A 71,219-nucleotide genomic window follows, 5' to 3' on the forward strand; every position below is an offset into this window, starting at 1 on the left:
TTAAATAGATCAGAAATAGATTAAATAAATTTTAAATATATTAAATAAATTTTAAATAGATTAAATAGATTAAAAATGTTAAATAAATAGATCAGAAATAAGTTAAACAGATTAAACAGATTAAATGAGTTATCTGATATAATTCGATCTAGATATTAAATGGATCAAAAAAATTAAATAGAGATATCTAAAATTTAAATTCGATTTAATTATTAAATAAATGAGATTGTTAATTTATTTATAATTTAAATTTATTTAAAATTTTAAATTTATTTAAATTAAATTTAAATTTATTTATAATAAATTGTATATAAATTAAATTGACGGATCGAATGATGTTTTGTCGGTCTTAATTCCAACAACCATCGTAATGAGCTATCTTGGCAGCACCCAAACCGCACTCAACTAAAACGTGAGGCGGGGCCAGTGGGCCACGTGGTAGCGTGAGCGAAAGACGGTGTTTTTTGAGGAAGTATATTCCGTGAAAAGCGCCGCTCTCTTTCGTACGAACTCCTTTCTCGGACCAGTAATGCACTTCTATTTCGCCTAAGGTATAAAACAGCAATTTCTGTGCACATTCCCTTGGACACGTACCCATTTCAAGTGGAACCTACACTATGCAGTACATTCTAGTTTCTCACCAACCAAAGAAAACTCGCTTCCCTGTTTCCATATCCGTAACGAATCCACTTACCGAACACAATAAGGCATTGCCCGTTCCGACTGATTTCAGCAAAATAGGATCCGGATAATATGACCAACTAAACCTAACCGTGCTCAACATTGGGGAGCCAGGAGATTTAATAGATTTTATCTTTTTTTTATTAAAAATGATATCAAATTTTAGCCAGATTTTTATAATAAAATATTTTAAATATATTTTTTTATTATTGAATTCTATTTCGAGCATGATCCTAAATCAGATTTGATATCTAAATTAGGATTAAAAAATTATATCCTATAAACAGATATATAATACTTTGTAAGGAGGGGCCTTTTAACATATTAATTAAATTTTTTTAAAAAAATTATTTACCGAGCAAAGGATTTTTTCAATCCGTTTTATTTTTATTTACGTGTTAATCTTCAAAATACAACCACGTCAATCAAATCACTCCATCCTTTTCTTTTCCCACTGCATCACATTATTTGTTGATTCTTTTACCTATTTTTGAAAATGAAAAGCAATTGACGCATTCTAAACTTTTCCTCATAACTATATCTGCCTTTGAAGGACAGAAAGATTTAGAGAGGATTTACATAGCAGTAATTTATTCTTTTTACATCATTTTTTTTTTTCACGCACACACACAGTGACTGTTAAGTGGTTTCACAAGCACAAAAGCATCCACTTGCATTTCGGACAAAGTTTATATCCTTTGTATGAAAAAGATGAATCAATTATTTTATCATACAATGATTATTTCAAAATCTATAATATGAAAATTTTTTTTGATTATATATTATCATTATTTATTTATTTTATTTTATTAAAATAAATTGATTATATGGTCCTGATTAATGGATATGCATGTAAGGCCAATATTATCGATAATTTGTGTGTGTTAAACTATGCGAGCCTTATATTAGATGGTGTATTTGGGACGGCACAGTATAGGTCAGAACCTAACTTAAGCTCGCGATGGGAGGGCTTGTTAGAGTTTGTTTTACATTTGGCTAGATCCCCTCTCCACTTCCTATAAATACCATGAGATTAGTTCTCAGACTTGTTCCATCGAATAGCCACCTGTTAAGAAAAAGCTGGAGAGAAGAATTTGGCCTTTGGTATTCATTGAGTATTTAAGTTTTAAGAATCAATGACGAATATAGGTATGCATCTATGATTTTGTGTTCTAATCTTTTACATATATCTGATCTTGAAAAAATCCCTACAATTGGTATCAGAGCAAAATTTATTCTTGTAGGAGATTAAAATCAAATAAAGAATTGATTTGATTTGATATAATCAACTAAAAAAAAGAAAAAGAGGGATGGATCTCCTAGTGTCTACCCTCTTCTCCCTTCCCTCTCACTGATCGGACCTATTTCTGATGAGAACATTCTCCGGAGGCAACTAGGACAAGCCAGCAATGAGGGGCTAGTGGTTCCATCTGGATCCAAGGATCCAAAAAAAAACAAGAAGAAAAGAAAAGAAGCCATCGGCTCCTCTACGCCATGCCTCCTCCTCTCAGGTTGCCATCCAAGTAGGTGGTGGCAATTTGGGCAAGTTGCGGCGTTGGACAATGTGCTCCAACCCTCGATCACTAATTTTTCAAAAAAAAAAAAAGAGGGTGATGGTTCCTGGCCGCCATGGCCTTCTCCTCCACCCATGCTGTTACCACATATGGCCATCTGACTATCGGCACCCTCCAAAGGCATGTGGCGGCTACCTTGGCGGATGATGTGCCAGATGCCAAACCTACCCCTTCCTTCCATACGTTTTCAAACACAAAAAAAAAAGAAAAAGAAAAAGAAGAAACCATCGGATCTCATTTTGCCGATGATTTTCCTCTCTTGATCACTAGTGAACTGGTGGCATTTGATCGGAAGAAGCATTGGGCTGCCAATTGAAAGCCCTGGCAACCGCCGATGAGGTATTTAGATAGGAGGGGCACCAGTGTTGGCCCTCTTCTCCACCTCCCAATCATGAGGAAGGAAAAGAAAATCCTTAACGGGTTTCGGATTTCAATCCGAGATCTGAACCCGATTTGCTATTTAGTTTTATGTAAATTTTATATTTTAGTCCCTGTAGATTATAATATTTATTTTCAGTCCTAACAAAAATTATATTTTAGTCTCTATGATGTAATTTATTGTCTAAAGATCTTGTGTTATAATTTAGCCCCTACTGAAGTTTATTATTACATAATAATCTTTCAAAACTTCAGTTTAGTCCTTGAAAAGAGTTTATTTCTGATGATAGTCCTCAAAAAATTATTTTTTTTAATTTTTTTAAATTATGTGATGTAATATGCTATTTTTTAAAATATTTTTTATGAATAATAGTTTGAAAAATTATTGTGGCATGTGATAGATCCTCTGGTAGCATATATTTTCTCTAGTTGCATGTATATTTCATATACTTTCAATTTTTTTTTAGGAGGTTAAATAGGTTAAAACTTAAATTATTTATTTGAGCTGTACAAATTTGTTACTATAGCTTTAGAATGCAATATTATGCTGTAATATGATCAGTAGGGTGCATGTTATTAAGTATCCCATTTTGGACTTGATCATTTATGGAATACATATGATTAAAATATGCTGAATAGTACTCATTTGGATATTTATTTTTCTGTATGGATAATTTTGTGAGTTGGCATGAATATTTATCACCAAAGTGGTTTATTTATGTTAGTCCATGAAATTTTTTAATCATGAGAGGGATATTTTCTAATTATGATATACAATCGTCTGCCCAAAGAAGGTTATTATGTATTTTAAGTAAGAATTGTATGGAGCATTGTGTCGCGATGGTGCTCTAACTTTTGGAGTCCGTCTGCCTAAAAGAGATAGACTTCTGAATACTAGAATATTTTCTCTTGTGGTTTCATGTGCAGAGCACTTATGCATATTGCATATTTTCTTTTCTCCGAAGGAGAATATATGATATTGTGTCTGGGCTCTTGTTTGTAGCTAATATTATTTATGCATATGCTCAATTTATAGTATTTAATATCCTTGTTATTTGATTGTACAGTCTCATTTGGTATGAACAATAATAATGTTGTCATTGAGGTCTTGACTGGGTCAAATTATACTATAAGAAATTAAAATATTAACGATGATATTTTTACCATCACTAACATGTCTATTAACGATGGCATTATTGACGATAATAATTCCATCACTAATAATTATTTTATCAAGGCTATTAGAGATGATATTTTTATTGACACTAATATTAGTTTTATCGATAGCATAAACGGTATTAGCAACATATCGCCATTGCTAATAATCATTAGCGATGGCACTATTAGAGACGGCATTTGTCGTCGCAAAAAAAAATATTTATTAAAATTATTAGAGATGGTGAAAAGAGAATTAATGACGGCAATTACCGTTTCTAATAATCATTAACGATGGCACTAGTAGCGATGATATTCACTATCATAAAAAATAAAAGAAAAAATTTTTATTTATTAAAATTATTAGCGATGGTGAAAAGAGTATTAGCAATGGCAACTACCGTCTCTAAGAATTATTAGCTACGGTACTATTAGCAACGATATTCACCATCATTAAAAATAAAAAAAAAGTTTTTTATTATTAAAATTATTAGCAATGGTAGAAAGAGTATTAGCAATGGCAATTGCTGTCGCTAATACTCAATGCAGAATATAATTTTTTTTATTTTTTAAATATGATATAATTTTAAAATTTAAAATTTATCTTCATTATTTATTATTTAAATAATTATCATTAGAGCATCGTCACAAAAAATTATCTTGATCGGATAGCTTAGCTATATCGATCAATAAAATTTAATTTCGACGATCATGAACGATCGTTGATAATCTGATAGATAGAGATAATTGATAGGTTTAAAAATTTATAATGATAATCTCGATAATATTTGAAGCATACTATTAAAATTTTACTTTAATCAGACATCATTATCATTATCAATTTAGTACGGAATGATTTGGATGGTTAAATAAAAAATAAGTGATCAAAAGATCAAATGGTATCCGATTATAAGATGATTTTTTAGATAAATGATCTTTACTATACTTTGATCGTTTGTATGGTGGTGATCGTGAAATTCAAAATATACGTACATGAACGATCTAAAATTATATATCTCTTGATATTTATTTTTAAAATTTTTAAGTAATTATACTTGTGCTTATGTAAGATCTACTTAATATAGATAATTCATATATGTGTGGTTTAGATTTTACGATCACCACTATACAAATGATTAAAGTAGTAGCAAATATTATTTATCTAAAATATTATCTTAATAGGATATCGTTTGACTTTTTGATCACTCATTTTTTATTTAACGATCAAAATCATCTCATACTAAATTGATCATGATAATGATGTCTGATTGAAATAAAATTTTGATAATATGCTACAAATATCATCGAGATAACCATTGTAAGTTTTCGGATCCATCAGTGATTTTTATCTATCAGATCATCATGCGGTCATTCGTGACTTCGAAATCGAATTTTATTAATCGATATAGTTAGGGCTGTCAGATCAATACGACTTTTTATAATGATACTCTAACGATAATTATTTAGATAATGAATGGTAAAGATCGATTTTAAATTTTAAAATTATACCATATTTGAACGTTTGTGAAGGTGTGGAGAGATTATTAGCGACATTTTTAGCGACGGCAATGTTACCATCGCTAATATAGCTATTAGGGACTAAAAAGTATTTTAGCAATGGCTGATTCCATCACTAATAAAAAGTATTATTAGTGATGGCGTTAGCAACAATATTAGTGATGGCTAGTTTATTAGCGACGAAAGTCATACCGTCGTTAATAATTTTAAAAAAATTATTTTAAAAATTTGATAAAAGTATTAGCGATGGATTTTTATTTTTAACGATGAAAATTTTCATCGTTAATACCATTAGCGACGGTAAGTTTGTCGTGGCTAATAGTCTTTTATAAAATCAAAATATTTCTCCCTCTTCGCTCATTCTCTCCCGTTCCCACCCACCAACCCCCCTCTCTAGTGTCCTCACCCCCAAACCCCCTCTCCGATGTCCTGCGGCCGCTGCGACCCCACCGACCCCATCCTCACATCGGCCCAACCTCAAGCCGACCTCGCCAGCCCCACGGCCCCTGCCCCACAGCCCCACCACCCCGCCCCTGCCCAACTGCCCCCCACGGCCCCAACCTGACCCATCGCCCCTCACAACCTTGCCGGCCCCAACCAGCGGCCGAACTCCACCAGCCCCCGAGCCCCATTCTCAACCATGCGGCCCCCACTCGAACCTGCTACCCCAGCCTACGGCCCCCATCCTGGCCCTACCGCTCCCAGCTCGTAGCCCCAAGCCAGCTGACTCAGCCTTACCCCACCACCCCTGCCCCACGATCTGTCCCTACATCAGTGCTATGAGTATTAGCGACAGCATTAGTGATAGATAATGCTATCTACTATTAGTGACGAATAGAGTGCCATCACTAAAAGTTATTTAAATATTAATTTAATTAATTAGTTAGATAATTAATTAATTAGATGCACAAAATTTGGATCTGGGCATGCAGAGTGCTCAGATCGAGGGAAGGTGTCGGGCAGCATTACAAACATAAGGTCTGGGTGTGTCCTGCATGTCCGAATCTCGGATCACAGCTGGCATCTAAGGTATCTAGCCCTCACGCACCCAATGTGCTCAAACCGATGGAAGGTGTCGAACAGCATTAATTATATATTAATTTTAATAAAATTTATATTACATGGAGTGATAGATCCATCAGTTGATTGATGTACATATTCTAATATATCCATATATTTATTTATTTTTATACAGATAGAAGAATTATGTATATTGATCAATTGATTGTCTACTATCGATAATTTAGGAAGTGCAAGTAATTCTATAGGTCATTACAGTAATTAAACAGTATGCTGAGGGTTCGAAAAAAATTTCGAAAAGTATTTTTCTTTTGTTCTCCCTATATGGGAGAACTAAGAGAAATGCTGTTAAATTTTTTTTCGACCCATGTTACGTATCATTTGATTACTATAATAGATCTATAGAATTAATGCATTTTCTGAATGTGATAGGACCTATCTTTATCTATTAGTTGATGATAGGATGTATTTACTATGTAAGCCATTTTGAATGATAAAATAATATTTATTAATTACCTTATATTTATGTATATGCAAAATTTTTAGATAGTCTGCCATGGACTGTAGTTGAATGGACCATCGATTAGTCGATGGAAAGATTTCTGCTGAATACAGGGAGGGTGTAGAGTACTTCTATGATTTTATTCTTGAAAATATGATACTTTTACATCAAGGATGGGCTCGTTGCCTTTATAACAGATGTGGCAATAGAGAAATATTTGATAGGAATACAATTACTGTCTACTTGTATAAGAATAGATTTATATCAAACTATAAGCATTGGTACCTGCATGGAGAGATGTGGGAGAAAGTTGCAAGAGTTAAATCAAGCAAGACATGGACACAATTAAAATGGTAGACATGGTTATGGATACGGCTGGTCCTTGAATTTAATTGGGATATGGAGGATGATTCAGAAGCTGGCAGCAGTAATTTCTACTCTATACTGAAAAATGCTGATGAACCACTATAGTCGGAATGTGAAACACACACTGTACTATCAGCTGTGTTAGAGTTGTTAAACTTGAAGATCGAGTTTAATATGATGGTTAATTGTTATGATAGGATGGTAGAAATAGTAAATAAAATACTACTGAAGGATGAGATGCTTATTAGGGGCTTCTATGCTTCGAAGAAAATGATGAAAGGGTTAGGTATGGGATATGAGAAGATGGATGCATGTCGTAATGGTTGCATATTTTTCTATAAGGAGGACCAACAGAAGATCTCATGCAGCATGTGCGGTGCAAACCGATTTAAGCTAAGGCAAGAGGATAGGAATTAGAAAGACATACCATACAAAGTTCTTCAAAAATTTTTTCTCATTCTTAAATTTTAGAGGCTCTACTTATCTAAGAGTACTGTCGGATAGATGAGATGGTATAAAGAAGGACCATACAAGCATCCCGATATGATGTATCATCCATCAGACAGCAAGGCATGGAAGCAATTTGATATTTGCCATCCTTTATTTGCTCAAGAATCATGCAATGTCTGGCTGGATCTATCTACAGATGGTTTTACACCATTCGATCATGCAGTAGCCCCTTATTCATATTGGCCAATCTTTATCACTCCATACAATCTGTCACTTGGGATATGCATGAAAGAATATAATATCTTTCTTACATTAGTCATTACTGGACCCCAACATCCTGATAGAAGTATTGATTATATCTAAGACCTCTTATTAATGAGCTGAAATTGTTATGGTCTGATGGCATTCGTACTTTTAATGCATCGAAGAAGCAAAATTTTATAATGAAGGCTGCATTGATATAGGCTATTAGTAATTTTTCTGCTTATAGAATGCTGTCAGGATAGAGCACTCATGGGAAGCTAGCACGTCTCTATTACATAGAGAATACAAAATTATTTCAGCTTGAGCATGGTCGTAAGCCCTGTTGGTTCGATTGTCATCGTCAATTTCTCTCCGAGCATCATTTTTTTCAAAAGTAGCAGGACAGTTTCAGAAGGAATAAGATAGAGAAGGATCATACGCCCCAGTACCTCAGTGGTATGGAAGTATTTCAGAAGGTATCCCAATTGGACGTAGTCTCATTCGGCATTGAATCTGATAAGCAGAAGCCTCAGGGGTTCGGTACAACTCATAACTGGGTGAAGCGAAGTATTTTTTGAGAATTGCCCTACTAGTTCATCAATTTGATTCATCAGAACTTTGACATCATGCATATTGAGAAGAATGTATTCGATAATATTTTCTGCATTGTTATGGATGTCAAGAGCAAGACGAAGGACCATCTCAAAGCTTGAGTAGATATGAAGAACATATGCAAGCATCCTTTATTAGAGCTGGTTGAGATGTCACATGAAAAATTTTTGAAGCTAAAAGCATCTTGTACCTTAACAAAGGAGCAACTGAAAGATGTTTGCGAATGGTGTAAGAGCATTAAATTTTCAAATGGTATGTAAATAATCTAACTCGATGCATCCATGTCAAAGATTGCATGTTTCATGGGCTAAAAAGCCATGACTGCTATGTATTCATACAATAATTACTCCCATTGGCTTGGCATGATCTCTTTTCTAACTCCATATGAAGTTCTTTGACTGAGCTTAGTCTTCTATTCAGAGATATTTGTGCTATCGAACTATCCATCGATCACATCTCTAGTCTTGAGACTAGCAGTGTAGAGACCATATACAAGTTGGAGAAGATATTTCCTCCCAATTTCTTTGACTCCATGGAGCATCTCATGATTCATTTGGTGTATGAAGCTAGAGTGGGGGGTCCAGTGCAGTACAAGTAGATGTATCCATTTGAAAGATATATGTACAGTCTCAATAAGAAAGTAAAAAATAAGGTTCGTGTCGAAGGTTTTATTGTGGAGGCTTATATAATAGAAAAGATTTCAAATTTTAGCCGACACTACTTTAATCTCAGTGTGCAGACCAAGCTGACTTAAGTAGGCCGAAATGATGACGATGGTGCTGAGAGATCAGAGCAGGAGATCTCAATATTTATCTATTCTGCTCGAGAATTTGGGTACGAGATTCGTTGGATTTTTTCTGATACTGAACTTCGACAGGCAGAGACATATGTTTTGTTAAACTACACGAAAGTCGACCCATATGTCCTGTAAGTATCTATCACAATCCCAACTTTTTAATCACTCATTTCAGTATACTTATCTTATGCTTGTTTAGACAATATGATGAGATGCTGAAAGGAAAAAATCCGAGCATAAGTGATGAAGAAATATCAACACAACACTCCAAAAATTTTGCATGTTGGTTCTGTCAATTGGTAAGCATCCATTATTATTTTATATATTTTAATTTTTTTAATTTATTATTTTTATAATACGTAGGCAATTCAAGGGAGCGAGTCCATACCAACAAAGCTGAAACCATTAGATTATAGGCCTAAAAAATATGTGATATGCTATAATGGCTGTAACATAAATGATTTCAAATTTTATATTTAGTAATATGAAAATTATAAAAGTATAATGAACAGTGGTGTGTATAAAAGACAGCTGGTAGGAAGATAAAATGGAGAATGATACTATGGAATCCTCGAAGAAGTGATTAAGATGAGCTACATTAGAGGTAATAGTGTCATTCTATTTAAGTACCAATGGTTCGATATAGACAATAGTTTGAAGATTGATCCATGGCACGGGCTTATTGAAATCAAATATAGATCAAAAGTTTATATCAATGAGCCATTTGTACTAGTTGCACAAGCTGTTCAAGTGTATTATACTCATTTTTCATCAACGAAAAGAGGAAAAAAAATTAGTGGACTGTATGTAAAATTAAGTCTCGAACTGTTCATTATACGTTCGAAGAAGAAGAAGAGCCCCAATTACCAGAATGCTTTCAAGAGGATGACATAGTAGGAGTTCATCAATCATTCGATGATGTAGAATTGGATGCTCCAGGAATTCTCCTACGTGAAGATGGCCAATATGAGGAGGTAGATCCAACTGAGATTATTTTAAAGGACAGTCTTCCCCAAGAAAGAGAAGAAGAGGAAGAAGAAGAAGAAGAAGAGATGGAAGAAGAGGAAGAATCGAAAGAAGATTCCATAGGATACCAAACATCTGAAAAGGCCGATGACTCATGCTAAGTATATAATTCTTGGATACTTTAATTACTCTTCTTACATCATTTTAAATCTTGCATTGCCATCCATAATTATATAATTAATCTGATAAATTTATTTATTTTTATTTTCAAAAAGCATACATCATACCTTCCAGAGATTGGAGCCGCACTAGTCAAGGATAGAGCTCTCGAGGAGAGAGCGACCATGCGGCATGCTCGCATGGTTCTACACCTCTCTCATTGGGCAGTAAGCTCTAACACTTACTTTATATATTTTCATTTATATTATTTTGTCATTTGTTAACTAATATAACATTCTTTATATTAGATGTTTTGCTCTCAGGTTAGGAGGATAGGGGGACACCAGTGACCCCACAGTCGCATGCAGTAGCGACTGATGGCTCTCAGACACAGCATCGTGGTTGAGGATCCATCCGACTCACAATACCTCTGACTCGATCGGAAGATAGAGAGATCATCCATATCCAGAGCCGCTCGTAAGTACTACATGCTCAATTAATATGTTTAGAATTTAGTAATTTGAGAGTTCATATTTATTCTTCGAAATCAATTTTGCAGCATATTCAGAGAGCCTTCTACATCTCATGTCGTTATCAGGATCATACACTGATTGATATCAGGATCGATGAATGAGTTCTTGAGTTGGCTATTGAGAGCTCGTGATGAAGATTGAGAGATATTTCTGATAAGTCAAAATTAGTTTAATTTTTAATTTTTGGTATATTGGTATGTTAATTACATATTAATACATGCTTGCTTCTATCTTGTAGGAGTACTACCGATTCAAGACTCTCTAAGATGAGGAGGCTAGCCATCGAACCTTCAAGGAGATAGCCACGCAGAGGTTCCGAGATGGCCTCTACAGCCTTAGGTAGTTTGCCATCCAGCACATCGATTCTCAGTTACCATCAGATTGGAGTTTCTTCACGATGAATATATGGCAGGCTCTCTGTGATCAGTGGAGCAACAAGGAGTACTCCGATAGGCGATAGAGGGCTTGACAGAATCAGATCGTCCAGCAGGATCCGATTAGGCACATGGGCAGCTCGATCGGCATACATATTGTGGCCGACAGACTGGTAAAAAATCTATACCAAAACTCTTTATTAGAACTACAAAAACTCTTATATGCATGCTTTAATTAATTTAATTTTATTATTTACTTGTTGTAGACATGGCAGTTAAGTCGTCCACCAAACCAGCTGCAGTTGTGGGGGGCCATACACCAGTCTAAAAGGACTGGTGACTATTTAGATTCTATGTTGCAACAGATCACGGTAAGAACTTCAAATTTTATTTACTAATTAAGTTGTTACAGGATCTAATTTTTATATTAGAACTAATGTATTTCTGAACTGTATAGATGCATTATGCGGAGTACATTGCTAAGAGGTGTGGCGATGACCCATCTTCTCAGTCCCCCTTGATCTTAAGGGATGGCTCAGCGCCACTGGAGGGTGAGTAAGAGCTAGATCATAAGATTCGATCATAGCTTCGATCCTCCATCAGCTCAATATCCTTCAGCGTTCTCATCGGCCTTGACATCTCAGATCTGGAGCAATGCGCACATAGAGGAGATCATGCAGAGGCTTCTAAGCCAGCGACCTCAGAGCCTCTTGTATGCCATCCACGATATGATCGTGGAGCTTCTCCAGGATCCATAGCTACACGATCGATTGGGCTCGTCGTCCCAACCATCACATTAGGTAATTATATTACTAAATCTCTTTACTTGTTTTAAGTTTTCATATTTAGAAGCTCCATATATTTAGGTTTGAGTCCGAAAAAAAAATTTAGGAACTAAAAATTCAATTTAATGGTTCAATCAATGGGCTGGGAGTATCTATAGTTTCGTATCATCGTATAAAATATGTAGAAATAATCTATTTGAGAATCGGAGGAGTGTATCAAAAGATACACTTTCATATCGAAAGATATACCTCTATATCGAAACTTACTAAAATTATTTTATTTTTTTTATTACAGGATGCTAAGACATCCAGCTCTTATCTACCAGCTGCTAGAGAGGAGCAAGAGGAGGAGAAGGCAGATGAGGATCGAATCTGATTTTCTTTTTTGATGTATTATAATTTTTTTGATACTTGATTGTAAAAAAAATATATAATTTATATTTTTAATATAATATAATTAATTTTTAATTTTTATGGTCATATTATTTTTAGATTTTAATTATAACATATATTAGGAACTATAATTCATTGTGATTAATTAAAATAGATTTTAAAAAATATTTTTATTAATTTTTTTAAAATAAAATTAATTATTAGTGATGGTATTACCAACGAAAAATACCGTCGCTAATAATTATTAGCAACGACATTAGCAACGATATTGCCATCTCTAATATATTTTTTAAAATTTATTTAATTTAAAATTTTAAAAAATTAAAGACGACATTAGCGACGATATTTTTTATCGCTAATAATTATTAGCGACGGTATTAGTCATGAAAATACTGTCGCTACTGATAATGAAAATAGCATGCATTTGAATCACTTTTGGATGCTATTTTCCTGCAACACTATCACACCAAGACTTATGTCAATAATGTTAATAATGTTCGTAACCATGGATAGGTTTTGTGTTGAATAAGGGATATAATAACTCCCATAATTCAGTATGATTGATATTATTTGATCGAGTTAATTCCAAGATGCTGTCTGTGAGCCATATGTTTTTTCAAAATCATGACTACGTATTATCTTTTCTATTATTCAGTCTGAGAGTCATTTTCAGAATAAAATATTTTAAAAATTTTAAAATTATAATTAATATTGTCCAAGTAGAAGAATGTGAGAATTTTCTTGATTATGAGTTATCATTAATTATTTATTTTATTTTATTAAAATGGGTTAATTATATGATTCGAGTTAATGGACATGCATATAAGTCCAATATTGTTGGTGATCCATGGGTTTTAGGTTATACGGGCCTTATGTTGAATGGTATGGTTGGGGTGGTATAGTGTAGGCCAAAACCTGACTTAAGTCTGTGATGGGAGGATCAGTTAGAGGTTGTTTCATATTTGACTAGGTTCTCTCTCTACTTTCTATAATATCATGAGATTAGTTCTCAGACTTGTCCCATCGAATAGTCATCTATTGAGAAGAAGCTAGGGAGAAGGATTTGGCCTTTGGTGTTCATCTGAGTATCTGAATTTTGAGAAACAATAGCGAATATAGGTACGCATCGATGATTTTGTGTTTTAATTTTCTGCATATGATCTTGAGAAAATTTCTATAGATGGATAAATAAAAAAATTTGGAATGCTTTGAAAACTATACAAGGAGCTATCCAACAGTTGTTTCGAAAAGATAGATCACTCTTTCGTGTCAAACATGCAACCTGAACATCTTATGTTTCATGCAGAGAGTTGATGCGGGACTTGGAGGGGTCATGGCAAGAGTGTGTCGCATATTTCATAACGTCTGTGCTAATGGGGGACGCGAAGCTAATTTTGGGTGGAAGTATTAATTATGCAAGTTTTGATGCATGTAATTCTTTGTATCCTGAAGTATTTCTAAAACATAATCATGCTCTCGATAAGGTACAAGCAGTCATGTGCCAAGTTAGATAAATCCAAATAAGATGAACTGCTTGATTTTGTAGAAAATACTTGGCGTTTGTGCTGTAGATTACATGCCTTTCAATCAGGATTAATCAATATGCATGTTCCTACGTCTTTAGGGTGGTAACAAGAATAGGATCACTCAGTTCTAGCGACCACAGAGGATCATATTGTTCCAGATGCCTTATGGGTTACTTCCTCTGTCAATTTACCTATACTAGGCAGTCATTTCAAAGACATCTCTAGGGATCAAAGATAAAAAAGAATATCATAAACAATCCTGGTGATGTGAAACATAACACCTCCAATGTAAACCACATCAATATCTTTAAGCATTTAAGATTTTTTTTTTTCTAAATGGAAGACTGCCTTTGTCTACTCATAAAAAGTCTGTTAATTCCTATCTTTCAAAGTGCCAAAATTATTGTTGTTGACAGAAAATTTAAAGACTAGTCCAGCTGAAGAGGAAAATGTCACTAAAAGCATCATCCAACTCCTTAGCTGATTCTAATAGAACCCTCACAGATGTTAAATGACAGGACAAGCAAGTGCTACACCTCTGGAGAATAGGCATCCATTAAACATGTTTAGGGTAAATTTAGACATATATAAGTATAATATCTAAGTAGATCTGCTGTTATTTAAATATACTAGAAATAATTGAATACAATATAAAGCTGGAATTCTTCATTGGCTCAGCAGCCTGGCTCCCAAATATCATACTCTATAGATGGTAGACTACAGAGTCTGTGCTCAAGTTATAATATTCTGCACCTGCTATCATGGGCTTAGGCCCCTCAAAACTGCCACATACCCACCATGTATGTCTTATGTGGTATATATTAGGAAAAATTATTTATAGATCTTCATTGGATTCGAAATTAATTTTAAATCTCTAAACCTTTCAGATAGAATAAAAAAACTCTGGACTACTCCAAAATTATTTTTAGATCTCTGCCATCTTCCGCTACCATTTAACTCTATATAAATGACCAAAATGCCCTTAGATAGTTTTGGTTACATAATTTTGATAATTGGTTACACAGATCTATATTTAGGTTACACAGATTTATGCTCAAGTTATATAGATTTATATTCAGGTTACATAGATATATAACCAGAATCATCCAAGAGCAGTTTAGTTATTTATATGGAATTAAACGGCAACAGGTGATGGCAGGGACCTAAAAATAATTTCAGGTCAGTCCAGGGGCTTTTTATTCCATTGAAAAGTTCAAGAACTTAAAAATAATTTCGGATCCAAAGAGAGATCTATAGATAATTTTTCATATATATTAAAATTTTATAAGTATAACTTAGTATTTTTATCTCTCAGCTCCTATTTTTTCAATAAAGTAATAACAAGTGTGTTGCGGCCAATCCCCTATTGTGCCTATCGTCAGTAAAGAGCACCTGCAAAATAAAGTCCACACTGATCGGAGTTGTGTCTGGCAGAGATCCTCCGATACTTAAGTTAATAAGGAGTGGTTGAACAAGAAGTAGAAAATGAGAAGTGGCAGAGTTTCAGTCCAGAATTGTCTTACCAATACTGTTCATTTACCTCTCTTTTATAGATAATTTGGATATAACCGTTGAGCATGCGATCTTGCTTTTTATGGCACTAAAGGATAGTTACCCCGATTATCGGATCATAATCATAGAGTTAGTAGATAGTTTATGCCCACTAACGATTGTGGCATGTAGTTATTATCCATGATTATAGTATAATGATTATATATTTGGCAGTCGGCTGTTTGACTGTCGGCAATTGGTTGTTTGATAGTCGGCTATGAAAATGGTTAGTCGACCATGACATGAAGATGGTCAGTCAGCTATAAAGACTCTGCTTTGATCAGATGACTCTAGTTCGGTCATAATGACTCTGTTTTGACCAGATGATTCTCATGAGAGCTGAATTCTGAAAGTTTCTTTCCTTCCAGAACCTCTCCTTTTGGGATCTCTTGGCTCTTTTTATGTAAGTATGGAATAAAGGGCCGATCTCGAATATGGGAGCTGAGTAGAATTGGGGGGAGCAAATCCGATTGTCCCAACAGTTGCCCTCCACTCCCAAGGTTAAGGTGGCTTGACGTGTTGGATGATGGGAGTCGGTGTATCTTCTGTCATGACTTCGAGTCTCGATTCTATGGTCATTTCAGTTGATAATAAAAGATATTTTTTTTGTTACCGGACCTTAGTCCGATTTTGTAGCCTTCAGTTCGTAGTAAAAGAAATTTTTCTTTGTGTTGTCTCTTTGAATGTGATCATCATTCATCATAGATAACTGTTGAATATTTTCTGACTGATCATAGTTGAGTCGGTATATTCTTCCATCCGATTGTAGTCAAGTCGGTATATTATTCCATCCAATCATAGTCGAGTCGGTATGTTGTTCCACCAGACCATAGTCGACTTGGTATGTTGTTTCGTCCGACCATAGCTGAATCGGTATATTGTTCCATCCAATCGGAGTCGAGTCGGTATATTATTTCGTCTGATCGTAGCCGAGTCGGTACGTTGTTTCGCTTGATTGGAGTTGAGTGGGCATGTTATTCCACTTGACTATAGCCGAGTCAGTATGTTATTTCGTTTGATCATAGTCGAGTCGGTATGTTGTTCTGTTCGATCATAGTCAAGTCGGTATGTTGTTTCATCCGATCATAGTTGAGTCGGCATGTTGATCATCTTAGAACTCATTTCGATTTGAAAATCAATATTTTTCTACTTTAGCCCTTGGGGGCTTGAGCCGAAGCTCATATTTGTCATCGAATCATCTTGAGCCGGAGCTCATTATATCACATTTCAGTTGAAAATATGTTGAAAATTGAACATGTCGTTAGAATATATTATATCGTAAGGACAACTTTACTGAAGATACAGTCGTAAATTATTGGCATCCCATGTCTGAAGAGCAATCATTCCGCATAGAGGAACATTATTGTACATTGTTCTGTTGATCCGAAATATGATTATAAGTTATTTCATTGTAGAAGAATATAGTCATCATTTGGAAGAGCTTTCCGAATCATAGATCACAATGATTTATCATTTAGATGAGCTTTTTACTTCATCGATCATGATCAATTCGTTGTTTGGAGAAGCTTTCTATATTATCGATCACAATCGATTCATCGTCTGGTGAAGCTTTCCATATTGTCGATTATGATTGATTTGTCATTTGGAGAAGCTTTCAGAATCGTCGATCGTGATTGATTTTTTGTTTGGAGAAGCTTTTCGAATTATTTTGCAATCGATTCATCGTTTCGAGAAGCTTTTTGAATCATCGATCATGATCGATTCATCGTTTGGAGAAGCTTTCTGAATTATCCATCACGATCGATTCATCGTTTGGAGGAGCTTTTCAAATCGTCTGCCCTTCGAAGACTCATCACTTAGTCACTTTGTAGGGCTTCTGCTCATAGTTATCCATGTGCTGGAAAACTTCTCGAAAAGAGCACCCAAGAGTAGAACTTTCATTGGATGGAGGAAAAAAACATTGTTGTTTCCCTTTATCAGCTTTGGGGGGTGGGGGGGAGGGGCGGAATAGGTAGTGATTGGCGTGTTGAGAGTGATGGGCTGAGTGGTGTGATCCATCCCACCGATGAGACTGCTGTTGAGATTGCACCGCTATCGATTGTTAGCTGTGTCGAGATAGGGTAGTCAATGGTCGACGACGTCGATTTGAGGGAACAATCGAGGCCGGTGAGAGCTCCTTCGATTGTTGCTAGAGGCTATGAACTATCCTCTATCCGCATCTTTATTTGCTGCATAAAAACAATGAATTGCTGAGCATTTGCGGTGATGACCGGACATGAAGAATTGGATTCTGTCGGTGGAGGTGGGGATCTTTTCGACGGAAAGATTGTCAAGCGGAGACGGTAGAGTTGTTTTGAGCTCTTATTTTTGCCAAAATTCGATTCGTTTACCGCCCCCTTCCTAACATGCCAATCTGTTGTGGTCAATCTCTTGTTGCGCCTGTCGCCGGTGAATAATACCTGCAAAATAAAATCCACACTGATCAGAGTTGTGTCCAGCGGGGACCCTCCGATGCTTAATTCAGTGGAGAGTGGTTGAATAAGAAGTAGAAAATGAAAAGTGACAGAGTTTCAGTCCAGAATTACCATACTATTGCTGTTCATTTGCCTTCCTTTTATAGGTGATTTGGATGTAACTGTCAAGTACATGATCTCATTTTTTATAGCACTAAGAGGTAGTTATTCCGATTATCACACTATAATCATGGAGTTAATAACCAGTTTATGCCCACTAATGATCATGGCATGTAGTTATTACACACGATTATAGTATTGTGATTATATATTTGGCAGTCAGCTGTTTGACAGTCAGCTGTTGGTTATTTGACAGTCGGCCATGAAGATGGTCAGTCGGTCATGACATGAAGATGGTCAGCCGGTCATGAAGATGGTCAGTCGGCCATGATATGAAGATGGTGATATAAAGATAGTCAGTCAGTTATGACATAAAGATTGTCAGTCGGCCATAAAGATTTTGCTTTAGCCAAATGACTCTGGTTCAGTCATAATGATTCTGCTTTGGCCAAATGAATCTCGTGAGAGCTGAATTCTGAAAGTTTCTTCCCTTCCAGAGTCTTCCCTCTTGGGATCTCTTGACTCTTCTTATATAAGTATGGAACAAAGGACCGATCTCGAATATGAGAGCCGATGTAGAATCGGAAGGAGCAAATTCGATTGTCCCAACAAAGTGCATAAAACATTGAACATATATATTCAAGTTTGAAGCCTATCAGGATGCTGCTAAATAAACTTCATTTGTTCAATCATGGGAATTCAGGTTACGCTCATGCAAAGATAATAGCTCGCAAGTTCAAGGGAATGCCTTGCATCTCTCTCTCACACACACACACTCTCTCTCTATCTATCTATCTATCACTCTTTCTTTCTCTCTCACTCTCTCTCAATAGACTTATCAGCTCCAGAGGCAATGCTAACTTTTCTGTAACACTCATCAGAGCTTTCAAGAACAACCATAGAGATGTTGTAATAGATTATTGCATTTTTCACTTACAATGTAACTTTTTTTTTTCTTTTTTTCATTTTTGCTTCCTATGTTCTTCTTTATCATGGCTTAGTCCAATGTGCAGGATTGATGCTTCAGCTTTAGACAGAGTGCTTCTGTTATTTGAAATATTCTCATACATATTATCCTCATTCCCATATGCCATACAAGATGTTTTTTTCCATCCAAAAACCTATGATGAAAAATATGAAAAGAACAAAAATATGAAAAAAATATTTAGCCTTGTATCATCAAGTTAATATAATTGATCAATTTAAAGCATAAAACATCTTCCCTCTTCAGAATTCCACAACATAATTTTTCTTTTTCTGAAAAGATAAGACAAAAGCCTAATCACTTTCATTAAGACAATACAGGAGAAAGAGAACAAGCAAAGACGAGGAAGAAAAGAGTGACAAAAGAAAGGAAGAAGGTGGCAACAAGTAGGAGACACAAAAGGAGCAAAAAAAAGGTGAGAGCAGAAGGGCGCTTCTCCTCCAAGTCTCAGGACTACAGTGAAGATGTGAACCAGATAAAGAAACCAATTTTGTCCAATCTCCAAGGGGGAAGCAGATGGATTCAGAAACAATATTGGTTGAACTCTGATTTTCTGAAAATATTTTTACAGTCTTTTCCAACCATAATGCCCAACAGCCTCTGGCAATTTTCAGAACATTGGCTGATCATGTTATTAAACAATCCAAGAATTAAGACAAGGGCTATCACAGGTACATTTGTATGGGTTCCTTTACAGAAGAGAGTCGTCCTCAGTTTTCCCTGCTTTGTTTTTATTTGCGTAGAAGAAGGAATAGCAGCCATTCATTTTCCTGCAACAACAAAGGAGCAAGTGAAACATTTATGCAGTAAGGGAAATTAATCATTGGTTGATTGATTAATTTTGTCCTGACTAGTGGATCATCTAATTTATTCCTGCTAACTAATTATATAATCCAATTTTTTTCTGTTTGTACCCTTGCTCTGAGTCATTTTGCACATCACTGTGATATAGTTTAACTATCTACTTTCTCAGATATCTTTGTTGTATTAATTTTACTCATTGAACTATATATTGATATTTCATATACCAGAAAGAAACAAAAGTAATGAGTTTCAACAATCAGAGAGACAAAAGACAAAAGGGAAAAGTCTTTGAAAGGATAATGGGAATGCGAAATCTGTACATCTTCGGTATCTGATCAATACTTTGCAAAAAATCTAAAGCCAGTTTCTGATTACTTTGCAAGATAAGTATTATGTGTTTATACTGATTTAAAGGAAATGGTTAATTGATCACAGAATTTTCATTCTAGGAAAGGCTTACCTGCTACTGCTTCTGCTACTGCTATTGGAGCTGCTACTGCTGCTGCTGCTGCTGCTTCCCTTCTCACCTAATGTGTTCTTTTTCCACCAATCTCGATCGGTACTCGGCTCGAGACCACCTTTCTCCCCTTCTGCCAACCTGGGCTTTGGTGAAACCTTTGCACGTGCACCAGAGCCTGCAAAGCTCTTCCTCCTCCCAGTCAGAGAATTTGGAAAAAACATCTTTAGAAGGAGGCTTTCAGGGTCAATACTCTCACTCCTCGACATCCTTCTTCTTCCCTTCTTCGTCTTCTCCTTCGAAAATTCTCCAGCTTCTGCTAAAGATTTCTGGACAGGCTTTGCAATCCTTGGTGATTCCACAAGATCTCTTAAAGAGAGCTCATACTCTGCCTCCGGCATATCCCGGACCATGTCGAGCATCTCCTGCCGGTATCTGGCAATGGCCTGAGCTTGTTCTGTCATGGAAGATCCTGGCTTCTTCCACAACTGTGGTGATGGAACATCTGAGTCATCATCCTCATCTTTTGCCAGCCATCTGAATTCATCCCCATCAACTTGGTTGCCATGATGATTCGAGCGAGTTCTTCGTTGCCATGCGCCGAACTTATGATCATCTGATTTGCCAAAGGATCCATAATTTCCTTTGATTCTCTCAGCCCATGTTCCATACTCAACTCCATCCAAAGAATTCAGATCATTGCTCGCCTTGTGGATAGGATTGGAGAATGTGAATTGGTTTCTAGCTTGGAATTCTCGACGTCGGTGAGGGATCATAGTGGAGAAAGAGGATTGGTGTGGTGTAGAGAGAGGAAGGAAAGGCATGTAGTATTATCTTCAACGGCCAGAGTCTGCTTTTAATGTGTGTGGGGCGAGTCATCTTTTGTGTCTTTTTCCCTCCTCAAGCTGGTCTGCATTTGTTTGAGGTTGGAGGGTGAGTTGGAAAGTCTTTGTTTCTAGATGATTGCTCACGTAACTGGTGTTTGTCTTTTTTTTTTTTTTGCCCCCTTCTCTCTAAAAGAGACCACCTCATTTTAGGGGATTTTTGTTTTTTTTCTCTCTCTAAAAGAGACCTCCTCATTTTAGGGGAAATCTAGTTTGGGTCAATGGCCATCTTATCTCCAACTATCTCATGGTAGCCTTGTTAAAGTTTTGTTTCTAAGAATTTGGTGATGATAAATTTGCATCATTGGGTTGCCATAATATCTTGCATAATCTTAATAGATGCAAAGATGGTCAGCGTAGATCTAACCCAAACTTGTGGGATGAGTCATGTTGTCACAAAACTAGACCCAAATCACAAACCATTTCGGTTTCGATTCAGTCCTGGTTTGGTAGATTTTGGACCAGCCATAAGTCCCAAACCAAGTCGAAGTTGGAAGCCTTGGATAGTTTTGGGTCAAGGTTGACGACTAATGTACTGCACCCACTTTTAGGCCGTGTAGAATGGGCTGATAGGTTATTTGTTAAACGACTACAAAGCAAACGATAAGAAAGTGATGAATGGTTCTATATGATCTCAAATTCTAGAATGATAGACATAATTAGACCCTTCTGATCCAAGTCTTCAACATAGACTTGGGATACACGGTAGTCATAGCTCCATTTCCACACAATTTAATTGTATGAATTAGAAAAGGTGGAGTTTGGATCACAAGGAACGAAACAAGGATCGTTCCTCCCAACTTCCTACGGACGTAAACCACACTTCTGTGAGATGTTTTGCCACCATGCAAATACTTAGAAGAATCCAGCATTAGATTTTGGACCTGGGTCCGGTCCTTGCTGCGCATGCTGGTCCCACCGCTTGAATTATTGTAATGAAGAAATGAGACCTAAGTTTGAGTAGTGGAAATTAATCAGTCCATTTTGCGAACCGAACCGCTCTGATTAAAAGAAAATCATAAGAAGCCCCAAACTCCTTAGTTTAAAGTGAATGGATGAGTTGGTTTTGTAGGACTCATCCTATACTTGGGAAACCAGATCTATTTTCGTAGAATTGACCTGAAAGGGGCTCAATCCAGGAGGTTGGTGCTTATTGTTTACATGATTTTAAACTTGATACATAAGTCATGGGACTGATATCGGATTAGATATGGATTGGCATATCCATATCCATATATATTTTATTTTATAATTACAAATATGGATATGGATATCATTGGGATATCAAAAATATGTGTATAATTATGTATATAAGCTGAATAATTAAATTTTATGATTACAAAATCAAAAATATTACTAAATATATGATAAATTAAGTAAATAGTATATTTATATGATTATATATTTTTTTTAAAAATTAATAAAATATTATATAAACTCAAATTTTTATCCATATCTGGATTATTTTGGATATGAAAATATATCCAGACAGATATTATCCATATCACTTTTACCCCTATATATAGATGGATTAGTAGAATAGTGTGCAAAATATATGCTTGTTATTATTATTTTTCTTCTTTTCGCCAAAGAAATATGAGGGAGATGTCATCACGAAGGTTCAAATCTTAATTTTGAACCCTTCCAAGCGGAAAGGAATAACAATCAGCTAAACTAAGATCGATTAATGTAATCAATTAGATTCTTAAATTTTAATCGTATGAAATCATATTTTTCTCTGTCTTAATAAATAATTTGATTTTCTTTAGAAAATGTATACAAAGTCACTAGCTTATCCCACAAGACTCGGCAATCTATATATATATATATTTAGACTGTAGGAGAAGAGGTCCAAAAATAACACACCAAGTGATTGGGATACGCCAAGGATATTGGTCCAATTACAACGAACTAATATATACATGACTTCATCTCCAGAGGAGCAACGGCTATGTTCTTCAGACATCATACAAGTGTGTACAAATAGTCAACTTTGTAGCCTGCTTCTAGAAAATGGTATACACCTGCAATCATACATGGAATTTTGGATGGAATTATGGGTGTGTATGCACGCATGTACATGTCAACTAGTTGCTTGAATCATGATAGTTTTGAATGTGCACTGTGAGATGGAGTTGGTCGGCAGGCGATGAGTTTTGCTCTGAGAAGCAAGAATCTTCTTAGCTGTCCTTAGGTTAGTCTTCAATTTATAGTGCATTTTGAAGAATAAATGGCATATGCCGACGTGTAACGCCCTGCAAGGGAGATAAATAAATCTGCTTTGATGATATATCTTAATCCACAACTCCTCTTAATAAAGTGCATAAAATGGCTTCATTAGTTAAATGTGACATCATTATCCACATTTGCACCATGGTTCTTGCCAAACAATGGCTAATCATGTGAATCATGAGATTATAAAACAAGATCTTAGAGTAGACTTGGCAGTTGGATTAGATTCTTGCTTTAGCTAAGCTCCACCTTGTCCATGACGATATCCAATGAAACTATAACGGGAGCAGATATGAGTGTGATTAACATATGGCCACTTCTAGAGAATAAGCAAACAGCACCCATAGAATATAAACATTTGAATACAAGACTATTGCATTTGATAATTTCTATAAAGTATTGATTTTTCTGGTCCCTCTAACGAGATTTAAAAGATTATGATTTTGAAATAATCAGGCGACAAGAAGTATTCAATAACCATTGCAGTTTTTTCTTTTTTTTTTTTTTTACTAAGAAAGAAAGTTTATATATAACGAGTATGAATACAACCCAAAGAGTCAGAAAGAAGAATACCCTGAAATGACATTGGCAAAAGAGAAACATCAGTCCAACATCAGCTACAAAACTCGCAAATAACCATGGTAGTTCAGGTAGCATCGTTAGAGCTTCAAGCATCTAAAAGCAAGAGCAGGAGCAAATTAAGTTTCATGAGCTGGATTGGTAAAGGTTTTGCAACTAATGCAGAATAGATGGTTCAAACTTTGCTTTAAACCTGAGACCACCTCAAACTTTGCTTTGTCCTATGAATGGTGACTCACCTCTTTTGACTTCAGGTCTGGTTGATGGGGCTCCTTTTAGCCTCCATGCTGTTATTAGTTATTACTAACTTTTGTTTGTGAACAAAGTATTACAGTTTGACACATACTGCTGCCAGGAGGAAATTTTAACAGCAAATCACAGAAGACAAGGCTGTATTCAAAAGCTATTGGGCAATAAAAAAATAGCAATCAAGATCAATTATGCGCACTTTATATATGAGAACTTTAAAGTGAAAGCATGGAACAGAAGAGAAAGATATAGAAATTAACAAAATGAATGATGGCTCCATTTTGCACCAGTTTAAATTGGACAGTGTATGGAGGCTGACAACCAGGTATTCTGTCTTACACATAAAATTGGATTTGGATCCAAAAATTTATATCAGAAGTTGTCATCAGGCTGGATCCTCATCTAAGAATCAAAATCAGAATCTGGTTGAATTTGAACCAATTTGCTTAATATTATTTGATATTATTCATGTTATGTGAATTTTATAAATGCTCATTCTGAAGAAAGAACCATTTAGCTGATTTATAAAAGGAGACAAATGGCTTGCTTTTTATGTTTATTTTATGAATAAAGAAACAAATAAAAGGTATATTATCAAGCAGTAAATAAAGCAAATAAAATGAGAACATCATTCTGGAGCCATTTTAAAACCTTAGTGATTCTTATTTTTTCCCTTACTGATAATTTTGAGACCTTAATTTTTATCAGATGGAGGCCTACAACCTCATGGGATACAGAGTCAAGAATTGCTATTCCATCTGGCTTCAATCCATTAAGGTTTTAGTTTATATGTGATTCTGTTATGATACTAGCACTACCTGAGCCTGTTGCGGTAGAATACTAGTTCAGAGTGTATGAGTAGATGCAACCATGGAAGAAATATTAAAGGAGATGACTTTCATTATATACTGGGAATGTTCTCAACCTACCAATACAGTAGACAAGGTCTGAAGGCCATGAATCACTTGTAGGTAGTAACACATGAGAATGCAGTGCACACTGCAAGCTGTAATGATTGTGATTGCAGAGATGGACCTCTCCAGTTTAAATTCAAAATGGAGATGATCCAACCTCTTTAAAATGACCATGTTGCAGTTATATGTCAGGCCTGTCAAAAAACCTAAATATGAAAAAGGTGATTTGCATGCCTAAGAACATCACTTCATGTAACATTAGCAGATTTTCAAATCATATATATTTCTTTTTTGACATTTGTTCCTTAAAAGTGATTGGAGATGACTTCATCAATCTTGAGAAAGCAAGAGCAGATACATCTGCCAACTCTTTATTGGCCCAATGAATCTTTATGTACATGATACAGTTTACATGTTTGTTGAAACATACTAAGTGCAGAATAATAACCATAAAAGAGATCAAAGCTAAGGATGATAGATGAAAGCTTCCAAAAATCCAAGTGCAGCATAATTTTCTAAGGCTGTCTCTATCTAACAATTAATGTAGACCAATATAACCAACGCTTTTTCTATATCAGTCAGAATCATTACTTCAGACAAAAGTTGGGGAGGAAGAAGAGTTTATGCACTGGCCGTCCAATTAGGTGGTGTCCGATTAGCTTTCATTAGGTGGCAACGTAAGCAACGGGGATCATTCAGTAACAAGATGAGATATGAGATTCTTATTTGTTTGGTGACAGCAGAATACTAATAGAATTTAGCATTTGTCTACCTACAAATAAAAGGCTGAAGCTGAGAACAGGTCTTTTTCTGGTAAGTAGAGGTCTTTTTCTAACATTAAGTTTGGAACCTAGACCACAAAGCTTTCTTTCCTTCTAGATGTGAAGGGTTCTAGAAGAGAACCTTTATTCAGGAAAAGGAGATCTCTGTATTAGTAAGAAGATCTCAATATGCTGATAAATCAGATCCAATAACAGGTCATCAGGTCTCTTATTCTTGATGATCAGATCTGAATCATAACATAACCAAGAGAACATAAAAAGAAACAAAACAAAAAAAGGGAAAAACTATGGAGAAAAAGAGAGGTCTAGTCTCATTAAATGGAATGTACTGCGATTATCAGTATGAACAGTACCCTTTGTAGGTGTAGATTGTTTTGTTTTTCTCCTTGTTTTCTCTTGAAGCTTCAGGCAAAATATTTCATTTCAATGCTTTATAAGAACATGATAGTTAATGTGGCCCAATTATTATTTTTTGAAAGATATTCCGCAAAATCTTACCATGATATCATATTAGGCAGAAGTAATATTGGTTGTGTCAACAATTTTGGCAAATTTTTCACATATTACTATCACCAGGAAATCCTATGCAAAAAACAGATGTGCACGGCAGACTTAGAACCCAAGTTTCAGTTACTGAATTAATCTACGAGAACTCGGTGGCACCATTTGTTTGGAGGTAACATGATGACTTCATGACAGCAATAGTTGGAACAAGATAATGTGCGGTTCATTACTAAATGCATATGAAGTAAGCTAATAACAACCCAAGGAAGCTGAAACTAAGGATATTAGAATAATAAAACATTGAGAGTAGGTTAATGCTTTGATGGTTTTCTTTTTAGAGGCCAACATATCTTATGCATGAAGAAATTTGTGGAGAAGGTTACACAACGCTGAAGAAATTTGTGGTTTCTGCCTCTATTTCTGTTCCCATTACCATCATTGAGATGTGTAGCATATTCCTTAATCATCAAATTTCTTCAAATTAACCTTGGTTTTGACTGATCCCTTCAGGTTTTTCACTTCCTAATAGAATAATTATATAGCAAGCATCAGACAATATTTCTATGTATAACATGCCATTGTATTCATGTCTATGTAGTCTTGCAGAACATCCTTGTTTGTTTTCAAGCAATCTTGGGAACCAATTAAATTGGAATATCACAAAAAGGAAAAAAGAAAATTATAAACATTCAAAAACAATAACTTACCTGTTGCATGTAGCTTCCAAGACATTAAACATCAATCCTACTCTTTGCTTTCCATGACAATCCCCATCTGTAGACAGTCAGTATCCACCAATGAGGTATAGATGTATAATGTGTGTACAAAATTCAAATTTTTCCAAGGGTTTTGCTTTGTGCTATTAAAAACTCCACATATTGTAAGCTTTCTCTTGTTTTCTTTGAGAAGCTATATGACCATCCATTCATTGCACTCCAAAACTTTTTTTTTTTTTTTGTCAATAAATATACTTATCTAAAGTAGTTTGTATCCCTTGTTGTTCCTGCCACCACCACCACCATGCTTCTTTGTTTCTCCGATCACCACGACCATGTTCATCGATACCACCTCCGCCGCCGCCGCCGTCACCATCTCTCGCTTCCTCTCCTTAATAGAGCGATGCATCGCCACCAAAGACCTCCGGCTCGGCCGCCACCTCCACACCCACCTCCTCAAGACCGCCCTCAACCACCATACCGTCGTCGCCAACCGCCTCGTCCACCTCTACTCACTCGCTGGCGTCCTCCCCTCTGCCGTCTCCGCCTTCACTGATCTCCCCTTCAAAAACCACCACTCGTATAACACTCTCCTCGCCGCCTTCTGCCGCGCTGGCCACCTCCCCTCTGCCCGCCAATTGTTCGACCAGATGCCCCACCGAGGCCTCGTCTCCTATAACACCAGGATCTCGACACTAATCCACCATGGCCACCACACTGAAGCACTGAACCTCTTCACCCGAATGCGGGAGAACCACTCCTTCGACAAATTCACCGTCGTTGGTGTTGCGACCGCATGTGCCAATCTGGGTGCTCTAAAATCTCTTCGTCAGCTCCATGGAGCTGCTATCGTCTCTGGGTTGGAGTTTAATCTCATAATGTCGAATGTTATGATTGATGCCTACGGGAAGTGCGGTGATGCTGAGGTCTCCCGCGAGTTCTTTGATCGGATGGGGACGAGAGATGTCATTTCTTGGACATCGCTGGTGGTGGCATATGCCTCTGCGCACAGGCTCGAAGAGGCCTGGTTGGTATTCGATCGGATGCCGGAGCGGAATGCAGTCTCATGGACGGCGCTCATTTCAGGGTATGAGCAGAATGGGGAGGGAGAGGCAGCATTGGAGCTCTTCAGGCGGATGATGGAAGAGGGAGTTGGTCCAACACCATTTACTTTGGTCTCGGTTTTGAGTGCTTGCGCGGGCTTAGGATTTATAGCTCGGGGGAAGCAAGTGCATGGCTTCATGGTCAGGAGGTGCATTGGATTGGATTCTTTCAACATATTCACCTCGAATGCTTTGATCGATATGTACGCAAAGTTTGGGGATATGGCCGCGGCCGGGACTCTGTTTGATGAAATGCCCGAGCGAGACATTGTTTCTTGGAATTCGATGGTTACAGGATTTGCTCAGAATGGGCATGGCAAGCAATCTCTTGCTGTCTTCGAACAGATGATGAAAGCCGGGATTACACCAAACCATACCACATTCCTCTGTGTGCTCTCAGCTTGCAGCCATGCTGGCTTAGTCTTAGAGGGCCGTCGATTCCTTGATTCAATGGAGAAGAAGTATGGAGTACAGCCAAGGCCAGAGCACTATGCCGCTTTCGTTGATGCACTTGGGCGCAATTGCCAACTGGAAGAAGCCATGGAATTCATAAAGTATTTGCATTCTAAACATGAACCGAGCAGTGTTGGGACATGGGGAGCACTCCTTGGGGCATGCCGAGTGCATGGAAATTTAGAGCTTGCTGAAAGAGCTTCTAAGTACCTCTTTGAGTTGGAGCCCGAGAATGGAGCAAGATACGTGATGTTGTCTAATATATATGCTGCAGCAGGTCGATGGGACAATGTTCGACAGGTTAGGCTGCTTATGAAGGGGAAGGGATTTAGAAAGGATCCAGGTTTCAGTTGGATATATCTGAGGAGTGGCAAGCATATGTTTGTAGCTGATGATGAGTCTCATAAGCGAACAGGGGAAATTTATGAATTGCTTGCCACTTTGGTTGATCAGATGAAGGAAACAAGATGTCATCTAAATTTTGAGCAGAGCCTGTTTGGTGATGAAAGCAGGGACTTGTTGTTGCAATGTGTTTAGTAAGATAGCAGCTGCATCAAATCATTGGTTACATTGGTCGGCCAGATGGTGATTTTGCTCCTATGGAGAAGTGCTACATCAGTTCAGTCTATGAGGATGAAACATTGATATAACTTTGCTATTGGTGTAATATATGCATCAGCACAACAGACTTAACTCTCTAAAGCTGTGCTGAGAGTCTCTAAGGGTTGAATCTTTGCAAACCAGATGCCTTGAGGAATTACAGAGAAGCTCATGCAGGAGGTCTTCATTATGGTCATGAAAAGAATGTGCATGACTTCACTAGTAAGGAGGTTTACTTGACAAAACATAATTTCAGGGACTACCAGCAGAAGACCTCCTTAGGTGCTTGCTTCCAATGTGGATGAAATTGTTAACATTATTTGAGCATACAGAAGCAATCAGAGTTTTAGGATGCCAAAGAGTTGTTTGCCTAGGGAAGGGCGTGGAGAGATGTGGCATCCCTTTTGGAGATTATGATACTTCCAAGTTCTAGCACTTTTCGTTTAACATATTATTTTGTGCTTACATTTCCAGTTCTTTCTAAACTATTGTGACAAATTATTGAGGGAATTATTCTTTGCTTCAGGGTGTTGGGCATGTTTTGAGGTTTCCTTCTAATTTTGCATGTGGCAGACCTCTGTTATCTTTTGTTTCACTTCCTCAATAAATGCTGTTGGGTTCTCTGGACCTAACATTTCTTAATTTCTCTCAGAGAGAGATCAAATGAATTTCTTATTTACCTGTTGCTAGAAACTTATACAGTTCTTTCTCCATATTCATGTAATGTTTGTCCACACATGATTCATCTTTGAGCAGAATCTCTCTTGCTTCTTTGGGGTGATAAAAATGCTTTCAAGGAACTGAATGCCATGGGTTAATCTAGATAATCTTAATATCTCAATTTGTATAAACGAATTCAAGCTTGCTAAATTATCATACTCGGTGTGCCATTAACTGGTGCAGGATTAGTGAAAGACTTTCCACAGCGAACACAAATAAACCCAAAAGACAGGCTTTGAAATACAACAGTGATAGCCAGTATAATGTTTGGTAAATAACTTGTTCGAGGGTTGCTATATATTTCAAAAAAAGCATGAGAAAAAGATACATATGGGGACCCAAGATAGGACAAAGAGTTACAGAAGTCAATTAACTCCAGGACTGATCACACACTAAGAATTTAGTGAGATCTGTTTTTTCGACCTCTTTTCCATATTTGAAATCAGCTCGGCAATTTAACATGATCTTTTGCTACAAATTGGACACATCACCCATGTTTGTTGTGATGTAATTCTTGTTTTCTTCACTAATTTGAGCTCCATCGGTCCCTAATGTAAAACCAGGACACCATAGTATGGATAGTGCTTATTCACACTAGCCTCCTTGTTGCCCTTCTGCTGTCTCCTAGTTTGCAAGAACCAAAGTTTGATGCTTTACCATTAAGCACCTTTCTTCAAAACATAACGCGAAGCCTCACCATGGGCAATACAAACAGACAATGCTGTTTGCAATTGTATTTGCTTGATTTATGAAACCCTTCGAAACTTGTGAAGTCACAACTTGATTCATCAGTCACCCAACAGTTATTGCCATGCTGGGCAAGTGTGCAAAATGATCCATATGATCACTTCATTCTCAAATGTTTGCAAAATGAACCATATGATCACATCATTCATCCACATTGGAGACCTTTTGACAGCTACACTCTGTAATTGATATAAATTAGCTTCACTTGTTAAGTGCAGTCAGAAGATTCTGGAGAAAGGACCTCAACCTGAACTGGATACCGTTGGAGATTTGATTTTCAAAATATTTAATTTAAAATTTAATTTATATATAAATTTCTATCTCTTATGTGAGAAAGGATAATCATATCCGCTTCCCTCAGCACGAAGTAGAAAAGTGGGATCGTGCATTCCTAAAAAAGAGAATTTCTCGCAATAGTTCAATGATTTCTCATGCTCTATAAAAGAGAATTATTGATTTATACAAAAAGTAACAGCAACTCTAACAGAGACCTTTTTCCTTCATTTTTTCTTCATTTTTTCTCTTGAATTGGGATCTTAAAAGTCGGATTGACGTTCAATCAAGCACTCCTTCGAGGTGTTGTATCGCTAGAGAAGCTTTGCCGAAGACTCGCATGTGGATGGGCTAAAGTTACTCTAGGATAGTGCATTGCACGCCTCATCAGGCTATTTTTCGAAATCCATTTCTTTTAACTCGATTTTAATTTAATTCATTATTACTTGTTCTTTAATTGAATCAAAATTCATAAAATTTAGATCAAATTCCAGAACATCATCCAATAATCTAGAATAGCTTTATCTGGAATTCAAATTACCCGTGGCCTCCTCTTATTTAGATTCTGTGATTTGTTTTTAATCTAATTTTAGTATTTGAAATAACTTGTTAGCTTTCATTATTATCAATTTATTTTTTGCAGTAGTGTAGAAATATTTATTTGCTTTATTTATTTATTTCAATATATGAAAAATATGTTGAGAACTGTAATGGCCGACACTGTTTCGACAAAACCAAACCTGTTCGATGGAACGTTGATGGCAGAATCAAATAAAATTCTAGCTCACTACTTTGGGATTATTCTCTGCTATTTCTAACCCAAACGAGATAAGTTCGAGTGCGGATCATGTTGTGGTACCTCCGCCGACGAACCGTCGTAGAGGTCATAGATCTACACAAGTTGTCGCACCCACTACAGAAGCTTCACTATCCACACCTGTTCTCACTCCTGACATGATTAATTATCATCATGTGAATAGAATATTCAGTGCTTTAAATGAAAAATTGTATGACATATATTGTCATATGACTTCTGCCAAAGAATTATGGAAAATTTAGAAGATAAGTATGGTCAATTAGATCCAAGACAAAAAAGATTTAAAGCTTCTGATTTTATAAAATATAAAATGATAGAAAATAAATCCATAATTGAGCAATTAAATGAATTTGAATTAATGGTGAAACAACTTAGGTCTAGTGGTGTGACTTTAGATGAAAATTACATAGTAGCTAGCCTAATTGACAAATTACCACCTTCTTGGTCATCTCATGTTCACAACCTAAACCATATTCAAGGTGAATTAACTTTAAATTATGTCCTAAACTCTATTAGGATTGAGGAGAAAAATAGAACAAAAGAAAAAAAACAAGAAAAACAACCAATCATAAATAATTTGAAAGGAAATTCTAAATCAAAGAAAAATCAAAATAGAAATAATTTCAATAAAAAAGGAAGATTTAATAAAAAATATTTTAATTATAATAATAACAATAATCATAGGACTAATTATAACCAAAATAATAATAATAATAACATCAGCAATAATAAAAGAACTCATGTTGAGGGGAATGGTGGGGGTCGATGCTGCTATGTGTGTGGCAGGACGAACTATGTTGCCAAAGATTGTTTCTATAAGAAGATGTCTCCCTCGGCATCAAATCAAAAATTATCCAAATCTATGCAACCTCTTGTCCATATGCTGACTGCTGGACCTTATACCACTGAGACGGTATCCAAGTTTGTTTCTTATTTTTCAGAAATAAATATGACCTTAGATGTTAATGATCGATGGATTGACACTGGGGCTAATGTGCATGTGTATGCTGATCGCTCTTGATTTTCTACCTATCAGGTCTCAAGTAGAGGAACTATGACTCTTGGCACATGTGCTTCTGCTATCATGTCAGGAATTGGTCAAGTGGATCTGAAGTTGACTTCTAGCAAGTCCTTGACCCTTCACGATGTCTATCATGTATCAAAAATTAAAAAAAATCTAATAAGTGGATCTCTACTCGTTCAAAGAGATTTCAAGCTAGTTTTTGAATGTAATAAAATTGTAATTAGTCAAGAAATAAATTTTGTAGGGAAAGAATTTTTATGTAATGGTTTGTTTAAGCTGAATGTAATTTCTTCTCCTGTAAATGCAAATTCTCTTGTTTTAAATATTGAGTGTTCTTTTCAAATTTGGCATGCTAGACTTGGACATATAAATTATAAATCACTCAGGAATATGATAAAATTAAATTTAATTCCAAAAATGAAAATAAGCCAAGATAAATGTTAAATTTGTGTGCAAGCTAAACTTCCTCATCAACCTTTTAGAACCACATATAGAGACTATGATTTACTCGAATTGATTCACAGCGATATATGTGACCCAAGTCGAGTATCTCGAGGAGAAAATAAATATTTTATAATATTTATAGATGATTTTTTAAAATATTGTTATATATATTTAATGAAAACTAAAGATGAAGTATTGAATAAATTTAAAATATATAAAGATGAAACTGAAAATCAGATACAAAGTAAAATTAAAATTCTTAGATCTGATCAAGGTGGAGAGTATACCTCGAATAATGTCGCTCTGTTCTGCCAAGAGTATGGCATTATACATGAGGTCACTGCTCCATATTCATCTCAATTAAATGGAATAGTTGAAAAAAAAATCGAACTCTAATGGATATGATAACTCAATGATTTTAAATTTTGACACAGATGAAAACTTGTCGAGGGAAGCATTAATTTCTGTCTATATGATTTTAAATAGAGTACCTCCAAAATATACTAATAAAACTCCATATGAACAATGGAAAAAAAAACTTAATTTAAATTTTCTTAAAGTATGGGGGTGTTTAGCAAAAATAAATATACCCAAGAATAAAAGAAATAAAATAGGACCTTGATTTGCAATCTTTGTAGGATATGCAATAAATAGTAGTGCAAATAGAGTTTTAGTCATTAATTCTGAAATAAGTGAAATTTCAAATAATACAATTGTAGAGTCTAGAGATGCAATTCATTTTGAAGATAAATTTTCATATAAAACAACTATAAATAATAATATACAATCAAATCTTAGAATTGAACTTGGAGATCAAAATGAAGATGAAGATGAAGAACCTAGGAGAAGTAAAAGAGCAAGAATACCTAAAGATTATGGAGAAGACTTTTATATAATGCTAGTAGAAGATACACCTTTAACTCGTGAAGAAGCAATGAAATCTATAGATGCTGAATTTTGAAAAGAAGCTATAACAAATGAAATTCAATCAATTAGAGAAAATCAAACTTGGACTTTAACTGATCTACCTCAAGGATATAATCCAATAGGTTGTAAATAGATATTTAAAAAAAAATTAAGATCAAATGGTACTATAGAAAAATATAAAACCAGATTAGTAGCTAAAGGATTTATCTAGAAATCTGAGACTGACTATTTTGACGTTTATGCCCCAGTAGCTAGAACTATAACAATTAGAACATTTTTAGTTCTAGCCTCAATTCATAAATTAATTATATATCAAACGGACATTAAAACTATATTTTTAAATGAAGAATTAGAGAAAGAAATTTATATGGTACAACCAGAAGAATTTATGATTTTAGGTCAAGAAAATAAGGTTTGCAAATTAAGCCGATCTTTATATGATCTTAAACAAACTCCTAAACAATAGCATAAAAAATTTGATAATTTAATAATTTCAAATGGATATGAAATTAATATGTTTGATGAATGTGTTTATAGTAAAAGAATAGGTGATCAAGTTGTAATAATGTGTTTATATATAGATGATATATTAATATTTGGAACTAACATAGATGTGATCCAACTTGTTTAGGATTTATTAATACAAAATTTTGAAATGAAAGATTTAGGTGAAGCAAATGTAATCCTAAATATAAAAATTATTAGAAAAGATAATATGATTATCTTATCACAAGAGCAGTATGCTAATCAATTACTAAAGAAATTTGGGTACTTTGATCTAAAACCTATTGGTACTCCTTTAATCCTTCTATTCATCTAAAGAAAAATATAGGTAATCCTATTTATGCTGATAGATATGCATAAATTATAGGGTCATTAGGTTTTTTAGTTAATTTTATAAGATCGGATCTAGCATTTGCTGTACATAAACTAAGTAGATATTTATGTAACCCAAGTAGAGAGGCTTGGATTGCACTTGAAAGAGTGCTTGCTTATATTAAGGGCACTCTTTTATATGCATTACATTTTACTAGTTATCCTTCAGTCCTAGAAGGTTATAGCGATGCAAATTGGATTAGTGACACTTTAGATGTTATGTATACTTCAGGATATATATTTATCCTAGGAGGTACAGTAGTTTTCTGAAAATTAACTAAACAGTCATTGGTAGCTAGAAGCACTATAGAATCTGAAATGGTAGCACTTGACCTCCCTGTTAGTGAAGCAAAATGGCTAAGAGAATTCTTGCATTATATTCCACTTGGTGTACATCCAATTCCACCAATATCAATACATTGTGATTCTAGAGCAGTGTTAGATAAATGTGCACAAAAAAATTCTAATGTAAAGATGAGTCGACATATGAAAATGAGACACAAATATATTAGAGGTTTAATTAAACAAATTATGATAGCGCTGTCATTTGTAAAATCAATAAAGAACATAGCTGATCAACTGACAAAAGGATTATCTAGGACATTGGTCCTAGAGTCATCGAGGGAGATGGGGTTAAGCCTAGAATAGAAGTCATGAATGGTGGGAACCCAACCTAAAAGGTTCAATAGGTAGAAACAAACCAATGTATGACCATTATGAGGAGCACCCCTTTTATTTTCCTATCCCTATGGCGATGGTGCTCATATTATAAAAGGTAAGGGATGACGAAGAGCAAAAGCTCTGAATGGTTCTGAGACCCATGAGGTAGGGTGTTACCTTACCTACACCCTTATTAGGACCTACTAAGTGTGTGAAGTCATGAGGCCACAACTATGAAATTTGGATTGATTCCTAAAACACACATGATTCGACACTTATACATGGCCATCAAAAGCACACTCCTGCTTCGAACGAAACCAACTGTTCTGTGTGTGTAATTTGTAGAAATCCGTTTCACAGACCTGATTCAAGGCTTAGTCCATCAAGTGTCCATAGATGTATACAATCAATACTAAGCTAAGTTTCAAACCGAAAGATACCTATAGCTGAATGCACGGAATAAGGATCTCAATTAATTTTAATATCTTTTAATTTTAATTATTGTTAATGATTTTAATTGTTTATATATTTTTAAAATTTGAGGATTTTTTTCTTTTCTTTTAATTAAAATTTTAAATTAAGTGGGGGAATGTTGGAGATTTGATTTTCAAAATATTTAATTTATATATAAATTTCTGTCTCTTATCTGAGAATAGATAACCATATCCGCTTTTCTCGGTATGAAGTAGAAAAGTAGGTTCGTGCATTCCTAAAAAGAAGAACTTCCCATAATGGTTCCTCGTACTCTATAAAAGAGAATTATTAATTTACATAAAAAGTAACAACAACTCTAACAGAGATCTTTTCTCTTCATTTTTTCTTCCTATTTTTTCTTGAATTGAGATCTTGAAAACCGGATTGACGTTCAATCAAGCACCCCCTCGAGATTGTGCAATCGAAGAGATCAGGATAATCCGAGGTGTTGTATCGCTAAAGAAGCTTTGTCGGCGACTCGCATGTGAAGGGGCTAAAGCTACTCTAGGACTGTGCACCGCACATCTCACCAGCTATTTTTTGAAATCCATTTCTTTTAACTCAATTTTAATTGAATTCATAATTATTTGTTCTTTGATTGAATCAAAATTCATAAAATTTAGATCAAATTCTAAAACATAATCCAACAGATACAAGGGGTTGGAATCATTGATGCATCTTTCAGCCCTTTCTCCTATTTTTCTGTTCCCATGTTCTCGGCAACAGTCTAAGATTCTTGTTTGCATGAGGATGGTTGGCTTGAATGGCATTTGTTCGATGAAATCCTTGAGTTCAACCACGAAGCCGTGCTTGCCTAATGGTTCAATCATACACTCATAATGCTCTACCCGAGATATGACACCATATTCTTCAGTCATCATTTAAAATACCATCACCCCAAATTGACATAGCCCTCACTGATACAAGCAAGAAACACACCAATGAAAGTGACATCGTCTGCTCTAATTCCATCTTTCCACGTTGCTTCAAATAGTTCAAGACCATACTCACCCCTCCCATTATAAGCACATCCAAAAACCACCGAATTCCAGAGGACTATATCCTGTGAACTCTCCATTTCAAAAACTTTGATGCCATGCTCGATCAACCCACATTTGGAGTACATGCTAATCAATGCCCCTATGATAATTACATCTCTTGCAGCTGAAATCCATCCGGGACCGAAGGTGCTAGAGTGAGGTGACGTCTGGTGGATTGAAGATAGCCGAACTTGCAAGAAAATTTTTTATTAGAGGCAGCTCCGGAGGGGACCCTCCGATGCTCAAGTCAGATTTTCTGCAATAAGTGAAAAAGAGTGAGTATTTATGGGAGGGAGAAGAGACGTACATTTTCTTAGGGTCCTCGGATTATCTTTTATAGGTGAGGTTGGAGCTTTAAGGAGAAGAGAGAAACCGTAAAAGATCCTTTTACCCCTTATTATGTCTTTAAGTGGTGCCATACCTGACCCTTCAACTTTCTTGAGTTGGTGAATATTGTTACCTCATTGTACGTGGGGTCGCCATTGTTAAGGACAAGAGCCATCTGACATGGGCCGCCTGCCTTATTTGATGGATGATGTGACTGGGCCATAGAGGAGCCTCTCAGGATCATCGTGACTTTCATGGCTCGGTCAAATACTCGTACGGAGGGCTCGGATGGATGCCACCAGATGTGGCAGTCGAACCATAGATCAAGAGAAATAGGTCTCGGGCTAGTCATGCACCGGCAAGCGGCGTGCTTAGTGCGAAGGCTGGAGTCAAGGTCGAGGGCTGAAGTCCAAGGTCCTCTGGTCCGGGTCAGACGCCGAAGTGGCTTGGTCCCATGTGGGCAATACGACCTGATGGGACCACACAAGGGCCGATCTCTCCAGAGTAATAGGTTGTAATAGTGAATGGGTCCGAGACCGATTAAGAGTAAGAATTAATCAAGAATCTTTGAGAAAGAAGCTTAAGTCGTGGTATCCCTTGGACCGGCATCTGAGGTTCAGTAGCTTGACTTTGGATCGGCCAAGATCTGACTTCGGTACAGACCTCCATTTGACTTTGGCTCCGATTATATTCCTGTCACTGAGATCGTGACAACTAGAAGCTGAAAGTATAGAGGGCTTGCCTCACTCATTATTACTCTTTTTTTTTTTTAAGTGGGTGATGTGACTGCACCATAAAGAAGTCTTTTGGGGGCTAATGGCCAAAGCTAGGAGTGGAGGCCGAAGCCGGGATCAGAGGCCAAGATGGAGATCGGATGCGCATGGAGAGTGCGGGCATCTGTGGGTGAAAGCCGGATGTGTAGGCACATGCTCACCCTTCTCTTCCTCTCCTGCCACTTTTTCTGTCCTCAATCTCTTCCTTTTGTCCTTTTGCCTTCTTGTGATTTGTCACGCCCCCGACCCGAGATTTTGAATCGAGGGTCATGGCAACCGCCGCATACTCATAGAAAACTCTTCCCATAAGCATGCAAGGCATCTTATCATACTATCCTAAAACAACAGCGGAATAATTAATCAACAATTTAAATCTAAAATATAACGACCTAAATTTTTTCTTTAATATCTCAATAAATTCAACAACGATTCAAAGGCTTTGCATCAAATTCAATAAGCCTTTCAACCTAAAATAAAAGTATGAAGATTCTGCTTCTGATCACTCTTTCATTCATATCTTGTATCATCTTAATTCTTCAACATCTGTAAAAATAGTAAAATAGGAGGTAATGAGCTAGACAGCCCAGTAAGCAATGATCACTTTTCAACAGATTTCATCAGGCATTTAAGTAAATCATCATTTATAAAAAAATAAGCATATAGAGTTCATCAATTCGAAATCAATTTCAATTATGCAACATAATTCATGCCAAATTCATTTCTTTTTCGAAAATTCAAGTTTCTTTCCAAATTTTAATTTCTTTTGTTCTTCAATTTCTTTTCGTCAACCATGAGCTATGACCATATTTTTTCTGTGGCAGGGTCATAGTACCGCGTATCTGCTTGCGGTAGGCTGTGAATCATCTGGCAGCCATGTCCTTTGGAACCGCTGGTCTCACTGACGGTTTGTCGCTGGTCTCTCTGGCGACATGTCGCTGGTCTCGCTGGCGACATAAACCCTCAGGACAATCAATTGCCAACGTATATGCCCCCATTGGCAGGGTCCTTTACATAGTCAGGTTGTCAACTCTTATTGTTTCTTATATCATAATTCTTCATAAATCATGTTTCATATTCTAATTTCGATAATAAAACATATAATCATGTAGTATCGAAATCAATCAATATAATGCATCATAAAATCAATATGTTCAATCATGCTACATCATAACATTTCAAATAAGATATTTTCATAACAAAATACCATTCATCCAATTCATGCATCGTTTCACAAATCATGTCAGAAGAATACATTATAATTTGCCGATAAATCTAGAAAAAGTGAAACATTACTTACCTCAAACGCATTCCAATAAATCCACATAATTCTATAAATTTTCTTCCAAAAATTATATTCGTAGATCATATCGCGATATCCCATGATCAAACATCCACAATCCTATACAGAATCAATTTCAATAATTAGAAAGAATACGAATACCATATTTCAACGGTTTAGATTGGGTCCGATCATCTAATTTTATCTAATCAAAATCTAATTAGGACCTAAACGATCCAAAGTTTGACTGTCAGATCAAATCGGATTCGAAGTGATAGGATCGAGATTTCTTCATCGATTTCATAAAATCAAGTGGGGAGAGAAAATCAGAGGAGAGAGAATTCATGAGGTACAATTCAAATTGATCAGGTGACACAATCCAACATTACGATTGGTTCAATATCTCAATTGGTGAAATCAACATGATCAAATCAAATCATGGCTAGATCGAAATCATGGATGATCAAATCTAAAGATTCATGGTCTGATTAAGGTGGGTGCCAGTATGCTGTCTGACAATCATAGATCAGGGTTCTTCATTAAAATCAGATCAGACTTATTAAAAAAAATTTTTTCATTCACTAACCTTTTTTTTTAGAGAGAGAATCAATCAAGAGAGAGAATATTTTAAAGAGAAAAAATTCTAGAGAGAGAAAATTTTAGAGAGAGAAAATCCACCTTGGATTCTTCAGACAATATGATTCAACAAATTCTGATCGATCGGATCAAATCATGCTGAAATTATCATGTGGACAATTCAATAAAATTATGAGAAATAAAATCTAAAAATACCTGACCTGATCAAAGTGGATGTCGGTGTACCGTCCGAGGATCACAGATCAAAAATCCATCACGAGGATCATTTAAATTCATCATCATTCTTCTCAAAATTTTAGAAATCTTAAGAGAGAGAAATAATCTAGAGAGAGGATTCTAGAGAGAGAAAGTCCAATTCTAGAGAGAGAAAAATACTAATTCAAGCTGAAGAGAGAGAAACTCTCTTTCTCATATTTTATTATTTATATCATTATTTATTAATTAATTTAATGATTTTTTTCTTTTCTTTTCTTTTCTCTCTCTTTTTTTTCTTTTTCTTCACGGAAGAGAGAGGAGAAAATCCTATTTATTATTATTATATTATTATCATTTTATTTTTCTTCTTTCTTTTTTTTTTCTTTTTCTTTTTTTTTTCTTCTTTTTCTTTTCTTTTTCTTTTCTTTTCCTTCTTCTTCTTTTCTTTTTCTTTTTCTTTTCCTTCTTCTTCTTCTTTTTCTTTTCTTCTTCCTGTGGGCTTGTTTTGGGCTGAAATAGGGGACCATGAGGTCCCCTCATTGATGTTTCGACCGGCGGCGCGGTCGGCGTGAGACGGCCGTCGGCAGGAGGAAAGGCGATCCGGCGGCAAGAGGAGGCCAAACCCGATGGTCGGCGGTGACCACCGACGTCGGAATCAAAGAGAAACGGAAAAAATGAAGGTTACTTCCACAACAAAATCCGGCGACTCCAGTCACCGATGAGTGTGCACATCGGCACGGGAAGGAAGGGGGAGAAGAGAGGAAGGGGAGGAGGCTTACCTCCGTCGCCGGCGAAGCTTTTCCGGCGAGAAATTGGATGGCACAGGGACGATCTTCCGCGAAAATTTTTTCCGACGATTGCCGCCGTTTGAGCTTAGGATTTTCGGTTGAAAGGAGAGAGGAGGGATCTCCTCCTTAAATAGGGCCGGAGAGAACTTGTTTCCGACTCCGATTAGGAGCCGGTGAACGGAGGAAGAAGACTCCTTTCGGGAGTTCTTCTCCTCTGTTTTCCTTCCTTTTTTTTTTGTTTTGGGCTTTGGATTCGTTGCTTGGGCCGGGCCTCACATTCTTCCCCTCTAAAAGAAATTTCATCCTCGAAATTTTTCTTGCCTGAGTCTTCATAGTTTCTTACTTGAATCTCATCCACAAATATTTCAATATTCTAATTCTTGATATAAATTCATTCTTAAATCATTTAATAAGGAAAAAGTAAATACATCAAATATTGATCTGAACGGAACCATCCATTTTCTTATTTATCAAGATCACCATCTCAAAGATTTTCAATGTTTCAAGATTTCGAAATTATGATCTTATTTCCTGTAAAAATTAATATTCAATATCTCATGACTCAAATTAAAATCAAATCTATCTCTTGTGAATAGAAAAAGGTCAATGTCTCTATTCTTGCATAAGAACTTCATTCAACATCATTTATTTATTTATTTATTTATTTTAAAATATTAACCACTCTTAATTTCAACCCATCATAAGATAGGAAAACATACTTCTATGAATCATATGATGACATCCCAATAAATCAAAATTTAAAAATATTTTTTCTTATTCGTACTTTCAAATATTGAAGATTTATCATCTCATTCTCGAACTTTTGATATTTTAATTTTCGATACAACTTCATCATTAAGTCATTTCATAAAGATCAGTATCATCATTGTTGATTGAATCAATATTACTATTTTCTAGTCATCGAAATTTTCTTACTCAAACCCTCAAACTCTTAAATATTCTAATTCTTGAAGCAAATTTTATCATTAAGTCATTCCATAATAAAAATCAATAACTCAAAATTTGATCTAAATCAAAACTATATTTTTCAATGTCTCTATTCTAAGTAAGTATATCAATTTTCTTTATCTAAACATTAACAACTCTTAATTAATTGATTCATTATCAAATTATGAATAACTCCAATCTATCTTTTGTAGAACAATCATCAATATCAATAGATAACCTCAATCTTTTCCATTCAGTCTGAGAAATAATAATGATCAAAAGAGTTCTAACTTCAAATTTCATTATATCCTGGAGATAAATATTTGAGTATAATAATCTAAGATCGAAATCATCATTCGATAAACAATCTCAAATTCTTTCTAATAAATAGAGAATTACAGAATTTAATTCTAGGATAGAAAAAAAAATTATCTCTAAATATTCTAAATCTAAAATCAAAAATCAAAGGTCCACTCATCCTAGAATTAGGATGCTAATTATTTTTGTAGCATAATAGATGGAAGCTCTACTTTTAAAAATCACATTAGGATATCTAAAATAATTCAAAATTTTAAAATATTATTCTTTCTAATATCCATGAATTTTTTTTATATCAAACTATATCATTTATTATAATTCTTTGACTCAGAGAATCAACATTCCTGACTTACTCAAAGTAATCCAGATTACCATGCTTCTGCTGCGCACTCTGATCTAACAATCAAAATTTCTTAGGTTCACTAAAAAAAAGTTTGATCAAATTATTTCTTTACCTTATCAATAGAAAAGATCTAAAATTTTAAATTTCAATTGAAATCAAAGATTAACTTTCGATTCTTATTCATACTTTTACTGATGTACAAAAATCTTGATTAACCCTTGAGTCCAATATCATATTTAAAACCATCATATAGATTTACTATAATCAATATGAATCAAATCTTAATTCTCATATCAATTCAATTCAATAATTTTCAAACAAAAAATCTTTATAAGTCAAATTAATGGAGAAAAAAAATCCTTCGATGCTCCACCAAATTTGGACATAATCAGAATATATAAGAATTTCAAATCATTATTATTTTTTTTTCTAAAATTTTTATCATCAGGATCTTCAATATCTATCAAACATCCTTTCATAACAATCATACAAGCTTAAAAAAAAATCAAATCTTCAATTAATAGTAGATTCAATTAGGGACCTTGTTAACAAAAGCAAAGGAACTCCATATCAATTTCTAAATCCAAAATTTTTAAATTATAAATTCACATGGGTCCCTTAATCTGAAATAAATATAAATCAGATCTTTTATCTTAATCTGAAGATATCAATTTTTCATTAACAACCTCAATAATAATATCAGAAAATCTCTTGATCAACTTAGACACGAAATCTTTAAATTGAAATTCCATACACATCATGTACTCTCCAAGAGACATAATAAGATCTATTATCTAGATCTAAGGATGATAATTAAGGATTCCAATACGATGAATATTCTACAACCTCATAATCGATTTCATCAATAAGAAATAGGTTTCTTTGCAATATCTCCAAATATGCATTCATCCTAATATGTCACTTTATATATGATCCACATACCAAGTTCACTTTCGATAAATATTCCAATCAAGCATCATAAAAGATTTTTCTTAGTCTATCTTAGAACAATATTTTATCGTCAAATCTTTATATTGCTAATAATAGTCAACTTCTCAACTAGAAGTAATATCATAGTATTATTCTCACATCGAATTTGAACTTACGATTCACTTGAATAACCAATGATCAAATTAATAACCATAATGCACAATAAAATTTTATGTCAATCCTTTTGTGATTACTTTCGATCAAGATCTAACTAATCATATTATGATCAATAGATCATCCATCATATTTTAAATTCTATATGTCATAATCTCTTGCGATCCTTTTATACATAATCTCAATGTTTAATGAAAATTTTTAAATATTTCTCCCACTACAATCATTAAAGATCTACACTATAATATCCCTGGTGTCTATCCACTAACACCCATTCAATATCTGATTCTATGTTTCATAATTCATCCACTTATGCTCTGATACCATATTAATTGTCACGCCTCCGACCCGAGATTTTGAATCGAGGGTCATGGCAACCGCCGCATACTCATAGAAAACTCTTCCCATAAGCATGCAAGGCATCTTATCATACTATCCTAAAACAACAGCGGAATAATTAGTCAACAATTTAAATCTAAAATATAACGACCTAAATTTTTTCTTTAATATCTCAATAAATTCAACAACGATTCAAAGGCTTTGCATCAAATTCAATAAGTCTTTCAACCTAAAATAAAAGTATGAAGATTCTGCTTCTGATCACTCTTTCATTCATATCTTGTATTATCTTAATTCTTCAACATCTGTAAAAACAGTAAAATAGGAGGTAATGAGCTAGACAGTCCAGTAAGCAATGATCACTTTTCAACAGATTTCATCAGGCATTTAAGTAAATCATCATTTATAAAAAAATAAGCATATAGAGTTTATCAATACGAAATCAATTTCAATTATGCAACATAATTCATGCCAAATTCATTTCTTTTTCGAAAATTCAAGTTTCTTTCCAAATTTTAATTTCTTTTGTTCTTCAATTTCTTTTCATCAACCATGAGCTATGACCATATTTTCTCTGTGGCAGGGTCATAGTACCGCGTATCTGCTTGCGGTAGGCTGCGAATCATCTGGCAGCCATGTCCTTTGGAACCGCTGGTCTCACTGACGGTTTGTCGCTGGTCTCTCTGACGACATGTCGCTGGTCTCGCTGGCGACATAAACCCTCAGGACAATCAATTGCCAACGTACATGCCCCCATTGGCAGGGTCCTTTACATAATCAGGTTGTCAATTCTTATTGTTTCTTATATCATAATTCTTCATAAATCATGTTTCATATTCTAATTTCGATAATAAAACATATAATCATGTAGTATCGAAATCAATCAATATAATGCATCATAAAATCAATATGTTCAATCATGCTACATCATAACATTTCAAATAAGATATTTTCATAACAAAATACCATTCATCCAATTCATGCATCGTTTCACAAATCATGTCAGAAGAATACATTATAATTTGCCGATAAATCTAGAAAAAGTGAAACATTACTTACCTCAAACGCATTCCAATAAATCCACATAATTCTATAAATTTTCTTCCAAAAATTCTATTCGTAGATCATATCGCGATATCCCATGATCAAACATCCACAATCCTATACAGAATCAATTTTAATAATTAGAAAGAATACGAATACCATATTTCAATGGTTTAGATTGGGTCCGATCATCTAATTTCATCTAATCAAAATCTAATTAGGACCTAAACGATCCAAAGTTTGACTGTCAGATCAAATCGGATTCGAAGTGATAGGACTGAGATTTCTTCATCGATTTCATAAAATCAAGTGGAGAGAGAAAATCAGAGGAGAGAGAATTCATGAGGTACAATTTAAATTGATCAGGTGACACAATCCAACATTACGATTGATCCAATATCTCAATTGGTGAAATCAACATGATTAAATCAAATCATGGCTAGATCGAAATCATGGATGATCAAATCTAAAGATTCATGGTCTGATTAAGGTGGGTGCCAGTACGCTGTCTGACAATCATAGATCAGGGTTCTTCATTAAAATCAGATCAGACTTATTAAAAAAAATTTCTTCATTCACTAACTTTTTTTTTAGAGAGAGAATCAATCAAGAGAGAGAATATTTTAAAGAGAGAAAATTCTAGAGAGAAAAAATTTTAGAGAGAGAAAATCCACCTTGGATTCTTCAGACAATATGATTCAACAAATTCTGATCGATCGGATCAAATCATGCTGAAATTATCATGTGGACAATTCAATAAAATTATGAGAAATAAAATCTAAAAATATCTGACCTGATCAAAGTGGATGTCGGTGTACCGTCCGACGATCACAGATCAAAAATCCATCACGAGGATCATTTAAATTCATCATCATTCTTCTCAAAATTTTAAAAATCTTAAGAGAGAGAAATAATCTAGAGAGAGAATTTTAGAGAGAGAAAGTAGAGAGAGAAAGTCCAATTCTAGAGAGAGAAAAATAATAATTCAAGCTGAAGAGAGAGAGGGAAGAGAGAGAAACTCTCTTTCTCATATTTTATTTTTTATATCATTATTAATTAATTAATTTAATGATTTTTTCTTTTCTTTTCTTTTCTCTCTCTTTTTTTTTCTTTTTCTTCACGGAAGAGAGAGGAGAAAATCCTATTTATTATTATTATATTATTATCATTTTATTTTTCTTCTTTCTTTTTTTTTTCTCTTTTTCTTTTCTTTTTCTTCTTTTTCTTTTCTTTTTCTTTTCTTTTCCTTCTTCTTCTTTTCTTTTTCTTTTTCTTTTCCTTCTTCTTCTTCTTCTTTTTCTTTTCTTCTTCCCGTGGGCTTGTTTTGGGCTGAAACAAGGGACCGTGAGGTCCCCTCATTGGTGTTCCGACCGGCGGCGCGGTCGGCGTGAGACGACCGTCGGCAAGAGGAGAGGCGATCCGGCGGCAAGAGGAGGTCAAACCCGGTGGTCGGCGGTGACCACCAACGTCGGAATCAAAGAGAAACGTCAAAAATAAAGGTTACTTCCTCAACAAAATCCGGCGACTCCGGTCGCCGGTGAGTGTGCACATCGGCACAGGAAGGAAGGGGGAGAAGAGAGGAAGGGGAGGAGGCTTACCTCCATCGCCGGCGAAGCTTTTCCGGCGAGAAATTGGATGGCACAGGGACGATCTTCCGCAAAAATTTTTTCCGACGATTGCCGCCGTTTGAGCTTAGGATTTTCGGTGGAAAGGAGAGAGGAGGGATCTCCTCCTTAAATAGGGCCGGAGAGAACTTGTTTCCGACTCCGATTAGGAACCGGTGAACGGAGGAAGAAGACTCCCTTCGGGAGTTCTTCTCCTCTGTTTTCCTTCCTTTTTTTTTTTTTTTTTGGGCTTTGGATTCGTTGCTTGGGCCGGGCCTCACATTCTTCCCCTCTAAAAAAAATTTTGTCCTCGAAATTTTTCTTGCCTGAGTTTTCATAGTTTCTTACTTGAATCTCATCCACAAATATTTTAATATTCTAATTCTTGATATAAATTTATTCTTAAATCATTTAATAAGAAAAAAGTAAATACATCAAATATTGATCTGAACGGAACCATCCATTTTCTTATTTATCAAGATCACCATCTCAAAGATTTTCAATGTTTCAAGATTTCAAAATTATGATCTTATTTCCTGTAAAAATTAATATTCAATATCTCATGACTCAAATTAAAATCAAATCTATCTCTTGTAAATAGAAAAAGGTCAATGTCTCTATTCTTGCATAAGAACTTCATTCATCATCATTCATTCATTTATTTATTTATTTCAAAATATTAACCACTCTTAATTTCAACCCATTATAAGATAGAAAAACATACTTCTATGAATCATATGATGACATCCCAATCAATCAAAATTTAAAAATATTTTTTCTTATTCGTACTTTCAAATGTTGAAGATTTATCATCTCATTCTCGAACTTTTGATATTTTAATTCTCGATACAACTTCATCATTAGTCATTTCATAAAGATCAGTATCACCATTGTTGATTGAATCAATATCACTATTTTCTCGTCATCGAAATTTTCTTACTCAAACCTTCAAACTCTTAAATATTCTAATTTTTGAAGCAAATTTTATCATTAAGTCATTCCATAATAAAAATCAATAACTCAAAAATTGATCTAAATCAAAACTATATTTTTCAATGTCTCTATTCTAAGTAAGTATATCAATTTTCTTTATCTAAACATTAACAACTCTTAATTAATCGATTCATTATCAAATTATGAATAACTCCAATCTATCTTTTGTAGAACAATCATCAATATCAATAGATAACCTCAATCTTTTCCATTCAGTCTGAGAAATAATAATGATCAAAAGAGTTCTAACTTCAAATTTTATTATACCCTGGAGATAAATATTTGAGTATAATAATCTAAGATCGAAATCATCATTCGATAAACAATCTCAAATTCTTTCTAATAAATAGAGAATTATAGAATTTAATTCTAGGATAGAAAAAAAATTTATCTCTAAATATTCTAAATCTAAAATCAAAAATCAAAGGTCCACTCATCCTAGAATTAGGATGCTAATTATTTTTGTAGCATAGTAGATGGAAGCTCTATTTTTAAAAATCATATTAGGATATCTAAAATAATTCAAAATTTTAAAATATTATTCTTTCTAATATCCATGATTTTTTTTTATATCAAACTATATCATTTATTATAATTCTTTGACTCAGAGAATCAACTTTCCTGACTTACTCAAAGTAATCCAAATTACCATGCTTCTGCTGCGCACTCTGATCTAACAATCAAAATTTCTTAGGTTCACTAAAAAAAAGTTTGATCAAATTATTTCTTTACCTTATCAATAGAAAAGATCTAAAATTTCAAATTTCAATTGAAGTCAAAGATTAACTTTCGATTCTCATTCATACTTTTACTAGTGTACAAAAATCTTGATTAACCCTTGAGTCCAATATCATATTTAAAACCATCATATAGATTTACTATAATCAATATGAATCAAATCTTAATTCTCATATCAATTCAATTCGATAATTTTCAAACCAAAAATCTTTATAAGTCAAATTAATGGAGAAAAAAAAAATCCTTCGATGCTCCACCAAATTTGGACATAATCAGAATATATAAGAATTTTAAATCATTATTATTATTTTTTTTAAAATTTTTATCATCAGGATCTTCAATATCTATCAAACATCCTTTCATAACAATCATACAAGCTTCAAAAAAATCAAATCTCCAATTAATAGTAGATTCAATTAGGGACCTTGTTAATAAAAGCAAAGGAACTCCATATCAATTTCTAAATCTAAAATTTTTAAATTATAAATTCACATGGGTCCCTTAATCTGAAATAAATATAAATCAGATCTTTTATCTTAATCTGAAGATATCAATTTTTCATTAACAACCTCAATAATAATATCAGAAAATCTCTTGATCAACTTAGACACAAAATCTTTAAATTGAAATTCCATACACATCATGTACTCTCCAAGAGACATAATAAGATCTATTATCTAGATCTAAGGATGATAATTAAGGATTCCAATACGATGAATATTCTACAACCTCATAATCGATTTCATCAATAAGAAATAAGTTTCTTTGCAATATCCCCAAATATGCATTCATCCTAATATGTCACTTTATATATGATCCACATACCAAGTTCACTTTCGATAAATATTCCAATCAAGCATCATAAAAGATTTTTCTTAGTCCATCCTAGAACAATATTTTATCGTCAAATCTTTATCTTGCTAATAATAGTCAACTTCTCAACTAGAAGTAATATTATAGTATTATTCTCACATCGAATTTGAACTTACGATTCACTTGAATAACCAATGATCAAATTAATAACCATAATGCACAATAAAATTTTATGTCAATCCTTTTGTGATTACTTTCGATCAAGATCTAACTAATCATATCATGATCAATAGATCATCCATCATATTTTAAATTCTATATGTCATAATCTCTTACGATCCTTTTATACATAATCTCAATGTCTAATCAAAATTTTTAAATATTTCTCCCACCACAATCATTAAAGATCTACACTATAATGTCCCTGGCGTCTATCCACTAACACTCATTCAATATTTGATTCTATGTTTTATAATTCATCCACTTATGCTCCGATACCATATTAATTGTCACGCCCCCGACCCGAGATTTTGAATCGAGGGTCATGGCAACCGCCGCATACTCATAGAAAACTCTTCCCATAAGCATGCAAGGCATCTTATCATACTATCCTAAAACAACAGCAGAATAATTAGTCAACAATTTAAATCTAAAATATAACGATCTAAATTTTTTCTTTAATATCTCAATAAATTCAACAACGATTCAAAGGCTTTGCATCAAATTCAATAAGCCTTTCAACCTAAAATAAAAGTATGAAGATTCTACTTCTGATCACTCTTTCATTCATATCTTGTATCATCTTAATTCTTCAGCATCTGTAAAAACAGTAAAATAGGAGGTAATGAGCTAGACAGCCCAGTAAGCAATGATCACTTTTCAACAGATTTTATCAGACATTTAAGTAAATCATCATTTATAAAAAAATAAGCATATAGAGTTCATCAATTCGAAATCAATTTTAATTATGCAACATAATTCATGCCAAATTCATTTCTTTTTCGAAAATTCAAGTTTCTTTCCAAATTTCAATTTCTTTTGTTCTTCAATTTTTTTTTGTCAACCATGAGCTATGACCATATTTTCTCTGTGGCAGGATCATAGTACCGCGTATCTGCTTGCGGTAGGCTGCGAATCATCTGGCAGCCATGTCCTTTGGAACCGTTGCTCACACTGGCGGTTTGTCGCTGGTCTCTCTGGCGACATGTCGCTGGTCTCGCTGGCGACATAAATCCTCAGGACAATCAATTGCCAACGTACATGCCCCCATTGACAGGGTCCTTTACATAGTCAGGTTGTCAATTTTTATTGTTTCTTATATCATAATTCTTCATAAATCATGTTTCATATTCTAATTTCGATAATAAAACATATAATCATGTAGTATCGAAATCAATCAATATAATGCATCATAAAATCAATATGTTCAATCATGCTACATCATAACATTTCAAATAAGATATTTTCATAACAAAATACCATTCATCCAATTCATGCATCATTTCACAAATTATGTCAGAAGAATACATTATAATTTATCGATAAATCTAGAAAAAGTGAAACATTACTTACCTCAAACACATTCCAATAAATCCACATAATTCTATAAATTTTCTTCCAAAAATTTTATTCGTAGATCATATCACGATATCCCATGATCAAACATCCACAATCCTATACAGAATCAATTTTAATAATTAGAAAGAATACGAATACCATATTTCAACGGTTTAGATTGGGTCCGATTATCTAATTTCATCTAATCAAAATCTAATTAGGACCTAAACGATCCAAAGTTTGACTGTCAGATCAAATCGGATTCGAAGTGATAGGACCGAGATTTCTTCATCGATTTCATAAAATCAAATGGAGAGAGAAAATCAGAGGAGAGAGATTCATGAGGTATAATTCAAATTGATCAGGTGACACAATCCAACATTACGATTGGTCCAATATCTCAATTGGTGAAATCAACATGATCAAAACAAATCATGGCTAGATCGAAATCATGGATGATCAAATCTAAAGATTCATGGTCTGATTAAGGTGGGTGCCAGTACGCTGTCTGACAATCATAGATCAGGGTTCTTCATTAAAATCAGATCAGACTTATTAACAAAAATTTCTTCATTCACTAACTTTTTTTAGAGAGAGAATCAATCAAGAGAGAGAATATTTTAGAGAGAGAAAATTCTAGAGAGAGAAAATTTTAGAGAGAGAAAATCCATCTTGGATTCTTCAGACAATATGATTCAACAAATTCTAGTCGATCGGATCAAATCATGCTGAAATTATCATGGGGACAATTCAATAAAATTATGAGAAATAAAATCTAAAAATACCTGACCTGATCAAAGTGGATGTCGGTGTACCGTCCGACGATCACAGATCAAAAATCCATCACAAGGATCATTTAAATTCATCATCATTCTTCTCAAAATTTTAGAAATCTTAAGAGAGAGAAATAATCTAGAGAGAAGATTCTAGAGAGAGAAAGTCCAATTCTAGAGAGAGAAAAATATTAATTCAAGCTGAAGAGAGAGAGGCAAGAGAGAGAAACTCTCTTTCTCATATTTTATTATTTATATCATTATTTATTAATTAATTTAATGATTTTTTTTCTTTTCTTTTCTTTTCTCTCTCTTTTTTTTTTCTTTTTCTTCACAGAAGAGAGAGGAGAAAATCTTATTTATTATTATTATATTATTATCATTTTATTTTTCTTCTTTCTTTTTTTTTTCTTTTTTCTTTTCTTTTTCTTCTTTTTCTTTTCTTTTCCTTCTTCTTCTTTTCTTTTTCTTTTTCTTTTCCTTCTTCTTCTTCTTCTTTTTCTTTTCTTCTTCCCGTGGGCTTGTTTTGGGCTGAAACAGGAGACCGTGAGGTCCCCTCATTGGTGTTCTGACCGGCGGTGCGGTCGGCGTGAGACGATCGTCGGCAGGAGGAGAGGCGATCTAGCGGCAAGAGGAGGCCAAACCCGGTGGTCGACGGTGACCACCGACGTCGGAATCAAAGAGAAACGACAAAAATGAAGGTTACTTCCGCAACAAAATCCGGTGACTCCGATCGCCGGCGAGCGTGCACATCGGCACGGGAAGGAAGGGGGAGAAGAGAGGAAGGGGAGGAGGCTTACCTCCGTCGCCGGCGAAGCTTTTCCGACGAGAAATTGGACGGCACAGGGACGATCTTCCGCAAAATTTTTTCCAGCGATTGCCGCCGTTTGAGCTTAGGATTTTCGGTGGAAAGGAGAGAGGAGGGATCTCCTCCTTAAATAGGGCCGGAGAGAACTTGTTTCCGACTCCAATTAGGAGCCGGTGAACGGAGGAAGAAGACTCCCTTCGGGAGTTCTTCTCCTCTGTTTTCCTTCTTTTTTTTTTTTGTTTTGAGCTTTGGATTCGTTGCTTGGGCCGGGCCTCACATGATTCCCATGAGAGGATGGGATGAGAGGGAGAGAGGCAATCAATGCCTCTATCAGGTTCAAATGACCTAGGGCCTATGCGCGGTGGTTGGCACAGTTCAGAAGTCCTTCATCCCACATCTTTGGTTAGTACAAAAATATCTCCAACACTAGCCCCCTTACTCTCGAATCCGAATCATAACTGGATCGGACGAAGGGAGTATCACAAATTTGCTGAAGACATACCAAGGTCATCTTTCAAACCATGGCGATGTGTTTGTGGCTCCCGATAAGAAGAGTCACATCGTCCCGATATTTAGCAGCTTTTTAGTTCGTTAGAACCTTCATGGGTTCTGCTCGTCGAAAAGTGAGGAGCCTTCTACACGGCGGGATTGGTCTTTGAGGTGCCCTTCTTGAAGTTACTTTCATTTGGAGATTGAGTTGCTGTCGAGGAATTCCATCGAGTCGGTCGTCATAGTCACGATCTCCATTCGGTTCGCTCATGGACAAGGAGCGTCATTGGACTGTCATAGATCTACAAATGAAAAATGTAAGTATTTGTTTTGGCTTCTGAGAACCTCGGCTCTGTTCGATAAACAGTGAGAGGCCTTAAGCCTTTGTGCTGCTCGCTAAAGAGCGAGGAGCCTTTGGATCTTCGTTAGGCCACCTCAGCCTTGGTCTGCTTTCTTGTTTGGCCTTATTTTTATGCTTTGTTCAGATTTGCCTTGAGTGTCCTGTGGACCTACGAGAAGGAAAAAAGAGAATAATGAATGGTAACTCGAAAATTTTTTACCATGAGTTTTGTTTGAAAGCTCGTGAATTCTGCTCGACTCCTTGGTATTCGGTTTGGATCCGGTCTGTGCCTTGGATCAGGTCACGCTCTCCCCACCTTCCTCTTGTCTTTTCTCTCTTCTTTTTTTTTTTTGGGTCGGCTTCAACGAAGTCAGCCTGCGCGTGTGAAGGCCGAAGGGGGCCCAACCGGAAGGGCGCACGCGTGAAGGCTTCGGTTGAAGCTGGTCTAGACTGGAAGGATGCACAGAGGCGTCATCGGCCGAAGGGGACATGTGCGGATGACTTCGAAGGAGGGACGCACGGAGGTTGGTCGAAGGGGCGCGTGGAGGCATCATCGGCCGAAGGAGGGGCACGCGGAGGTCGTCGGAGGAAGAAGGCAGGGCGCACGGTGTTGTCGGCCGAAGGAGGAGCATGGAGAGGAAGATCGATCGATGGAGGCGCGTGGGTGCATGGACTCGGAGCCGCGATCTTGGTGGCAGAGGCGCGCGGAGTCGGCAGGGGGAACCTGGGTTCGGGATCGCCGATCTTGCCGGTTCGATGTGCGAAGGCCTCGGGGCCGCCGATCCGATGGCGTCGAGGCCTCCAATCCTGCGGCACGAGGCCTCCGATCCCACCGGATATGTGCAGAGAAGCGTGGGGAGCTTCACGGACCCCGATCCGGGGACTTCAACGAGTGAGAGGCTTCGACGTCGCCCCATGGAGACGGGACATGCGTGTGGAAGTGCGGCTGCCCGTGGGGGACTGGCTTCGGTCGGGCCTACTTCGATGCTGCTCACGGGCCTGGGGGAGACACAGCTGGCTGCAAGTGCTGCGCATGGAAGACCTCAGTGTCACCCAAGATCGGACGTGTGCGAGGGGGAAATGGATCTGCCATGGCTAGCTTCAGATCCGCCGGAGGTGTACGTGGGTGCACGGGAGAGGCTCCGAGGGTGGCTTCGGCACCATTGGATTGGAAACACGAGGGGAGATGATCGGAGGGAGAGCATACGGCCTGCTGCAAGGCTTCTTTTTTCTTTATTGTAGGCCCATAATATTACTTCGTGTCTGACACGCCATCTTTTCCTTCTTGTTTTCCTTCTCTCTCTTCTTTTTGTTGTGTTATGGGTAGGATATCGGGGCGCATCGCAGAAATTATCACATGCACCAGGTTGAAGTAACCCTGAGCAAATGAAGTTTTGTCGCTTATCTTAAAAAAGAGGGTTTATGTGCTTTCTTTCTTTTTCTCGAACTTGAAGCTCATTATCTTTCCTCTCTCGTTCACTCTCTCATCCTTTCCTTTTCTTGTTTAGCTATGCCGCATGTGTGAGGGGGCTTCGGCCGCGCGTGGAAACGCACGGAGAAGGATCGACTGCATGGGGAGGCATCGGCCAAGCGGAGAAGGATCGACTGCATGGGGAGGCATCGGCCAAGCGGAGAAGGACCGGTAGCGTGTGTAGAGAGCGTAGGCGCTCGCGGACAGGCGGGTTCTGCCATCCTCTCTCTCTTTCCTCCGCTCTTTCTTGACTGTCAACTGGTGGCATCCCCCGTAGCAGACTTTGGGACCATTAAAGGCTAGGTTAGTTCGTGGGATCGCTTGCGCACACGGAAGAAGCGCGGCCACTCGTGAGTGTCCATGCCTAGATGGCCTCATCATGGTCCGAAGTCAGACGCATGGGATCTCTGTAATCAAACTATCATTAATCAAAATATTTTAAATTAAAATTTTTTATTTTTATTTGTATTCGTAGCTGCGGTCCCTTGTTGTTATATTTCAAACTTGAATATACTTAAATTTTACGTAAGAAAGATCTACTCTCTGTTGAAGAGTGGGATCTCCTTTCTCTCACTGAAAAGTGGGGTCTTTGACTAATGGATTTTAGTTCCTACCTTCATGAGCATACTTAGCTTACTTTGACCCAGTTGATGATCTGAATAGTGGATTTGGGCCTGCACCTCCTGGGCATATTTTGACCTATTCTGACCTAGCTGGCGATTAGAACAATGGGTTTCGACTTTCACTTTTTGGGGCATATTCTGATCTACTCCGACCCAGTTGACGATTAGTGGGTTTCGGCTTCCACCTTTAGGGGCATATTCTGACCTACTCCGATCCAATTGACGATCGATGGATTTCGACCTTCACCTCCAAGGACGTACTCTAGCTTACTCTAACCCAGCTAACGACTTGAGCAGTGGGTTTCTACTTTCGCTTTCTGGGGCCATAGAAGTTATGAGTTCTGTTAGAGAGCCCTTGGGTCATGCTTGACTTCCCATTATTTGCTTTAGTTTTGACTGGAACTTCATCTCAGTTTGGTGACTTATTTTTTATTTAGATCGGCCTGATTCTGGATCTCGAATCGGCTCGGATCTGACTTCGGATTGGCTTGATTCTAGGATTTGGATCACCCTTAATTTTAACTTCGACTTCGGCGTTGATTTTAACTTCGATCTCAACCTTGATTTGGATGCTTACAGGCCTATAATTTTTTCTAGAAAGAAAGAAAATAAAGTAAAAAATAAGGGCTCAAGAACCTCTTACCAAAATGTTATCTTTTGAAGCTTGCTTTCTCTTCTGACCCGAATTGCATGCCCCCCATTTATTGAACTCAACCGGGAGTGCCTGGAGGGATATTGACCAACCATTTGTTTTGTGGCCACAACCGATTCATTTGACCTGCGATCGAGGTTGAGTTCGGCACCGATCACAAATTTATGGATCATCGACGTGATGTCCTTTAGAGAGCTTTCTCTGTCCTAATAAGAAAGAGGAAAGAGCATTTATTTTAAGCGGATAGCAAAACATATGCAGGTCCTGTCGTGAAAAGATGAGGATGAAAAAGACAGCATCAGGATCGGTTTGAAACCCCCTGCACATTTCTACTCTCTTTTCCCATTGGTCTCTGACAGATCTTTTTTTTTTTCTCTCTCTATCTTCTTTTAATACATACTTGAAATGAGGAAAGGCCATGGGAAGAGCAAGAGGATCCCTAGAGTGGGAGGAGGCTTCTTCCGAAGACTAGGTATTCAATCAATTTTATTTGTGGAGGCTTGATGCCATTAAGATGGTGTGACAAAGCTCCTTTGATAAAACGATCAATCCTTTCCATGAAGAAGCTTGTATCCTCTTGACGTAAATTATCCCTCCCCCCCCCCTCGCTCCCAAGTCTAACCAGGAGAGCTTGAAAAAAATGAGGGCACTTCTCATTTAATGAGACACAGTTTGATAGTTACACGGTGTGTACCATCTTATTTTTTACGGAAGCCGATAGAAAGGGTTGTGAGGCCACTGCAGAGCGTGATCTCTGACCAAAGCTTCTACGGACGAGCGTGCCTTGGGTTAGAATGCCTCAAGGACGCTCTTCGCTGCAACATGATAATGAGTTCTTCATTCTATTTCAAAATGGGCAACACGCTCTTCCTCTAGTGCCAGTCTGTTACGGCTGAAATCCATCCTGGATCGGAGGCACTGGAGCGAGACGATATCCGACGGATCGACGATAGTCGGACCTACAAAAAAAATTTCCATCAGAGGTGGCTCTGACGGGATCCTTCGATGCTCAAATCAGATTCTCCGCAACAAGTGAAAAAAAATGAGTGTTTATAGGAGGAAGAAGAGGCGTACTTTTTTTTATGATCCTCGAATTACCTTTTATAGGTGAGGTTGGAGCCTTAAGAGAAGAGAAAAGCCGTAAAAGATCCTGTTGCCCCTTATTATGTCTTTAAGCGATGCCATGCCTGGTCCTTCAACTTTCTTAAATTGATTGAGTATTGTCACCTCATTGCACGTGGGGCTGCCGCTGTTGACGACAAGAGCCACCTGCCTTATTTGATGAATGATATGATTGGACCATAGGGGGGCCTCTTAGGATCATCGTGACTTTCATGGCTTGGCCAGACAGTTGCACGGAGGGTTCAAATGGATGCCATCGGATGTGGCAGTTGAACCATAAATCGAAAGAGATAGGCCTCGGGCTGGTCCTGCACCGGCAGACGGCTTGCTTAGTGTGAAGGCTGGAGTTGGGGCCAAGGGCTGAAGTCCAAGGTCCGTTGGTCCGGATCAAATGCTGAAGTGGCTTGATCCCACGTAGGGCAATACGGCCTAATAGGACCGCATGATGGCCAATCTCCCCAAAGTAATGGGTTGTAATAGTGAATGGCTCCGAAATCGGTTAAGAACAAGAATTAGTCAAGGATCTTTGAAGAAAAAGCTTGAGTCATGATATCTCTTGGATCGACATCTGAGGTTCAACAATCTGACTTTGGATTAGCCAAGATCTGACTTTGGTACATACCTCCGTTTGACTTCGGCTCCGGCCATGTTCCTATCACTGAGATCGTGACAACCAAAAACTAAGAGTATAGGGAGCTTGCCTCACTCATTATTACTCTTTTTTTTTTAAAGTGGGTGATGCGACGGCACCATAAAGAAGCCTCTTGGGGACTAATGGCCAAAGCTGGGATCAGAGGCTAAGAGGGTGTCGGACACATGTGAAGAGAGCGGGCATTTGCGGACGAAAGCCAGACATGTGGGCGCATCCTCACTCTTCTCTTCCTCTCCTGCCACTTTTTCTATCCTCCATCTCTTCCTGTCTTCCTTTTGCCTTGTTGTGATTCTCATGGGAGGATGGGACGAGAGAGAGAGAGGCAATCAATGCCTCTGCCAAGTTCAGATGACCTAGGGCATATGCACAGTGGTTGGCGTGGTTCAGAAGTCCTTCGTTCCACATCTTCGGCTAGTATAAAAATATCCCCAACAACATGCATCTCAAAACCATTTCTGATCACGTAGCCATGGATTTGTTTCCCATGTTCGAGCATGAAGCTATTGGCACAAGCAGCTAATATTGTACTGAATGTGAACTCATTTGGTGTAGTCTCCCATTGCATCTCACTGAAAGCACACATGGCCTCTTCACTTCGGCCATGACGCGCAGACCCTGAGATCAAGGAATTCCATGATATCCTATCCCTCTGACATGCCATATTACGAAACCAAATCTCTGCGCTTCTCAGACACCCATTTTTCGCATACATATCTAGAAGAGCATTGCTGATAAAGCGATTGGAGCACAAGCCATGTCTGTAAGCAAATCCATGAATCTGTTTCCCCGGATCAAGATCCAAACGCCTGGCGCATACATTCAGTACTAAACTAAGAGTGACATCGTTGGTCTCTTCAGTTTCTCTTCTCATCCGGTTAAAGAAATCCATGGCCTCGTCCCAATGAAAGGACCGCACATAACCCGCCAACATTGCATTCCATGAGACCACATTCCTTTCAGGCATCTCCTCAAAGAGTGCCTCTGCTTCATCGATTCTCCCACATGTTGTGTAACCTGACACCATGGAAGTCCATGAGACCACATCCTTTGAGGTGGACTGATCAAAGAGCCTACGAGCATCCTCAAGGACATCACACTTTGCATACATCTCCATGAGTGAATTCCCTACAACATTATCTCCTTCAAAACCAATCTTTACCACCATAACATGGACCTGGCATCCCTCCTTGAGTGATGAAATGCCCGAACATGCCATTAGAGCATTAGAGACAGTAAAATTCAATGGCTTTATGCTGAATTTAATCATGCGAAAGAACATAATGACTGCCTCCTTTCCTCTACCCACCTCCAAGTACCAGCGGACGATCACATTCCAGGCAACAGCATTCGGGTTCGGAAGGGAATCAAACATCCTCCTCGCATCATCAATCACCCAGCACTTCCCATAGACGTCGACAAGTGAGGTTCCCAGAATCACATTCAAACAGAATCCAAGCTTCAGAATTAGGCCATGGATTTGCTTTGCAAGGAAGAGGGTCCAGAGGTCGGCGCAGCACCCGAGCACGGCTGCCAAGGTGACACCTTTCGGACGAATGCCGGACCTATTCATGCGAGAGAACAAGGATAGTGCCTCCTCGGGCTGGTCGGCGTGGAAGCACGCGCCGATAATGGCGTTCCAGCTGCCGCCGTCCCGCTGCGGCATCTCGTCGAACAGCTCGCGGACGTCCCTCAGGCTGCCGCAGTAGGCATAAGTCTCGATGGCGCGGTTGAGAAGGAAGGTTGAGGGGGAAGGGGAGAAGGCGACGAGGGGGGACTCGACGCGGCGGGCCTCGACGAGGGCGCGGCAGGAGGAGCAGAGCTGGAGGAGGCGCGCGTAGACGGAGTCAGGGAAGGGGGAGGCGGAGGCGGCGAGGGCGGCGACGGCGCGGCGGAGGTCGCCGGAGTTAGAGCGCATGGCCAATTTTAGACTCATCTAGGCTACACCAACTTCTTTTTTCTCAATTTTTGTACCCACTAATATAACCATGATCAATTAATTTATCCTTGTATCAGGAAACTTGCGAAGCTGCTATGAAGTCAGGAACACGAAAATGTAAGGATATATACAGAGAGATTCAAAAGAGAAAGGATTCATCCATTGCAAGCAAGTACGATAGAGTAACGGTAACCAGATTCGATTTATAGATTACGACTTCAGCTATATACTAAGTCACATCTTTGCGTTGTCATATCATGGAAACCTTTAGTTCCACGTCAAAAATACAGCCTAAAAAGAAGAACAAAACATTTGGCCCCCCTACAACATGGAGACCGGCCCTCCGCAGCAAAAAAATGTCTCAATTAGATCTTGAAATCATTTATTACGCCCAAGTATGGTAGAGTCCATGGCGGAACTGCCATCCCATTAGGATTACATAGTGGAAGCTTATTAGAGGCGCTGCACTCCGAGCACCGTTTGAGTTCATATCGATCTAAATTATAATTAGATTTGAATGAAAATGGACTCTTAGTTAGCTTGACAAGGATGCTAAAATATAAATAGATAAAGTATATAAAAATTTATGTAGATGTGTATTTAATTTTCTATCAACTATGCATTAAATATATCTTAAATATTTGTATAGGATCAAAAAAATTTAAATAATATTTTTAAACTAATTTTTTTTGACGAGATCTAAAATTGCTATATAAAATGAGAATGATAGATTAAAAATAGTGTAAGGCATCGATAAGTTTATATAATTTTAATATAGACATACACAGAAAGGCAATAGATAGATAATATTCATGTAGGTTTGTTATCAAATGATGAGAGAAGATCGTTAGCAGAGTAAATTATCTGAAAGGTAAATATTACGTCAGTTGAGAATAGTTGGATAAGAACTAACGGATGTGACATACACAAACAAGTACATATTTGAGATTAGATCTAATAAGCAATCATTACAATTTTTTGTTGAGGAAAGAAGGGAAGAAGTAATACAACATGACTAGTATTCATTAATAAACCTGAAAATTAAAAGAAAATTAATAAAACCTAGTATTCGTTAATAAAACTAGGTTGATAACTCAAATTATCATATAGTTTCACATCTTAATTCGACAAGAATGTATGTAATCATGGAATATTGAAATCAATCAATCAGATCATTAGTTATGACGATGCATCATCATAATATTCTAAATAAGATATTTTTGATAATCAAATATTTTTCATCATATTCATAAATCATGAATAATATGATTCAAAATTTATCAATTTAATAATTTATAAATTACTAGATAAATTTAGGAAAAGTAAACTATTACTTACATCTTAGGCGAAATCAGACTATATATCCAATTAATCCTAAAAATCCTTCTCGGAGCTTGATATTTAAAAATCATGTTTTCATCAAAATTTCATCATGTTATTTTGAAAATAAAAATTCTAAAATTCAATATCCCAATTAGGCTGGCCAAGATTCCGATTAGTTGATCTAGGTTATCTATTTGATAAATCATAAACCAGAAATCATACTAAAATGTGACAATTCTAAAAAAATTATTGATGGTGAGTTTAATAGTACCTGGATTAGACAGTGTAAGGACCAACATGTTGTCCAAAGACCAAAGGTTTAGATCATCTTCATCTATCAATCTTATGTATAATTTCAGCTATGGATTTTAAAATGATATTTAAAAAAAAAAAAGAACTATCACTTTTTTTTTCATGAAAAGTCCAAAAACCCACCGCCTCTATAAATTTTTACTTTCTATAAAATATAAAAAATATATTCCAGTGAAAAAAACTTTTTTTATTTTTTCTCTTTTCAAAATTTCAACCAAGAAGAAAACTCTCCTTCAATTATCAATAATCTCCCTTTTCCCCCTCCAATTCCTACAAACCAAATGAGTCCTTAGTGTGCCATTAATTGATAGAGGATTGGTGAAGAACTTTCCACACAAACACAAATAAACCCAAATGACAGGCTTTGAAATACAACAGTGATAGCCAATATAATGTTTGATAAATAACTTGTTCAAGAATTGCTATATATTTTTAAAAAAAGAATGAGGAAAAGATACACAGCAGGACCCAAGAGGGGCCAAAGAGTTACATAAGTCAATTAACTCCAGGGCTGATCAGCCACTAAGAATTTAATGAGATCTCCTTATCATATTTGAAATCTTGTGAGCGATTTATCATGATGCATTTCATAGATGTTGCAGTGCTACAAATTTGACACATCACCCATGTTTGTGGTGGTGTAATTCTTGTTTTCTTCACTAGTTTGAGCTCCATCAGTCACTAATGTAAAAAGAGGACAGCATAGTATTGATAGTGTTTATTCACACTAGCCTCCTTGTTGCCCTTCTGCTGTCTCCTAGTTTGCAAGAACCAAAGTTTCATGCTTTACAATTAAAAACCTTTCTCCAAATAATAATGCAAAGCCTCCCCATGGGCAACACAAGCAGACAATTCTGTTGGCAATTGTATTTGCTTGATTTGTGAACCCTTCAACCTTGTGAAGCCACAACTTGATTCATCATTCACCAAACAGCAATTGCCATGCTGAGCTAGTTTGCAAAATGGTCCATATGATCACATCATTCATCCACATTTGAGACCTTTTGACAACTACACTCTGTGATTGATGTCAACTAACTTTGCTTGTTAAGTGTAGACAGAAGATTCTGGAGAAAGGACCTCAAACCGAACTGGATTCAAGGGGTTTGATTCATTGATGCATCTTGCAGCCCTTTCTCCTAGTTTCCTGCTCCCATGTTCTCGGCAACAGTCGAAGATTCTTGTCCACATGGGGATGGTCGGGTCAAATGGCATATGCTCGATGAAATCCTCGAGTTCAACCATGAAGCCGTGCTTGCCTAATAGTTCGATCATACACTCATAATGCTCTACCCGAGGTATGACACCATACTCTTCAGACATCAAATCAAAATACCGTCGACCCAAATTGACATAGCCCTCACTGATACAAGCAAGCAAAACACCAATGAAAGTGACATTGTCTGCTATAATCCCATCTTTCCGCATTGCTTCAAATAGTTCAAGACTATACTCACCCCTCCCATTATAAGCACATCCTAAAACCATCGAATTCCAAAGGACTATATCCCGTGAACTCTCCATTTCAAAAACTTTGATGCTATACTCGATCAATCGGCATTTGGAGTACATGTCAACTAATGCCCCTCTGATAATTACATCCATCTCGAAACCATTTCTGATCATGTAGCCATGGATTTGTTTCCCATGTTCAAGCAAGAAGATATTCGCACAAGCAGCTAATACCGTACCGAATGTGAACTCATTTGGAGTGGTCTCCCATTGCATCTCACTGAAAGCACACATGGCTTTTTCACTTCGACGATGACACGCATACCCTGATATCAAGGAATTCCATGATATCCTATCCCTCTGACATGCCATATTAAGAAACCAAACCTCTGCACTTCTCAGACACCCATTTTTCGCATACATATCTAGAAGAGCATTGCTGAAAAAGAGATTCGAACAGAAGCCATGTCTGTAAGCAAACCCATGAATCTGTTTCCCCCTATCAAGATCCAAAAGCCCAGCACATATATTCAGTACCAAACCAAGAGTGACATAGTTGGTCTCTTCAGTTTCTCTTCTCATTCGGTTAAAGAAATCCATGGCCTTGTCCCAATGAAAGTACCGCACATAACCCGCCAACATTGCATTCCATGAGACCGCATTCCTTTCAGGCATCTCCTCAAAGAGTGCCTCTGCTTCATCGATTCTCCCACATGTTGCATAACCTGACACCATGGAAGTCCATGAAACCACATCCTTTGAGGTGGACTGATCAAAGAGCCTACGAGCATCCTCAAGAACATCACATTTTGCATACATCTCCATGAGTGAATTCCCTACGACATTATCTCCTGCAAAACCAATCTTTACCACCATACCATGGACCTGGCGTCCCTCCTTTAGTGATGAAATGTCCGAACATGCCATTAGAGCATTCGAGACAGTAAAATTCAATGGCTTTATGCCGAGTTTAATCATGCGAAAGAACATAATGACTGCCTCCTTTCCTCTACCCACCTCCAAGTACCGGCGGACAATCACATTCCAGGAAACAGCATTCGGGTTCAGAATGGAATCAAACATCCTCCTTGCATCATCAATCACCCAGCACTTCCCATAGACGTCGACAAGTGAGGTTCCTAGAATCACATTCAAACAGAATCCAAGCTTCAGAATTAGGCCATGGATTTGCTTTGCAAGGAAGAGGGTCAAGAGGTCGGCGCAGCACCCGAGCACGGAGGCCAAGGTGACATCTTTCGGACGAATGCCGGACCTATTCATGCGGGAGAACAAGGATAGTGCCTCCTCGGGCTGGTCGGCGTGGAAGCACGCGCCGATGATGGCGTTCCAGCTACCGCCGTCCCGCTGCGGCATCTCGTCGAACAGCTCGCGGGCGTCCCTCAGGCTGCCGCAGTTGGCATAAGTCTCGATGGCGCGGTTGAGGAGGAAGGTTGAGGGGGAAGGGGAGAAGGCGATGAGGTGGGACTCGACGCGGCGGGCCTCTACGAGGGCGCGGCGGGAGGAGCAGAGCTGGAAAAGGCGCGCGTAGACGGAGTCAGGGAAGGGGGAGGCGGAGGCGGAGGCGGCGACGGCAGCGACGGCGCGGCGGAGGTCGCCGGAGTCGAGGTGGTGGAGGATGGAGGCGGTGAGGGATTTGTTGGTGGGTTTGGAAGGCTTTCTGGGTCGGATGGCGTTTTGGATGAGACGGTTGAGGACCGAGGCGGCGGTCGCCGCCATGGAAGTGGTTAAGGGGACATTGATTTCAAGGAAAGGAGGAGGGATGGCTAACTAGTGGCCGAAAGTGGCAATCTAGTCTGCCCCTCATCAAAGATTTTTAACTCTAAAAATTTTGAAGGTCTATTGGAGATGGAAGCCTAAATTTTTCATAATTTACAGTGAGGCAAAAGATGCTGGCGGCTTCTGTTTTGTACGCAATAGAAATTTTTCTATGACCATGCAGTGCAAAAGAGCTGCCATAGAAAATTAGAAATTGTTATAAGCTGATTTTGATAATAAATTGCCAAGCTAATTGGTGCCACAAGGCTCCAGAAGATTACTGATGTAGTTGGAGATAGATACTGTCTGGGATCCGAGACATAGGAGAACCAACAAGAAAAATTCACGCTCGTCCGGGGGTGTTCCGACAAGGACCATCCAATATTTGAGTTGAGAATAGTAAAGAGATAAAGAGAGAGAGATTGCAGAAGAACAGAATGATCTCTTAGTTTAGCTTGCTTATTTTGAAATCCCTTCGTACCTTTTCTATTTGGAAGTTAAATCGGTAAGTTGTTAGCCGGAACCTATAGATTATCGGACCTGATTCTTAGACCATTGTGTCATATTCTGATCATGTATTTGAAAAAAAAATTTGCCTGCCAATCATAGAATCAAAATTATTAGTCATGAATTTTTGTTATGGGCTTCACCCAGGTTGAGCTGGAGCTCTAAAATGATCGTGGGGTCTAGATCTTGAGCTCGCATCCAGTGTGATTTCGTCAAGTCGCTCTTGGATGCTCACTTTGAAAATGGTTGATTTGATGGATGGGTCACCTCTACAACACTAATTATTAGATCTATTAAGATGTATATTTTTTTTTCAAAAAATACTATACTTTTTGTACATTAGCGCTATAACAATGGGCTAACCATCTGCGTTAATTTCTAAGCAAGGATTTCAAATGTAAGAGAGGGAGATCGGCCAGCATGATAATTAACTGGGTGCTATTATTTGGAGATGTACCACCCAAGATTCAAAATTGGAACCTTTAGTTATTGAGTATAGAGCTATGACCACTGAATTAACCTCAAATTATTACTTTTGTTATTCCTCCTCTCTTCATATTTACATATATCTATTTTGTATTTTGTTCCTTTGAATTTAATCTCTTTTTTTGCCCAAATTTTTTGATATTTGCAAAGCAGAAAATTGGTTAGGCTTTGGGCTTATTATGTAGTGATCAAGTTATTATCCTAGCAAATGAAGGCTTAGCCTTGGCTTCTTGCATTTAATGAGCAAAAATACTATCATCTTCCATTGGGCATTCAACTATTATAAGTAGGGATATTGTTAAGAAACTATTTCCTCACAATGAAGCTATTATTCTAAAGATTAATTATCATGCATAACTTATAATGATTGAGATAAATTATTTATTTTTTGTATCATAAATATTAATATAACAAGATCAAACTTCTCTCCTATTGTTGCTTCATTGTGGATATGATTACACCTATGTTTGTCACATGATGACCGGCTATACTCAAACAATCATTGCATTGGTGTTTTGTTTTTAATATTTATAGAGCTATGAGTGTATGAATCTTTAAAGAACCACTTCCATTAGCTGATGAAGGGTTTGTAAATTGCCTGATAAAATAAAAATTAATAATTTTTTTGTTAATGCCTAAGAAATTTGTGTATGAAAATCTCTACGCTGGTGCCCTAGATTCAGCATGAACTATTTCTTCTTCTTTTAATTTTTATAAAGATTGCTCGATAAATCCCTCGAATATAACTGATTGCATCAATCACCACAATATCCTACAAGTATTTAAGCAAAGTCGAAGAAGCCTCCCACAATATAATGCCACTATGATTGGCCCTATAAGCAGCAACCTATTAAGTAGTTGGTTTTCTTGTAGACAAGTCTAGCCATATATTAAATAATGCTTGATGTGAGCCTCAAAATATCTATCAACAAGGGATGACTAACTCCTAGATGTTCTGCACTATTATGATCCATGAGATGCATGAACAGCCTTCTCCAAGAACAAAAATTATATGGGGTGGTGTTCATGGTGTACCATATTTCTCTTAATACTAATATTAAAGAATAAGTTTAAAAGTCAAAATTTTTTTCTATTAATAAAGTTATTATTTTTTCACAATTAAGATATTCTCTTTCTTTCTTATTTTCAGTACATAGCAATATCTACTATATAATCATATGATACACACTAGATATATAGCTAGGTGATATATATTGTAAGTTTTTTTAATACATACTATCAATGATTCAATAAACACCTATAGATAAATTGATACATAGTTTACTGAACTTAGTTTCACCAGTACAGAGTATATGACTAGTTGATACATATCTAGTAAAATATTCATCCAAAATTTTAATACACACGTCTAGATAAAGTGATATATAATTTTTAAAATATAGCATTCATCAGTATATAGTATATGAGTAAATGATACATACTAGACGGCTTATTGATATATATTATAAGAATTTTTGATATACATCTAGCAATGATCCAATATACATATATAGATAAATTGATACATAGATTATCAAACTTAGTATTCATTGGCACACAGTATATGGTCAGTTGATATATACATAGTAAAATATTCATCCGACGTCCAAATATAAGTAAAATGATATATAATTTTTATGAACTTTTAAATATAAAGATCTTAGAAAAAAGAGAAATTTGAAAGAGCAAAAAGAACCTCCACGTATGTACTGTGTCATTATTGGGAATGGATCAAAAAAACCGACAGTATATATCAATAAATAATTTAGTATATATTATTTGCTCATGTGCTATGTGCTAATGAATATTATGCTTTGAAAATTGTATATTGCTTTATCTAGAGGTATGTAGTGGGAGGTTGGATGAATATTTTGCTAAATATATATCAACTAGCCATATACTATGTACGGATGAATATTAAATTCGATAAACTATTTATCAATTTAGCTGTAGGTGTGTATTGGATCATTGCTGGATGTATACCAAAAAAATTTATAATATAGATCACCTAGTTATATAATAAGTGTATATCATATGGCAATATAGTATATATCGCTATATGCTGAAAATAAAAAAGAAAGAAAATGCTTTAATCATGAAACTAATAATTCTATTAGTATAAAAATTTTTTAATTTTTAGACTAATTTTTTAAAATTAATATTAAGAGAAATGTGGCACATTATAAAGTGAACCCTATATGATATTTTATAGTGCCCACCCCACAAAATTTTTGTTTCTTCACCAACTACTCGTTCCATCCATATGTTACCCAATACGAAACACACACACACATACAAACACATGCATGCACATTCATACACCAAATATATATATATATATATACATATATATATACATACACACATACATATGTATATACATACATACATACACATATATATATACAGACACACACACACACGCACATATATATATGTATGAATGTATATACACATACATACACACACACACACACAAACACACATACATATATATATATACATATACATACATACAAAGATACACACACACATATATATACATATATATATATACATACATACATACATACATACATATATATATATATACATATGTATGTATGTATGTATGTATGTATGTATGTATGTATGTATGTATATATATATATATATATATATATATATATATATATATATATATATATATATATATATATATATATATGTATGTATGTATGTATGTATGTGTGTGTGTGTGTGTGTGTGTGTGTGTATATATATATATGTATGTATGTATGTATGTATGTATGTATATATATATATATATGTATGTATGTATGTATGTATGTATATATATATATATATATATATATATATATATATATATGTATATATATATATATATATGTATGTATATATATATATGTATGTATGTATGTATGTATGTATGTATATATATATATATGTGTATGTATGTATGTATGTATGTATGTATATATATATATATATACATATATATCTATGTATATATATCTATATATATATATGTTAGGATTTGATGCCTCAAGATTCAGCCCACATTGAGCCCACAGCGAGGTTCGCGATAAAAAACGGAGTCCAACGAAACCAAGATCACCTGAATCGGAGCTCGGATGGAGGAGATACGAGCTTTCGAAGTCGGTACGAAAATCGAGGCGGCAGAGGACCGCCGGCGACCAGCGGCGGGCGGTAGCGGTGCGGCCGCAGGCGGTGGCGCGCGGGACGCGCGACCCAGGCCCGCACGGGACGCGCGACCCAGGCCCGCACGGGATGCGCGACCCAGGCCCAAGCCCACGCGGGACGCGCGACCCAGGCCCGCAGCCCCTTTGCCCCGATCCACCGTGGACCGGGCGGTCCACGGCGGGGCCTGTGGACCGCGTGGGCATTTCCCATGCATTTCTCGCAGTCCACGATACTATTTCGTAGATCGGAGCGTGATCTGACGGCCCAGGTGGCTCTCGATCTTGATCCGACGATTTGAAACGTGATTTGGGTTGATTAAGGAGTCCTAATCATGATCTAAGTAGTGATTAAGGTCTATAAAAGCTCCTGTGACGAACAGAGAGGTTGGAGGGTTGGTTTCTCACGCCGTACGAATCCGAGAAGAGAGAGAGAGGTGAGAGCGCTATGAGAGAAGGAGCAGGAGGCTCCTGGACAGCGGTCGCCAGGCTCTTCAGGGGTTCAGGGGGGTCTCCAAGAGAGAGAGAGCTTTTGTGAGGGGAACTTCAGGTGAGAGAGAATTGGGTGTACAAAGGTTGAGGGTGAGGTCTCCTCTTATAAAATTTCTTTTTCATAGTGAAGTTTGCATGCCCCGTGGAGGCGAGCCCTTTTATGGCTGATCCACGCATTTTGATTGTTTTTTCTTTTTGTTTTGTTTCTTCTTTCTTCCTGCTGCATCGCGTGGTACTGAAAGGATCTTGGGAGGTGGTGTCCTAGCCAGACATCCACCCAATAAGTGGTATCAAAGCAAGGCGGTATAAGGACGCAGATTGCAGTGGTGGTGAGCAAGACTGAAGATGGAGAAAACAGGAACAATCAATATGGAGATCAACAAGTTCGATGGTAAGAGCAATTTCTCCTTGTGGCAGGCAAGGGTGAAGGACGTGCTCATCCAACAGGGGTTGATCGATGCTCTCTTGTGCGATGAGAAGCCGACCACCATGGAGGTGTGGGATTGGAAATGGCTACAGATGCAGGCGGTGAGTACCATCCGCATGTACCTGGCGGATGAGGTGGTGATCCATGTACTGAGCAAGACTTCCCCGACGGTGCTGTGGTCGAAGCTCGAGGAGTTGTACATGGCGAAGTCTCTCACCAACACTCTTTTTCTCTGGAGGCAGTTTTACCAACTGCGGATGACTGAGGGATAGAGCGTGTAGGAGCATCTGAGCCACTTCCAGAAGATCCTCACCGACCTTCTCAGCGTTGGCGAGAACATTGAGGAGAAGATTAGGGCGCTGGTTTTGCTGGCGTCGCTTCCCTTTTCGTACGAGTCCTTAGTGACTGCTCTTCTAGTGGGGAAGAGCACTATCAAGATGGATGAGGTCACCGCGGCGATACTCCAGAACGAGGTTCTCAGGAGGGAGAACCCAGCTTCGAGCTCAGGTATCGATAGCTCAACTTTGGTGGCTTCTGGAGGTACAGGAGGCGGTAGATGGAGCGACAGGAGATTGCAACGAGGGCGGTCTAAGTCCAGGAGGGATTTGAGCAAAACCAGGTGTTACCGGTGTGAGGAGTTGGGGCATCTAGCCAGAGATTGTTCTCAACTGAAAAATCGGACGGTGGCTGCTGTAGCGAGGCCGGCAGCGATTCAGATGGAGATGTCCTGGAGATATCTGACGAGGTATCTACTTCTTTCCAGCAGTGGATATTAGATTCTGCATGCCCCTATCATGTGTGTTGCAGAGAGGAGCAGTTTGACTCCCTGGAGAACAGTGAGAGCACTGTATATCTGCCGGATGGATCGAGCTGTGCGATCAGAGGCATTGGGACGGTCAGCTGGAGGACACATGACGGTGCAGTGAGGAGATTGGGGGAGGTTCGATACATACCTAATTTCAGGCGGAATCTTATCTCACTTAGCAGACTGAATTCGAGAGGCTACAGGACGGTAGCTGGTGGAGGAATCCTGAGGGTGCTATGCGGCGATAGGATTGTGCTGGAGGGGAAGAAGGGGAGCAGAGGACATTATTATCTGGCAGGGAGCCCAGTGTGAGGTGGAGCTTCGGGAGCCAGGTGGAGCTCAGAGTGAGGTGGAGCTCCAGGAGGCGGATCAGGCACGAGACAGGAGACTCGGGAGGACGAGAGGCGACGTCGCAAGGTAAGATTCCTATTGC

General features: G+C 36.8%; 3 protein-coding genes, 1 long non-coding RNA gene and 1 pseudogene across 4 annotated transcripts; 2 read left to right on the forward strand and 3 right to left on the reverse strand.

Annotated features, from left to right (window-relative positions):
- Window positions 1–19,620: 19,620 nt before the first annotated feature.
- On the reverse strand, window positions 19,621–21,238 carry LOC105038478 (uncharacterized). Its single transcript, XM_010914281.4, has 2 exons — window positions 20,366–21,238; window positions 19,621–19,871 (listed from the first exon to the last, which is right to left on the reverse strand). The coding sequence occupies exons 1-2, from the start codon at window positions 21,184–21,186 to the stop codon at window positions 19,793–19,795; spliced, it is 900 nt and encodes a 299-aa protein (XP_010912583.2). The 5' UTR covers window positions 21,187–21,238; the 3' UTR covers window positions 19,621–19,792.
- A 5,324-nt stretch (window positions 21,239–26,562) lies between these two features.
- LOC105038479 (pentatricopeptide repeat-containing protein At2g21090) lies at window positions 26,563–30,020 on the forward strand. Its single transcript, XM_010914282.4, has one exon. It carries the CDS (start codon window positions 27,558–27,560, stop codon window positions 29,313–29,315), a length of 1,758 nt encoding a protein of 585 aa, XP_010912584.1. The 5' UTR covers window positions 26,563–27,557; the 3' UTR covers window positions 29,316–30,020.
- Window positions 30,021–31,053: 1,033 nt separating this feature from the next.
- LOC105038483 (pentatricopeptide repeat-containing protein At3g26540-like) lies at window positions 31,054–60,472 on the reverse strand (annotated as a pseudogene).
- On the forward strand, window positions 53,553–55,477 carry LOC140858562 (uncharacterized). The gene is made up of 2 exons (XR_012142113.1): window positions 53,553–54,916; window positions 55,059–55,477. It is a non-coding gene; the product is annotated as an uncharacterized lncRNA (long non-coding RNA).
- Window positions 60,473–62,004: 1,532 nt separating the features above from the next.
- On the reverse strand, window positions 62,005–65,294 carry LOC105038480 (pentatricopeptide repeat-containing protein At3g26540). The gene is made up of 2 exons (XM_029262568.2): window positions 65,151–65,294; window positions 62,005–65,063 (listed from the first exon to the last, which is right to left on the reverse strand). Exon 2 carries the CDS (start codon window positions 64,828–64,830, stop codon window positions 62,689–62,691), a length of 2,142 nt encoding a protein of 713 aa, XP_029118401.1. The 5' UTR covers window positions 64,831–65,063; window positions 65,151–65,294; the 3' UTR covers window positions 62,005–62,688.
- Window positions 65,295–71,219: the final 5,925 nt, after the last annotated feature.

The sequence above is a fragment of the Elaeis guineensis genome, chromosome 1 (genome assembly GCF_000442705.2).
Source record: "Elaeis guineensis isolate ETL-2024a chromosome 1, EG11, whole genome shotgun sequence".
NCBI lineage: Eukaryota > Viridiplantae > Streptophyta > Magnoliopsida > Arecales > Arecaceae > Elaeis > Elaeis guineensis.

Excerpts from the sequence above, each read along its gene's own strand:
- LOC105038478 (XM_010914281.4), bottom strand. The coding sequence starts at position 21,186 with ATGCCTTTCCTTCCTCTCTCTACACCACACCAATCCTCTTTCTCCACT. Across the intron at positions 19,872-20,365 it reads AGTAGCAGAAGCAGTAGCAG|GAAAATGAATGGCTGCTATT; the intron begins GTAAGCCTTTCC and ends TTGTTGTTGCAG.
- LOC105038479 (XM_010914282.4), top strand. The coding sequence starts at position 27,558 with ATGTTCATCGATACCACCTCCGCCGCCGCCGCCGTCACCATCTCTCGC.
- LOC105038480 (XM_029262568.2), bottom strand. The coding sequence starts at position 64,830 with ATGGCGGCGACCGCCGCCTCGGTCCTCAACCGTCTCATCCAAAACGCC.